The sequence below is a fragment of the Danio aesculapii genome, chromosome 13 (assembly GCF_903798145.1).
Source record: "Danio aesculapii chromosome 13, fDanAes4.1, whole genome shotgun sequence".
In the NCBI taxonomy this organism is placed as follows: Eukaryota; Metazoa; Chordata; class Actinopteri; order Cypriniformes; family Danionidae; genus Danio; species Danio aesculapii.
Genome location: NC_079447.1, coordinates 50,467,333 through 50,539,421, shown reverse-complemented (window position 1 = coordinate 50,539,421; position 72,089 = coordinate 50,467,333). Strand labels below are relative to the sequence as shown.

The window sequence follows — 72,089 nt, the reverse complement described above, 5'->3', positions numbered from 1 at the left end:
GACTTCAGGCTACAAGACAAAGCATTTAATTATTTTATTTAATTGTTTGCAGATTTTGGACTGTCCCAACCAGTACCTTTCTTAAAATGTCTGCATGCAGTGAACCACAATAGGGGTCAGTCTGTGCTGCTTCCAGCATGTGAAAGGATGCAGAACAAGATGATCAAAGATGAAATGCGTCGGCTTTTTTTTTTAGCCACTAGTGACCCTTCGGCTTATACAAACACAGACCCCTCAAACCCTTTCAAAGTCCACAGAGGGGAAAGCTCGCATGCTAACTCATGAGAAAGAGAAATCCTATCTAGGAAAGCCTTGTTGGTGGAACCACTGGGGGAAAAAAAAGTGAAATGTTTCAAACTATTGTTCTTCCTACAAATGTGGTCTAATGGGTTCTGCATTCAGAAACTTTACGCTTTTTAAAATGCACAAAAGAATGACCGCTTTCCCATTTATTTTTAATTGTAATTTCTTTAAAAGGCATGTTACTCTTAAGGATATGGGGAAAATAAGTATTAAACATGTCACCATTTTTCTCAGAAAACATATTTCTCAAGGTGCTGTTAAAGTGATATTTTCCCCAGATGTTGATAGCAACCAAATAAATCTATATGGGGAAAAACAAATTATTTAGTTTGAAATGATGCAGGAAAAGAGTATTGAACACATGAAGAAAGGGCGGTGTAGTTTGGCAGTGAAAACCCAGACAGCAGCTGAAATCTCTCAGTAGTTCTTCAGCAACCCTCTGCCCTTCCTCAGTGTAAATGAATATCAGCTGCTTCAGTCCAACATCTACATTAGCAGGAGGATAAAGAGGAAACCAGGGTGGACATTTCAGCAAGACCATGATCCAAAACACAGCCAAGCAAACTCTCGAACGCTTTAAAAGAAAGGAAAAAAAATAATAATTGAGTTGTAGAATGGCCATCCAATCACCTGACCTGAATCCAATAAAAAGTACAAAATAATGCTCAGATTTGACAGACGAGGCCCACAGAACAGTCAAGATTTTGACACTCTGTTAAAGTCTGTGGAAAAACTCACACCTGAGCAATGAATGTGACTTCTTTTAGAAATTTTATTTCCAGGAAAAGTCATGACATCCTGACTACTTATTTTCCCTGCTGTATAAGCTTGTGTGCGACATGGATATATTATGTGGATATACAGTGCTCAGCATATACAAGTACACCCCTCACAAATCCATCTTTTAAATTCATATTTTTAATAGGAACCTTTGCAATATTATATTTGTGTATATACACATTAGATTAGTCAGTACTGAAGCCAAATCTGGAACTTATCTAACTAAACGTACGATAACGGTTCGGTCCAAAAACTAGCACACCCAAATTTATGTTATAGAAAAATAGTAAATACAAAAAAATGATAATAAATAAATAAATAAATAAATAATAATAATAAAAAAAGAAAAAGCTAAATAAATTGAAAACTTGTAGGGTGTATTTTTTTTTTTTGCAGTTTTTTTGCTTGAATTTAATTGTATTATCTTTTAATTTCTAAATATGTTTGGTGACTAAAATATTATTTTAATAAATATATCTGTTTAATAAAACTGTTTTGTTTAAACGCACCAAAATACATTGCCTATATTCACTGAGAAATGGAGAAAATATTCATTTTCAAAATGGCGTGTACTTTATTATGCTGAGCACTGATGTGTAGTGCAATGAATGAAACAAATGTGAGGATCTAAATGCAGTCTTCCAGGTTTATTGAACTCAAAACAAAAACAAAACACTGACCGTCAGAACAAATCAGGCAAACTAGAAGTAAATGTAAACGACAGACAAAAAATGGCTTAACAAAAAGGAATATATAGTGCAGACAATTAGGTTAAAAAATATGATGCAGGGTTGGAGACAGAAACTACGGTAATTAACAAGAGACAACTCAAAAGATCGGCTATAATAATAATAATAATAATCATAATAATAAAAAAAACCCAGTGCAGCCAGTAAGTTTCTGCAAAAATATAATAAAATGTCTAACAGTGTACTTCAGTTTCTCATCAAATCTTCTGACCAATGAAATGTTCTCTAGTATGTGACATGCACCGCCCCCTTCTTCTGATTTGCTTTTCACTTGTTGCAGTTGAGCTCAACCACTCTCACTGGAAGAGCTGTGATAAAACACTATTGGCTGTTTTTTAAAGGGGAGGAGCTACTCTATGCCTCCCCCTCTCTTCATTTTTCAGCTGAGATTACATCAAGCATTGAATAAAAAAAGGCCCATTTCAAAGCACGTCACAGGACCTTTAACGATGAACACACAAGCGCCCTTTTCAGTAGTCTGACTATAGGGTTATTTGTTAAAACACAAACCGTGCTACTGTCAACAGAAACATCTGTGTAAATGTTAGCAAGCCTGCACAGGTATGCCTGGAGTTTTTGTTTTTTCTCTACAATATGAAAAAGTGCATGCGTGTACATGTATATAATGCCAGATTGAGAGGCGGTTTCTTTAACATGGAAGATGTGTGTGTACGGATCGTGTGTACGGAGCACCTGTAGCGATGGATGAGCGAGTGCAGATACTGTGTGATGATGGAAGACTGGCTGCTGCCCAGACTAACGCCTGGAGTAATACAGCACAACCAAAAAAGAAATTATTCTCAGAGAAAGTGCAGTGTAGTACATGCACTCACCGGCCACTTTATTAGGTACACCTTACTAGTACCAAGTTGGACCCCCTTTTGCCTTCAAAACTGCCTTAAAGCTTTGTGGCAGAGATTCAACAAGGTACTGGAAATATTCCTCAGAGATTTTGCTCCATATTGACATGATAGCATCACGCAGTTGCTGCAGATTTGTCGGCTGCACATCCATGATGCAAATCTCCCGTTCCACCACATCCTAAAGGTGCTCTATTGGATTGAGATCTGGTGACTGTGGAGGCCATTTGAGTACAGTGAACTCATTGTCATGTTCAAGAAACCAGTCTGAGATGATTCATGCTTTATGACATGGCATCCATGACTTCCTGCTGGAAATAGCTATCAGAAGATGGATATTACAATTCCAGTGCAGCAGATGCCCTTTCTGCTGCAACCCAGTACTGGAAAACCACCATACACATTCATTTACTCACACACACTACTATTTTTTTATGAGCATTGTCAAAATTTTGCTAGTGATAGTGAAAAATAGTTAGTTACATCCTTAAAACTAACATCTAAAAGACTTCATTTTAATTTTACGGGACATTTAATGCAAAGAATTTATAAACTATTTAAATATCATCTTTAAACAAATAAAATCTACAATATCTAGACTAAGAGGTTGTGTAATCTACAACAAGTGCAGCATTGTGATGTGATCCGGTTAGGTTGTAACTTACTATTGTGTTTCTGCAAATGTTGCTGGTAAAAAAAACAACAACAACAACAACAACAACAACAACAACAACAACATGATAGTTAAACTGATTTAACTGATTAAAATAGAGTAAAGAAACTAATTTATTTGAAATCAGGTAACAAATTCCTGATTTAAATAAATTAAAATATTAATTTAATATTTTGTGCATTTTTTGGACAGCTTTTAGGCAGTGAAAAGTCAGCTATATCTGGCAACACTGATCATGAAAATCTGTAAATCTAGAAACGGCTTCAACTGCTGGGCAAACTCATATTTCACACAGATCCTCTCAGGCTGAGCTGTGGCTGCATGGAAAGGAAGTGACCTCGTTGTATTTTTGCGCTCTCGCACACTCTTAAGGGAGCGAGATAATGAAGGCAGATAGAATAAAGGTCTGAGAGGGTCAATTAGACTGGCGGAGTCATGACCTCTGACATTCCTCATGTTCTGCGGAGGAGATAAAGAGGTCGAGAGGTGCTGTTCAGAGAGATCGGCCCCATGTTATCACTCAATTCAGCTTGTTGATTTATCACGACTGTCGGGGCAGATTGACTGAACATAGTGCTGCCGATGTCAGAACCTCTGCCTGACACGTTTGTGCACACAGATAGATTAGAGCACCGCTGATAAGCTCACACTTGTATACACACGCACACATACACACACACACACACACACACACACACACGAGTTGGTATTGGTGGATAACACTTCATTGGCATAATGCATATTATTCATTCATTCATTTTCCTTCAGCTTAGTTCCTTATTTATTAGGGGTTGACACAGCACAATGAACCACCAACTATTCCGGCATATGTTTATGCAGCTGATGCCCTTTCAGGCACAATCCAGTAGTGGGAAACATACTCACTCATTCACACACGCACTCATATACTACGGTCAATTAAATTCATCCAGTTCACTTTTATTGCATGTGTTTGGACTTTACCCGGAGGAAACCCACACAAATACAAGGAGAACATGCAAACAGACACACAGAAATGCTAACTGGCCCAGCCTGGACTCGAACCAGCAAGCTTCTGTTGAATCAGGTCAACGAACTCAATGCTTTGTAACGCTGAGTGTAACCACAGATACAGGGACACTGGAGTGTTTTAAAGCCGTGAGGATTGGTTGATTCATCAGCGGCTCACTCGTATGTCAGCTTATAAACAACTTTCGGGGCTTTAAAATACTCCAGTGTCCCTGTATCAGTGGTTACACTCAGTAAACAGCAGTGAGTTTGGTCAACTGATGACCTTCACGACAAAATCACAATCATTTCTGTTGAGCATGTGAGCACAATGGCCAAATACACGCAGTTTAAGAACGCGCTTAAATGTTAGCGGGAAATGGAGGCTTTTAAAATTTCACTACTAACTAGTATCATGACAACACTGTTTTATAGTCTTCAGAATGGTGTGTTAAACTAGTAGACATCTATTGTGTCCCCCATTTAGATGACTTGCATGCAAATGTGTGTGCGTTTAGTATTTCAGGTCAGGGTGTTACTGTGTTGAAAATAAATGGAAAACAGTCTCTGGTCTCCTACGGCTCTCAGCAGCTTTCTCTGAGGGATTTCACGTCTTGAATAGATTAAAACATCCACATGATGTATTTGTATTTGGAGAAGCTTATCTTGGATATGGAAAGGCTTAAACTGTGTCGTGAACAGAAATGAGAAATGTTGAGCTGGCGGATTTCATACGAGTGAGAGGACAGGAGTTTGGACTGGATATGTAGACATTTGTCCAGTGTCCTTGAATAAACACGATTGCACATTGTGTGTTTGTGTATTACGTAGTTTTTTTTTTAACTCAAGCTGCATGCATTTCATAAAATCTGACATTTAAAATGGTTTAGCTCCAAAGTCATGGTAACATGCTGTGCTGCATGGAGCCATGTGGGTAGGAAAAAACTATAACAAATGTTGTAATTAATGTAAATGTGAAACAAAAAGTGTGAATTTGTTGTATAATATTAAGAGCTGTCACAGAGATTAGTTCCTTTGAGTTTATGCAGACTCTGGTTAAAGTTTTCACAAGTGCACAGAATTTACACAGACAACAGGTTAGTTTTTTTTTGGCTCCAGACATTATCAAGTTATTTTAGTAAAGAAAATTAAAATGTTCATTAACTGAAATAAAGTAACTTCACAATCAATGAAAAACTACTTTTTGGGACTGTCATACTAGTTACTATTTGCTGGCTTGACAATTTATTTGACTAACTTAAACATCGTTTGAGACAAAAAAAAAAAAAAAAAAAAAAAAAAAAATATATATATATATATATATATATATATATATATATATATATATATATATATATATATATATATATATATATATATATATATATATATAAAATAATATTATTATTATTATTATTATAATATAGATAGGTAGGTAGGTAGGTAGGTAGGTAGGTAGGTAGATAGATAGATAGATAGATAGATAGATAGATAGATAGATAGATAGATAGATAGATAGATAGATAGATAGATAGATAGATAGATAGACAGACAGACAGACAGACAGACAGACAGACAGACAGACAGACAGACAGACAGACAGACAGACAGACAGACAGACAGACAGACAGACAGACAGACAGACAGACAGATAGATAGATAGATAGATAGATAGATAGAACAGTTGATAGATAGATAGATAGATAGATAGATAGATAGATAGATAGATAGATAGATAGATAGATAGATAGATAGATAGATAGATAGATAGATAGATCGATTGATAGAACAGTTGATAGAACAGTTGATAGATAGATAGATAGATAGATAGATAGATAGACAGATAGATCGATAGATAGATAGATAGATAGATAGATAGATAGATAGATAGATAGATAGATAGATAGATAGATATAAATTTTGCGAAAATTTAAAGTATAAATTCAAAGCAGTGGAGTTATTGTATGTGTTTATATCAAGCGGAAACCTCCCGCTCTTCCTCGGGAAGCCAATACGGAAGTAACTGAAACTGCAATTCATCAAAATTCCGCTAGTTCTGGCTCCATAATAGAGCAAAGTGCAATTGAGCCCACTGTTAAAATGGCTGACTTTACAGCAGAAAATAAGGTGTTTACAGCCTGGTACAAAGAACCATTTTGGTTCATATAGCTATTATTACCCTCCATGACAACTGTGAGGGGGGTGAATTTTTTTATAACTCATCCATTTCCTTTATTTTAGGTTATATTAAGTTTGCATAATTAAGAGCGTGGCCACTTGAGTGACAGCTAGGTCTTGCTGGTCGCCGTCACTTCACCTCAGCTGAATCCGGCAGATTAGCCACTGATCTCGGCATATTCATCGTATTTTTGTGTTGTTTTATGTGGCTTTACACAGTCAGCTGCCTTTTGGACTTATTTCTTACAATTATCAGATGATATGGGATGCTGTGTGCACTTAATTGTGCTCACAAACCATTCATGTGGCCTCCGTTTCCCATGTGAGTAAAGTTATATACTTATTTATCATCTCTATAAATGTATTTGTTTTATTTAAGATCATTTATCATTAATATTTTTCTTTAGACCCGAAAAGCACTTCAGAATGTGACAGATAGATTAGCTGTAGGCTCTAGATCAGTCATCTGAAGCGTTATCATACAGTGTTGTGCTGGAGTTCATCAATAGTCTTGCATTTACTGACACACACTATATCTGAAGTGTTTGGAAGTAATTAGCGTTTTCCTCCTGTAGAAAAACGTCATAAGAACACTGCTTAGTGGCTCACTGTATTACTACAGTGTTTTTAAAAGACTAAACACTTTATTGATATAGTGTACAGCCAAGCACATGTGGTCAGAACACAAACGAGTCGCAGGTAATGAAGTATTAAGCGTTTCTTCCAAAGTAAAGTCTGTCTGCCAGGTCTAAGCAAAGTGCCAGCAGGTGTCTGTAGCTCCGCTCACTCTCCGCCTCTTTGCCCTTGTTTGGTATCCCGCCGTGGGTGCGATGACGCGCAAACAAAATGGCGGCGGTTGGCCACGCCTACTTGTAGCTTCTTTTGCGCTCTTCAGAAACCTATGAGTCACGTCACAGATACTACATCCATATATTTTACAGTCTATGGTTTATATACATTTGTGTTATTCAGATATTGTACATATTAACATATTTAATACCTAAAGGTTTTATTTATGTCAGTTTATGATATGGAGTTTTAAAATCATGTTTTTCTACTTTTATATTGTGTCATTTGTAATTTTTTACATCATTTTTTTAAACAAATAAAAAGTCCTACTGATAGCGTTCATTTTACACTTAAAAGCAGGCATATGTACGCACGGGCACAAATCTCTCAGTTCTCATAAATGTATCCCTGGGCACATTTTCCCAATGAACCAGTGTTGGAATCTGGATATACTATTCTGTTCACATACAGTTTTTACTTACTGTATTTCAGATGCACTGGCTGTGTTATTCAACTTGTGCATTGTTAGGAGCTCACATGCAGAACTGCCGTCTCTCCAGCTCCTTCTCCCATCTGCTTTGAAGGGATTGTGCGCACTCACTAATTTGCCTGTTAAGTAAATCTGGCTCTTTGTCTCAGTCGTGTGTGTGTGTGTATGTGTGTGTGTGTGTGTGTGTGCGCGCACGTTCAGAAGTGTGTAGAAGAACAGGTCAGCGTGATGAAGCAGGAATGCGAGAGGAATGCAGACACTGCTGCTCATCACAGCATGAAAGAAACGACAGAAGGAAAAATACTACAATAGTACGGAATTTTAAGAGACGGACGCAGAGAGCTTCTGTTGATGGGACATAAGTTTCAAAAGGGAAAATGCACACTCACTAGCGATGTTTCAATTTACCTATTTTCATGCACATTTTGAAATATTGTGGGGAAAAAAAAAGGCTAAATAGATATGGCAAGATGTGAATACAATTTGAAAATGCGCATTTAATACACTGTAAAAAAATCCTGGTTGCCTTAATATAAGTTCAACGGACTCTTAAGGTTAATTTGATTTAGCCTAAAAATTATGTTAAACTAATATAAAACAGCGTGTTTAACTTTAAATTAAAAGTTAGAAAATAATTAACTTAGTTAAATTAGTTACAATGAAATGAAAATATATGCCAGGACCAATTGATCATGTAATTTTTTTACAGTGTAGTAATATATATATATATATATATATATATATATATATATATATATATATATATATATATATATATATATATATATATATATATATATATATATATAGGGGGTAACACAGAGCACCCGGAGGAAACCCACCCACCAGAGAACAACTCCACACAGAAATGCCAATTGACCCAGCCTGGACTCGAACCAGTGACCTTCTTGCTGTGAGGTGATTGTGCTACCTTTTATTATTATTATTATTATTATTATTATTATTATTATTATTACCTCCAAAACTGTCTTGAGCATTTCTTCACCCACAGTGTCTTGCACCTTTAAAATCCAGCGTTCAAGCCATCTATTATATGAAAAAAAAATAAATAAAAAAACCACTTTCTCCTACCACAAAAAAAATAAATAAATAAAATACAATTTTTCTCTTTTTAAAATCCTTTTTTCTTATTGATATTTGCTTCCAGTTGATCAGGATGTGACAATATTGTTCTCTTTGACCCACTGGATTAAAATGGTGCTTTATTTGCAAATATCTTATGTGATATTCCAGTATTGCACGAAAATCTAATTCACATCTTTGGACCGAATCATGGCTAAATGTAACAAGCCCTGCCTGTGTGTGCAGTTTTAATAAGGTCTCAAAGAGAAGCAGCTGATGTAAGCAGCAATACAAGTGAAAGTGAAGTGCAGGATGATATATTAAATCTGTCACTCACACACACACGCACAGTGTGAGGTTGTCTAGGGGTCATCTGGCTGCTCACCAGAGCCTTGTGACTCTCCCTCCTTCACAACAGAGAGAGAGAAGAAAGTCATTCCATTCGTTGTTTTGTGTGTGTGTGTGTGTGTGTGTGTGTGTGTGTTTAATAGGGCCCTATTTAGCGCTGAACAATATTTCGATTGAGCATCGATATCACAATGTGTGTATCTGCAATAGTAGGAACTCGAACCAGCGAACTTCTTCAGTTCATTCAGTAACATTCTTTAATGTGCCAAAACAAGAAACCTCTAGTTGTATACACTATTTTTAACATAATATTTCTTTTTAAATGCAAGTTTAATATTGTTACAAGTATATTTATTGTGGAGGAAATTACATACACACATCACATTTGTTGGCTTTAGGTCCAAATTGATTGAGTATAGCGTCTATTCAACTTAATGCATTTCTGTTATAAAACCTTTGGTTTCATGCCCATTTATAAATATTAGGTCAACTCCCCCTTCTGTGAATAGTTTTTGTATGAATCGAAGATCACGGAAAGGGATAAATTGCTCTGTTATTTTCACGAGGAACGGTGTAATTGTTTTTAGTTTTCTTTCCCTGATTTTATTAAAATGGATTGTTGGTGACTGGATTGATGTCAGCCCAATTGGGTAGCTTGACTTGGACAGAGGACAGTTTGACCCGTTTAAAATTAAAAAAAACATAAAAACACAATATTTCAGTGAATTTAAGACTTTTAAGGCCTAAAATTTTGTTTTTGGAATTTAAGACATTAAGACTTTAAGACCCTGCGGACACCTGGTCAATGGATTCTGACTGGCTGTCAGTATTTTATCGTTCATCAGCTGGGAAAAATCCTTCTGAAGTTGATGATAGTGTTCCTCTGTATCTCTATCGTTGTAGTTGTGCTGTGAACTATGCTATTCTTTAACACTGCAAACGATTTTAACAGCTATATCTTTATTGTAATCCTTTTAGCTATTGTGCTTGGCGTGAACAAGCATTCAGACTTTTGATTGAAACACTGAAATTTTATATTTTCATCATCTACATTGGCGTTGTAAAAATTAAACAAGTGGTTTTGAAATGGCAAAAGGTGAATAAATGACAATTTTATCTTTATATACACTAGAAAAGTAAAAAAGTTCGTAGACAATCTTTATGGTTCTTGAGAAAGCCTAGCCTGAAAGTCTGAAATAGTTTTGAAGTTAAATCATTGTAGTTTCCGAAAGGTTTGCAACAGTAGGCATAGATTGATAAGTACGTACATATTAGCATGCTGCTAGCATGTTTCCAGTATGAATTAGCATGCTAGCATGAATTAGCATGCTTGCTAGTATGGATCAGTATATTGTTAGTTTGTTTCTAGTGTGATTAGCATGTTGGTATGTTTGTTAGCATGTTTCTAATATGAATTGGTATGTTGTTAGTATGTCTAATGTAAAGTCAATGGCAGTTTTTTTTACAATAGAAGTCTATGGGACAGTTGCTAGGGTGCCATAAGTGGTTGCTAGGGTGTGCCTAGTAAGTTGAAAGATCATCAGTGATTGGCAGAGTGGGAGTCTGAGTTAAATGAGCCCAACCTCAAGTCTGTACGACAGTCTGGCGCAAAGTTTTTAGGTCATATAGTTCGGTCTAATGTGAGGTCAATAGGACTTTTCCAGTCAGTTTTCGGAAAACCCCAAGTCGGATCAGTTGGAAAAGATATAGCAGCTTAATTCAGTATAGTTTTGGAGTTAGTTTGGTGGCTGTAGCATGAACGATCTAGGAGGAGATGCATAGAAATTAGTCTCAGAAGTAGAAGACTACGTTTATAGTATAACAGTATGTTGATTTTCTCAAGCCATCATAGAAGATAAAATCCAACTTTAATTTTCTTTTCTTCTCAAAAAGAGAGGACTCAGGTACGCTCACGTGTTTTCTGTGGAATACAAAAACTCAGAGTCTCAAACTATGCTTCAAATTCATGAAACAGAAACTTTTTATTGAATTTATCTACTCTGCTGTGCTTTCAACATGGCCACTTTAGTTGAAACTGACTCTCGATGTTATTTTGTATCTCGGTCAAGGAATTTAGGGAGAAATAGCGAGAAACACAGTGGAAACAATGTTTATGAAAAAAAAAAAGCCAAGCGAGAACATTCTCATATGCATTTTTATCCAAAGCAGTTTACAGGGCATTCACAGTATTTATCAGTGCATGTGTGTGTGTGTGTGTGTTCTCCCTGGAAACTGAAGCCACGGCAGTGTTACTGACCTCCGAGCAATAAAACCTTCCTCTGGGAGAGTGGAAAAGATGAACGCACGCTGACTGATTTGCAAAAGCAAGCAATGGCCAGCATTTTGAACTGCTTATGTCATATTCGATGCTATGCTTAATCATTTTAATAGTTTGGTTTGGTTTCCAATGCTCTTAATGCCGTATCAGATGTCTGCGCTGCGAATGTCTCGCTGGCTTGTAAATCACAGTTGAACAGTAGCAGATTTCATTAAGTTAAAAGAAACTGATATGCCTAAAATTTAATTGCCTGTAGAGAAGAAAAAAAATAAAAATAAATAAATTTAAGGAGAGGCCATTATAACGATGCAAAAACAAAAAGGAAGAAGCAAACTGACAGAAAAAAAAAAAAGACCAATGCTGTTAAAGAGGAATCCACCAAAAAAAAAAACAAAAAAAAAAAAACACAGGAATACTCATCCCAAGGCTTCTAGAGAGTGTAATCCAAGACCTGTGAAGAGATGATTCCAACAATCGAGGATTTCTAGAGGTCTCCATAATCCTGGACCAGGCCGTATCCTGAGCAGATGCTGAGGCAGTCATGGAGGAGTGAAGAGCATGAGACCTGAAAGACCCCAGTGACAGACAGGTCTCCGCATTGATCCAGTGGGCCAGCCCGAACACCCGCCGGTGACCTACACACACCTGCACCTTCTCCACGATGGAGCATTCTCCAGCCTCCGGTGCCTAGACTGCAGCTCTGCACCAAACTTTTGGCCAGAGGAGAAATGGTCATGCCCAACTAAGCCTGGTTTCTCTCAAAGTTTCTTTTCATTTACTTTCGTCAATTGGTGAAGTTTGTCCCTCAACACTGTCGCCACTAGCTTGCTTGGTTTGGGACTTGTGGAGCTGCTCTTCAGTCCTTGGACTCTCAGCAGTGAAATTTAAACCACACTGAACTTCAACTCTGAAAACTGGACGGACACAGTTTCAATTTACTAGAACTTCTATGTTAGGCTGCTTTGACACAATCTACATTGTAAAAGTGCTACAGAAATAAAGAAATTGAATTGAAAAAACATGCTTGGGATTTGAAAGAGAAGCTTGTTTTTGAGAAAGCCAGCATGCATTTCTGTTTGTTTCTCAGGTTTGCGTTTCGTTCATTCAGTAATCTCCGGCTTTCCTTCAGACACTAATCTCAGACTCTGATATGGGTGAGTGCATCTACATAAGAAGCAATCAGGGCACTGTGAGGGTACAGCGGGCACAACGTCATGCTCTGGAAATGCCACCCAGGTCGAGGTTATCTGAGGTTGCCGAAAGCTGACTTCCAACTCAGGAGTGCCTAGAGGGACTAGGGTTGTCAAAAGTATCATGTTCGGTACTGAAATTTAATAAAAACATTTGAGCTTGTTCTTAAACATGGCAGATTGGCCATCGTGTTCACATTCTCAACAGAAAATGACTGTGATTAGCTGTGAAGGTCATCATTTCACCATTTTAAAATGACATTCACCAAGTGAAAAAACAGATACTGGAGCGTTTTAATAGTGGTGTCCATCTATAAGCTAACATACAAGTGATCCGCTGATAGATCGACTGATCTATGCAGCTTTAAAACACCCCAGTGTCTGTGAATTTGTGCTTGCACTCGGTTAAAGAATAGTAAACTAATGACCTTCACGGCCAAAATCACAGTCATTTTTGTTGAGCAAGTGAACACAATGGCCAATCAGTCGTTTCAAAACACGTTCAAATGTTAGCAGGAAATGATTTTTACGTTTTCAGTACCGATTGCTAATGAAGTCAATACTTTTGACAATCCCAAGAGGGTCAATATCCTGAATTTCCTTAAAGTTGGAATGAAATGACAATATACTCTTCTTATTTTTATATGTATACAGTAGTGCTTGTTATAAACTATGTATCTGTGCACATTGTTTTGGAAAAATGTACTTGCCCACATAATCTTTTATCAAACATCACAATCTTTCTACCCCCCCTCAAACCAACTTTTCACTTCAGGTCACTTGGAATGCCTTTAGGGCAGGGCTATCAGTAAGTTAGGGTGAAGCTATCAGTCCTTTAGGGTGAAGCTATTAGTCATTTAGGGTGAAGCTATTAGTCATTTAGGGCGGGGCTATATGACCTTAGACAAGGGCTATAAAGGAGGGCTGCATACAAAACCTACTGAGAAGTTATTCATTTTCAAAAAGTACTTAACGAAGACAAAACGTAGGTACTCGGCAAAATCTTGTCAAGTATGAATTCGATGGTACATCAGCTGCCATGTTTACGTTATTATGTGACTGATGTCAAGTTCCTCAATTGCAGTTTAATTAATCTTAATTTAAATTTTTTTTTTTGAGGTGGCACAGTACCTCAGTTAGTTAGCACTGTTGCCTCACAGCAAGAAGGTTGCCGTTTCGAATCCCAGCTGGGTCAGTTGGCATTTCTGTGTAGAGTTTGCATGTTCTCCCCACGTTGTTGTGGGTTTTCCCCAGGTGCTCCGGTTTCCCTCACAGTCCAAACACATGCGCTATAGGGGAATTGAGTAAGCTAATATGTGTATGAGTGCGTGTGTGTGAATGTGAGAGTGTATGGGTGTTTCCCAGTATTGGTTTGCAGCTGGAAGGATCCACTGTGTAAAACATATGCTGGAATAGTTGGTGGTTCATTCCGCTGTGGTGACCTCTGAAATAGAAACTAAGCCGAAGGAAAATAAATGAATGAATTGATTAAAAAAAAAAAAAAAAAGTTAACACAAATTTGTTATCATCTTTATTGTATGTATAACATTTCTCATCCTCGAGTAACCTGCTTAAATCTCCGGTTTGTTTTCCTGTCTTGCTTAATTATTTAACACAAATATATTTAACCTTGTCATTCTGCATATAATCCCATATTTTATAAAAAACCCATTACATTTATGTTTTTGTCAAAGGTATAGAGTTCAATACTGAAAATGAATATAAAAAAAACCCCTCAATTTCCCGCTAACATTCTTAAACACTGCTGATTGGCCATTGTGTTCATGTGCTCAACAGAAATGACCGTGATTGGCCATGAAGGTCATCAGTTTACCACTCTATATTATGTTAAATAATGCATATTGCTTAAATGTGATGGGGAACGTTTGATTCTAGGACTAATTGCTGTTTAACTTCTAGTTAAATCAGTAACAAAGTTGACAATAACAGTTCTCCGGTTGCTCCGGTTTCCCCCACAGTCCAAAGACATGCAGTATAGTCAAATTGGCCAAACTAAAGGGCAGAATAGGCCATAGTGTGTATGAGTGTATGCGCATGTGTTTGCCGGCACTGGAGGTTCACGAGTTAGCGTACTCTAAGTGTTGGGTTGTGGCTGGAAGGACATCCTCCGCATAAAACATTTCTGCTGTGGCGAGCCCTAATTAATCAGGGAGTAAGCCGAAGGGGGAAAATAAATAAATAAATAAATAATAATAATAATAATAAAAAGATGAGATGTTACACCATTTTGTGTTTTAGCTCAAGATGCTAACCTCAAACCAAATACCACATGGCATAAAACACAGTTGTATGTATTGTCATCATAATTTAGTTTATAAAAAATCTGAATCGGAAATTCACTGAAAAAAAATAAATAAAATAAGTTGACAATTTATCTACTATTGGTGTATCCTAAACACTTTGCATAAATTAATAGAATAAGAAATAACATATTTTTGCCTGAGGCAGCATGGTGGCTCAGTGGTTAGCACTGTCACTTCACAGCAAGAAGGTCACCGATTCGAGTCTCTGTGTATGAGTGTGTGTGTGTGTGTTTTTTCCCAGTACTGAATTGCGACTGGAAGAGCATATGATGCGTAAAACATATGCTGGAATAGTTGGCGGTTCATTCTACAGTGGCGACCCATGATAAGGAACCAAGCTGAAGGAAAATGAATGAATGAATATTTTTGCCTATACGGTTTGCACATTTCCTCATACCTGCTCAAACTTAAATTGTTGAATACTAAAAAGCTACTTATCAGAATTAACACACTGTGTGCTCAGAGGATTGAACAGCTGTTCACCAAAATGCCATCTATTCATCTGATGAAACAGCTTTCAGTAATCAATCTTCAGAAAGCCATTTTAAAATCACGTCATCTTTAAATGTACATTCTGCCGTCACTAAAACTATCACAGCTTCATTTTTATCCATGTTAAATTTAATTTAGCATCAACCCTGACTGAGATTTTTCCTAATGTGCCAGGAGGCGTTCAACTCCACACAGTGAATTTCTTCCGCTGCTTCTTTGGATTACTAGAAATTCCTTCCACTCTAATGACTCACTGGAGTTGGCATGAATTAACGAATGATGGTGGGACATGTGGACTTAAAGGCACAGTTCACAAATAAAACCACTTTCATTATACTTTTCATTCTCATCTCATTCCAAATGCGGGACTGCTCGATTACATGCTGAAATAGCAACCCTAATGCAGAAAGGTGGATGTTTTCGCTCAGCTTCAGAAAAAAATGCATTTCAGAGGTGACTTTTTAACATGGGGTCTGTCTCTCATTAGCAAAGCCACAATCCCTCTCACCCTTTCCCCATGTGTCTCACAGCCTGGAGCCGTGCCTCAGGAAAAGCCATAATCCCTCAGGCCAATAGAAGACAGATGCGGCCCTCGCTCTCTCGGGGTCTGCGGGTCACATTTACTGCTTATCTCGCAGACCGACACATGCACACAGCACCTTTCACACTTACAGGACAAATTACCCTTCGAAAATCATGTGTTAAAGTACACATGAAATCAAAACTAGCCATTTTGTTAGCTCACATTGCTAGTGTTGTGGTGAACAAATCATCTGTGCATATTATTAAGAAAATAACTAAATAAAATAAATAAAGTTTACACTTGTAATCAATAAATTTAAATCTGAAAATGCACGTCCTGTTTGTTTTGAGTTAATTTCTCAAATTAGGTCAGTCTGAGCTATTGGGCGTGGCTAACATATTTAACCACGCCCCTCCAGCTGTCAGTTGTGACAACAATAATAGTTGTAATAACTCCCCAAAACTCTCCATCTTTCTGAATGAAATGCCTACTTAACTACATCCAATAAGCTCGCGGTAGAAAAAAACAAGCCACGCCTACCGTTTTCTCATTTAATATTCGGTTTCTCTAGAAACTGCGTCACAATACGAAAAAAGCAGCTTATATCAGGAAATCTCCAATTTATGCCACCTTTGCTCAAAACATTTGATTTTGAGGATAATCACAGTAAGCAAAGTGTGAGAAATCTGCTTTTTCAGCCAATCGTAAAGCACAGTTGTTAACAGCAAGTAAGTACACCCAAAACAGAGAATTTGATCATTAACTCACCCTCAGGCCATCCAAGGTGTAGGTGAACTTACTTCGGTTGTTCAGCAGAAACTGTGGTCTTTGGTGATTTCTATAATGCACGTCATAGACTGCCATTGCTCTGAAAGTAAAACATTAAATTTAAAAGATACAAGCAATACAAAATGAAACCCATCTTTTCCTGACAATATGCAGGAGGTAAAATTAGGCAAGAACATTCTTTGCAACATTATTAAATGCAATGCACAGTTGTATTAAACTCGGTCTCTTGCTTTCAGTTCAGTTTTACTACTATAATTATTTTCACCGATATAAAATTTAAATTTTAGATTTTAAAAATATTATTTACATAAAAGGTCAATAAAATTGCTAATTAAAATTGAAAAAGAAGTTATAGTTGTAAGAGGAGTTTACACCCAACCATACAGCCAGACACTATTAGAACAATTTACACCAAATAAGTGTATTATTGCAGATTTCTAATGTGCAATGAGGTGTAAATACCTTATAATATTTTCCACTGAATATAAAAAGGCATCTAAATGAACAACACAATCTTGCTAATAAACTAGTTTTGTACCCATCCTTCAGTAGAACAAGCTATTGGTTTTGGTTGCACTTGCACTTCGTTAGCACAATGCTAAGGAACTTGGTGCAAGCTTAGTTTTAATCTTGGCTAGACTTTTTTTCCCCCTAAACAAATAGTCTGACTGTTTTATGGTGAACATGCAATATTAGTAGTATTCCAGCAAACAAAGACTTGGTAAGGTTGGCGTTTCACTAAACCAATTTGAAGGAGAGCCGTCGTGTTTTGTTTTTGACGGCTGCCTCACAGCGCACCGTTGAAAAGTTGCCAAGTCCATTTATAGCAAGCGAAAATTATTACAAACCTGGGGCTTAAATGATTCAGTTTACGGGGTAAATAAAATTTCCAGGTGCGGATCGATCGTAATAGTTAGCTTTAAGCCTCATTTATTTACAAGATAACATTTCAAATGACTGTGTCTCAGCTTGTTCACATTTGTTTTTATAACAAGATCTGGCAACACGGTGTCTAATCGCACCTTTTTCTTGTTATAAATCCTGAAACGAGCTAAATATAGCATCAGTGGTGGAAGGAAAGTAAATCAAGTTCCCGATTAAAAGAAATGACCTGTTCTTTTATTAAATAGTTGATGATACACAATTATTTGATTAATAGTGTGTGTATCCTTAAATACTCAAACCAAAAAGTTCTTACTGTAAAACGTACTTACTTGTTCTTCGAATGTTTTTAACAGCAAAAACTGTGACAAAAAAACACCAAGGCTCTTTTCTTCATCGAGGAAAAAGAGCGGGACGGCCATATTACGGTTCCTCAGGGGAGGACAGAGCAGGTGATTTGTGTTAACAAACTGTTCAGCTGACGGATGTTTATTTGATTTCGCTCTCAGGATCTTCACAGGAAACTGGAACTGGAAATCCTATGCAGGTGTTTGTCCGAGACAACAAAACAGAAAGCACACGTTTCTCTCATATATGCACAAATGTATCCAAGTTATTTATTTTATTTGGCTTTCAGAAGGGTCTTTTTCCTGTAACCAAACTTGAAGTCTAGTCCAATCTGCTGCTTATTTTCTTTTGAGGTAAAGTTGGTTTTATATTCGTACATTCTGACTTTCTCCATCAATATAATTTCAGGAAAGTGTTCTAAATGGGGAAATCATACAGTGACTATCATAGTACAACATGTTCACAGTCCATTAAATAGTGCTAATGTTGTTTTGAAGACCTAATTACACACAATTTCAGACCAAATATTTAAAGTATAGCGTGGTATAAAATATATGGACTGTGTTACAAGTTCGAAAATGAATGAAAGTGCGAATATAAAACCAACTTTACCTCAATTTGTTCTCTAGGGTCCAGAGGAAAGTTATTTTTCAGTTCATTACTGTCTAACCTCTCGCATGTTCTTTTTAAAATATTTATCATACACTTATAATTTTCATATCTAAATACATTTCTGATTGTTATCAGTGTTGAAAACAGTAGTGCTGCTTCATATGAGGGTGGCATGGTGGCTCATTCATGGTGGTTAGCATTGTCGCCTCACAGCAAGAAGGTCTCTGGTTTGAATCCTGGCTGGGTCGGTTGGCGTTTCTGTGTGGAGTTTGCATGTTCTCCCCGTGCTCTTAAAATTCTTAAATCAAGAAGCATTTTCTAGACTAGTAAAAATATCGTTTGGTTTTGAGTAAGAAGTCAAAATTAGTTCAAACAGGCTAGATAATTAGCCAGTGGGGAAATCTGGTTTTCAGTCGGAAGTAATTTTATTTTATTTACCCTACTGGCAGATAATATAGCTTGATTTAAGGAAAAAAAAGTAAATTAAAGGGCACCTTTAGAGTTTGCATGTTCTCCCTGTGTTGGCGTGGGTCTCTTCTGGGTGCTCCGGTTTCCCCCACAGTCCAAAGACTGTGCTATGGTGAATTGAATGAACTAAAATTGGCTCTAGTGTGTGTGTGTGTGTGTGTGTGTGTGTGAATGCAAAAGTATATTGGTGTTTCCCAGTACTTGTTTGCAGCTGGAAGGGCATCTGCTGCGTAAGACATATGCTGGAATATTTAGCGGTTCATTCTGCTGATAAATAAGGCCCTAAGCCAAAGGAAAATGAACATTGAAGGAATTTTAACATGTTTTAATTGGTTTCATGTACTTATTGACTATATGCATTCATATTTTTTTATTTAAAAAATCATACTGATTTATATTTATATTTAAACTCATATGCAATATATAAAATAAAACTTGCATGATACAGCTTCTTTAATGGATACCACACAAAAATGACCAAGACACCTTTTTAAAGTCACATGACTTTATATTTCAATATAAAAATAGCACTCTCATATACAACACAATTCATTAAAAAATACACATAGATGTACATTTCAGTGCTTTCGCTGAAAGCAGAAACCTCTTCAACTCCTTCACCAGTCAAGTAATAGACATACATTTCCTTGGGAAACGTTATCACAGCACAAGGAGGTTGGCTGATAAACCACCACCAGACCAACCAAAACTGACCCCTCAACACATTCTCCCACTGAAAAATAATCAAACTAAACATGAAATAGAGGTTTAATCACAAGGACAAAGAATCATGATATGAATTTCCTGATTCGATCTTCAATCTTGACTTGAATGATGATTTCAGAACTTAAAGCAGGAGTTTTCATCCCTTAAACTATTAAATGACTTGTTTAGGCTGGTCTAGTTGAACATTTAGACATTGATTGCTAGAAAGATTTGTTTTACGTGAGCAAATATTTGAAAAGATTTCGAGAATCAAAGTGAATGCTTTTAAAAGCTCAACAAATAAACCCTGTTACACATGGTGAAAAAGTGCTGATAAAAGAGAGTTCGGTGTGGGCAAAGAGAATGAAAGAGACATTGACAGGAGATCTCATTGAACACACACGTGTTGTCATGACAAGCACACTGCAAAAAATGTTTTCTTAGTCTTGTTTCTTAAAATTCTTAAATCAAGAAGCATTTTCTAGACTAGTAAAATTATTGTTTTGTTTTGAGTAATAAGAAGTCAAAATGAGTTCAAACAAGCTAGATCAGAGGTCACCAATCTCGGTCCTGGAGGGCCGGTGTCCCTGCAGAGTTTAGCTCCAACTTGCCTTAAAACACCAACCTGGATGTTTCAAGTATACCTTGTAAGACCTTAATTAGCTTGTTCAGGTGTCTTTGATTAGAGTTGGAGCTAAAATCTGTAGGGCACCGGCCCTCCAGGAACAAGTTTGGCGACCCATGAGCTAGATAATTAGCCAGTGGGGAAATCTAGTTTTCAGTTGGAAGTAATTTGATTTTATTTACCCTACTGGCAGATAATACAGCTTGATTTAAAGAAAAAAAAGTCACTTAAAGGGCACCTATGATGAAAAATCAACTTTTAAAAGCTGCTTGGACAGAACTGTGTGTAGGTATAGTGTGTCTACAGTCATATTGAAGTGATAGAAACACAATACATCTTTTTTTAATAATTCCTGATGTTATAATAGGTTCCAAATCCCAGTTATTTTGAGGCCCACTACAATATGATGTAAGAGTGCGGTTTTCCCCGCCCACCGAATTGATTGACAGCCACGTATTAACATGCTTCCATAGTAACACGTATAAACATGTCCACAGAACAGGATTTGCAAGGAAACTGGGATTTAAAGATCTGTTCAGCTCTCTGTGATCAGCTGCACCTCAAGAATGAGTTTTACAAGTGTAAAATATTTTTATAACATTTGTAATAAAGAAAAGACAGTAGGGGAGAGCTGGGCACAGAGTAACGCTTTTTGGTTTTGGTCAAATAATAAACAAAGTATTGGGGTTAGACAAATCATTTGTTTTTTACTATCAAAACACAAGCCTCCTACAAATGAGCACTGAAAATATGATCGCCGGACCTATGGTTTCTGTGCAAGTGTTGCCAAAAGTGCCAGGTGTAAAAATTTTTTTATTTATTCCACCTGCGGGGCAAGTTGTAACAGAGGGTTAGTTGTAACACATGCTTAAAAAGGCAGACTACACATAGTTAATTTAAATTTAGTTTACTTTAAATTACGCTATATTTTCTCTTCTCAATTAATTTTTTATTCTACATAGCACAGTATGTTTATTTATTTATTGGGTAAACACATTTGGATTTATTTGGATTATTATCCATTATTATGCAATGCATTTACTTGTAGTATTAGTCATAAAATATTTTTTGTCTATCAAAAAAAAATCATTTTATTTAAAAAGTTCTCAACATCACACTCAAAATTAAAAAATTAATGTTAGTTTAATTGGTGTTTAACATTGTGTGGCTTATTCTTAACACCCTGTTACAACTAGCCCCGCTGTGTCGTGTTTTTTTTTTAAACTCAGCTGGCAGTCACTGTGTGTTTTTTAACATCTTTCAAAATGGTTTAATCTTTTATCCTAGAAGACGGTTATCCAGGCTAATCTCACGAGAAAACGTAAGTATTTTACGTTGTGTCAGTTTAGTGGCTAATTTGTAGAATTTGTACGAGTTCAGTCGTACGAAATTGTACGATTTTAAAAAGGAGGCGTGGCACCTAACCCCACCCCTAAACCCAACCGTCATTGGGGGATGAGCAAATCGTACGAAAATGTACGAATTAGATCGTACAAATTCATACGAATTAGCCACTAAATCAAAAAGTTACGAATTGCCGTGAGATTGTGTTGGGTGATCACAGCAATATAAGATTTCATGTTCATACTTTCACTGATTTTTTAAAAATAAAAAAACATTGACTATAATAATAAATACTTTTATGCTGTAAAAATGGTTTCTCCTATGTTTCTCATCCAAATTTCGCGAACTTTTTAATTATTGGCAGGAAGACATCTGCCGACACTGTGGTGAAAACCTCTGAAGCATGCCACGGTTAACCCTGAGCAAATACCTTAAAACTCTGTTACATTTAACCCTTCGTTACTTTGTGTCCCGCGCTCCCCTACTCACTAACAGTGTTGAGGGTAAGTTTACTTGTGCTCTTTCATTTTGAATATAAAGACAAAACAATATCTTTTACTTGTCCAGGGAATTCTTCTTGATTTTTAGATATTTGAACCAAAAACACAACAAACACTGCCTTTATTTGCAGTGCGCAAACAGCCTCTCTGCGTCTCTGCCAGACACACAAACACATTCCCTGTTCTTGCTTCCTGAATGCTGATAGTCCTCCCCAAATCCTGCGCTTCAGAATAGTTGGCGTCCAGGAAGAAGAAGAGCATCAGAAGATCTGGATAACGTGTGACCACTGTTTTGTCTCTCTCTCAGCTCTCAGTTTGCCCCAGCCGCACGTATGAGAGTTTACCTGGAGCCGCGCTCAAGCTGGAAGCACCGGTTTTAAAGAGCACCAACTGATGACCTGCAGACAAAAAAAGCAGCGGTGAGAGAAAATACACACAGTTCCTGCTGCAAAACAAACAGGATGTGGGAAACAGGAAGTGGGAGGAAGAGAAATAATGTGGTCCTGCTCCATCAAAGTCACAATTACCATGTTCAGCAAATTAGTTGTGTGTAAAAATCTGCAGAGAATTTGTATATTGGAGCTTTTTCACAAGACTGCTATGAAAGTGTCATCATAAACTTAATCCTTGAATGTTTTTAATATGTTGATTTTTAAAAACAATTATGTATATCAGGGCTCGAAATGAACTTTTTTACTTGGTAGCACCGGTGCTCCCAACTTCAAATATTAAGGATGGACATCTATAATATTTGTAAAAAAATGAAGCTGACTACTGATTTTGCCCATTGCTGGATATTCAATGCTTGAAGTTTCTGCCAACCCAACTCTACACCATAACTTTTCAATCCAGATGGAGGGGGCAACCATTACTGCATCCAAAATGGTAAAAAGCCTTGGAGTAACGATTGATGACCAACTAAACTTCTCTGACCACATTTCTAGAACTGCTCGATCTTGTAGATTCACACTCTATAACATCAGACAGGTCGGACCCTTCCTATCTGAACATACAGCTCAACTCATTGTTCAAGCTCTTGTTCTCTCCAAACTGGACTATTGCAACTCTCTACTAGCCGGGCTTCCAGCTAACTCTATCAAACCTCTTCAGCTGCTTTAGAACGCAGCAGCACGAGTGGTCTTTGATGAACCCAAAAGAGCACATGTCACTCCGCTACTCACCCGTTTGCACTGGCTGCCAGTTTCTGCTCGCATCAAATTTAAAGCTCTGATGTTTGCTTACAAAGCGACCTCTGGCTTTGCTCCTTCTTATCTGCTCTCACTTCTGCAGATATATGTGCCCTCCAGAAACTTGCGTTCTGTGAATGAACGTCGCCTCGTGGTTCCATCCCTAAGAGGGAAGAAATCACTTTCCCGAACTCTCACATTCAATCTGCCCAGTTGGTGGAATGAACTCCCTAACTGCATCAGAACAGCAGAGTCACTTGCTGTCTTTAAGAAACGACTAAAAACTCAACTATTTAGTCTCCACTTTCCTTCCTAATCTGCAACTGCCTCTCTGGCTATACCACTAACTGTACTCTCTCTCTCTCAAAAAAAAAAAAAAAAACTTACATTACTAATGCTTTGCTTCTTAGACTTTACACACCTGAAACTTGTCTATAGCTCTTGTTCACTGCTGCTCTTAAAGTTGTGTAAATTGCTTCCTTGTCCTCAATTGTAAGTCGCTTTGGATAAAAGCGTCTGCTAAATGACTAAATGTAAATGTAAAATGTAAATTCTGAGAACATAACTGGTTGCTGAAGAACTACTGAGAGATTTCAGCTGCTGTCTGGGCTTTCACAGCCATTCTACGCCTCCCTATCTTTATGTGTTCAATACTTTTTCCATGCGTCATTTCATTACGCGTAACTTAATTTGTGAAGTAATTGGATATGTTTTCTTTGCATATATGGATTTGCTTGGTTGTTACCAACATCTGGTAAAAATTTCAAGTCAACGGCACCTTTAAAAATAGGTTTTCTGAGAAAAACGGTGACGTGTTCAATACTTATTTTCCCCGTTGTACCTGGAGTGATGTATTTTACATTTCACAAAAACATAGGCATAGGCACATATCTTTTTTTTGTGTCTGGTGCAGGTTTTCACTTAAAGCGCTGGTCTACATGTGGTCACGAGTGTTGATGAGAGAAGAGAGAGGAATGAGAGCGGGCTGTGAGAAGCAGACGGTCATGGCAATTATAGCACTCATCGGGACATTTATTACTAGCCAGAGGACATACATTCACACAGATAAATACACACTTTATAAGATCACTACAGCACACTACAGTGGCTCTGCTCCAAATCTTGCTGTCTACATAGGCAGCTGTCTCTACGGCATACTTACTGAAACAATCTGCATGCAGGCAACATACAGACTTGATTTGTAAGGAAGTTTGATGTTAGCTGATGTTGATAAGCTTGTGCTCATTCATTCATTCATTTTCCTTCGGCTTAGTCCCTTATTTCTCAGGGGTCGCCACAGCAGAATGAACCGCCATTCATTCATTCATTTTCCTTCGGCTTAGTCCCTTATTTCTCAGGGGTCGCCACAGCAGAATGAACCGCCATTCATTCATTCATACATTTTCCTTCGGCTTAGTCCCTTATTTCTCAGGGGTCGCCACGGCAGAATGAACCGCCATTCATTCATTCATTTTCCTTCGGCTTAGTCCCTTATTTCTCAGGGGTCGCCACAGCAGAATGAACCGCCATTCATTCATTCATTTTCCTTCGGCTTAGTCCCTTATTTCTCAGGGGTCGCCACAGCAGAATGAACCGCCATTCATTCATTCATTTTCCTTCGGCTTAGTCCCTTATTTCTCAGGGGTCGCCACAGCAGAATGAACCGCCATTCATTCATTCATTTTCCTTCGGCTTAGTCCCTTATTTCTCAGGGGTCGCCACAGCAGAATGAACCGCCATTCATTCATTCATTTTCCTTCGGCTTAGTCCCTTATTTCTCAGGGGTCGCCACAGCAGAATGAACCGCCATTCATTCATTCATACATTTTCCTTCGGCTTAGTCCCTTATTTCTCAGGGGTCGCCACAGCAGAATGAACCGCCATTCATTCATTCATTTTCCTTCGGCTTAGTCCCTTATTTCTCAGGGGTCGCCACAGCAGAATGAACCGCCATTCATTCATTCATTTTCCTTCGGCTTAGTCCCTTATTTCTCAGGGGTCGCCACAGCAGAATGAACCGCCATTCATTCATTCATTTTCCTTCGGCTTAGTCCCTTATTTCTCAGGGGTCGCCACAGCAGAATGAACCGCCATTCATTCATTCATTTTCCTTCGGCTTAGTCCCTTATTTCTCAGGGGTCGCCACAGCAGAATGAACCGCCATTCATTCATTCATTTTCCTTCGGCTTAGTCCCTTATTTCTCAGGGGTCGCCACAGCAGAATGAACCGCCATTCATTCATTCATACATTTTCCTTTGGCTTAGTCCCTTATTTCTCAGGGGTCGCCACAGCAGAATGAACCGCCATTCATTCATTCATTTTCCTTCGGCTTAGTCCCTTATTTCTCAGGGGTCGCCACAGCAGAATGAACCGCCATTCATTCATTCATTTTCCTTCGGCTTAGTCCCTTATTTCTCAGGGGTCGCCACAGCAGAATGAACCGCCATTCATTCATTCATTTTCCTTCGGCTTAGTCCCTTATTTCTCAGGGGTCGCCACAGCAGAATGAACCGCCATTCATTCATTCATTTTCCTTCGGCTTAGTCCCTTATTACTCAGGGGTCACCACAGCAGAATGAACCGCCATTCATTCATTCATTTTCCTTCGACTTAGTCCCTTATTTCTCAGGGGTCGCCACAGCAGAATGAACCGCCATTCATTCATTCATTTTCCTTCGGCTTAGTCCCTTATTTCTCAGGGGTCGCCACAGCAGAATGAACCGCCATTCATTCATTCATTTTCCTTCGGCTTAGTCCCTTATTTCTCAGGGGTCGCCACAGCAGAATGAACCGCCATTCATTCATTCATTCATTCATTCATTCATTCATTCATTTTCGTTTTTGAATATTAAAAACTGTCAAGGTTTTAAGTTGCTGATTGATGATAGTTAAATGCATCATAACACTCTTATGAAAAGGTCAATAAGGTCAATACTGGGGCCTTTAGTTTCAATTGTTTTTATTTGTCAAGTAGTTTAACTGCTTTAAAGTCCAAGACCACCTGCTTGCACATTAAACATCAAACAGGTTATTAAGATATTACCTGTCCATGTGGTGTGATTGGTCATGACGAAGGCCCGGCACTGTACGTGACTCTCACACACGTCAACGGCTTCATCCACGCTGTAGACCGACAGCAGGCATCCGTCATGCTGATATGACGGCCAGCAGCGGTAGTTCTCTGCTGATATTGAGGTGTCCAACACACGTTTATACTCTGTCAAAACACAAAACGAGAAATTACAGCCTGCAAAAGATGCTATTACAATTGAAAACACAAAAACTGAGAAAGGAGAAACACAAAACAGAAAATTAACAGATCACCAACATCCGCCTATACACTTTAAAAATGATTTTGTGTGTGTGTGTGTGTGTTTAAACACTGCAAGCAAAACATTGTCAATTTTAAGATTTTGGCTTTTTGATTTTTAATTTATGTAAGGAAAACATCCAAAATACACTTTCGTTGTTGTTGTTGACAGTTCAATTATAATTTTAAAGATCATTCCCACCCCAAAAAATTCCCTGCATTGAGTTATGGATAAATCCCCACTTCCGTAGAATTAGCATAGACCAAACTTCATAGTTTTATTTATATGTGTAATATGAGTTTTTTTTATTGTTATTTACAGAAGGATTCGCTCATATGTATTTACCTGAATGTTTTTAGGAATAATGGAGTTATAAGAGATACCCTAAATGCCTCCTGTAAAAATGTTAAAAAAGAAAAACACTATGCAAATGAGCACATATTTGACTAAATAATTTCGCATTCGCATATTTAGATCATGTAAAGAATGTTACGCTTAATTAATATTTAATTTAAATTTATTTGCATTTTATTGCGCTGCATTGTTACTGTTTTGAACGTCATTTGCAAGTAAATCTTTAATTAATTTTATTTGTTTAATAATCTTTTTATTTTATTGCATTTAATTATTTCTTTTGTATTTAATTAAGAATTTATTTTATTGCAGTGCATAACTAATGTTTTGAATGTCATTTGCAAGTAATTATTTATTCAATTTTATTTAAATGTACTTATTTAATCATTTTTATTGCATTTAAATAATGATTTTTTTTTCATTTTATTCCACTGAATTGCAAAATTTTTGAATGTCATTTGCAACTCTTTAATGAATTTTTATTTCATTTTATTGCATTTAATTAATGATTTTAGTTGGACTGCACTGCTAATGTTTTGAACGTCATTTGCAAGTAAATCTTTAATGAATTTTATTGTATTCGTTTTATAATCTTTTTATTTTATTGCATTTATGTAATCTATAGTTCTATAATCTGTAGTTATCTCTGCAGTGCATTACTAATGTTTTGAATGTCATTTGCAAGGAAATATTTATAGAATTTTATTTTGATGCACTTACTTATTGCATTTAATTAATGATTCATTTATTGCATTGCATTCAATTAATGGTTTTATTTTATTTAGCATTTAAATACACTGCATTGCTAATGTTTTAAACGTCATTTGCAAGTAAATCTTAATTGAATTTTATTTTATTTTATTGCATTTAATTGATGATTTTATTTTATTTTATTTATTTTCTAATGTTTTTGAATTGAATTGAATTGGATTTAATTAATGACTTATTTATTTTATTGCATTTAATTAATACTTTTATTTTATTGTGCATTTTATTACACTGCATTGCTAATGTTTTGAATGTCATTTGCAGATAAATCTTAAAGGAATTTTATTGCATTTGTTTAATAATCTTTTTATTTTATTTTATTATATTACATTTAATTAATGATTTTATTTCATTTAGCATCTTATTACACCACATTGCTAATGTTTTGAATCTCATTTTTAAGTAAATCTTTATTGAATTTAATTGGAGTAAATTAATGATTTATTTATTGTTTGCATTTAATTATTAAATTATTTTTTTTATTGCAGTGCATTGCTAAAGTTTTGATTGTCATTTGCTAGTAACTCTTTGGTGAATTTAGTTTTGTTGCATTTAATTAACATTTTATTTTATTGAATTAAATTAATTATTTATTTTATTTTATTGCATTTAATTAACGATTTATTTTATTTTATTGTATGGCAATTAATTAAAACTTTTATTTTAGTTAGCATTTTATTACACTGCATTGCTAATGTTTTGAATGTCTTTTGCAAGTAAATATTTAATGAATTTTATTTTATTTTATTACATTTAATTAACAATTTATTTTAATTTATCGTATGGCATTTAATTAATTATTTTATTTATTTAGCCATTTGTCGCACTGCATTGCATGTTTTAAATTTCATTTGCAAGTAAATCTTTATTGAATCTTTTTGCATTTGTTTAATAATCTTTTTATTTTATTGTGTTTAATTAATTATTTTTATTTAATTAAGGATTTATTTTATTGCATTGGATTTTAATGCATTTAATTGGTTATTTATTTTATTTATTGCATTAAATTAATGTTTATTTTGATTGCATTGCATTTAATTAATTCATATTTAATTTAATTTAATTTAATTTAATTTAATTTAATTTAATTTAATTTAATTTAATTTTATTTTATTTTATTTTATTTTATTTTATTTTATTTTATTTTATTTTATTTTATTTTTGAATGTCATTTGCTTATAAATCATCCTTCATGTTTGGGGCTTTCTGGTCGAGCTGACACACACACAGCTCAATAAATCAAATGCATAACAACTGTCCAAGAAAAGCATAGTGTGTGTGCGTGTGTGTGAGTGTGTAGGAGTTTAACACACTGTGAAACAAGCTCCTTCATTGTGTTAACACAGGGGCTGGTCTTGTTCTCTGACCGAGGGAGTTTTCAGGCTGTTGTTATTCAGAGTTTGACATGATTTCTCCTTTATCTTCTGCTTCCTCTGAATGTCACTCAAACACACACACACACACACACACACACAGCACAATAAATGCCTCTGTCATGGCTGTCACAATGAGAGGAAAGCCAAGAGAAAGAGAAAAGCAGATAAATAGATGGAGAAATGATGAGTGACGGCCAAAAGAAAATGAAATTATCAGCATTTCTCGCATGAGTCTGGATAAATCAAACCCTCAGCATATTCAATCATCATGATTTTATAGTGCCATTTATTGTGTATTTTAATTAGTTGTTTTTGAAATATATATGCCTTATTTATCTAATATTATTTAATTGATTTTATTATTTGCATTTTGACTGTTCTGAATATCACTTGTAATTCTTTCATGTTCAGTGGTTTCTGGCCAAGCTGGGTTTGTTTATGTTTTGTCTTTCATTCTTACTTGTTTATTTTTCGTTTGTTTACTCGCTTGGTTCCTGTGGGTTTCCTCTGGGTGCTCCGGTTTCCCCCACAGTCGTAGTTAAAGAGTGTATGTGTGAATGAGTGTGTGTGGGTGTTTCCCAGTGCTGGGTTGCGGCTGAAAGGGCATCCGCTGCGTAAAAACGTGCTGGATAAGTTGGCGGTTCGTTCCACTGTGGCGACCCCGGATTAATAAAGGGACTAAGCTGAAAAGAAAATGAATGAATGAATGAATGTTTACTCTTTTGTTCGTTCGTCGTTACTTTTGATCGTTCGTTTGTTTTATACTTTTGTTTATTTATTCCTTCTTACTTTTATTCGCCTGTTCTTACTTTTACTATTCGTTCTTACTTTTGTTCATTTGTTCTTTTGTTCATTCGTTCTTACATTTGTTCATTCGTTTTTACTTCTGTACGTTTGTTCGCTCTTACTTTTTTCGTTCATTCTTACTGTTGTTCATTTGTTCGCTCTTTTGTTTGTTCGGTCTTACTTTTGTTCATTCATTATTACTTTTGTTCGTTCATACTTTTGTTCATTTGTTCGCTCCTATTTTTGTTCATTCATTCTTACTTTTATTCATTTGTTCGGTCTTTTGTTCGTTCATTCTTACTTTTGTTCGGTCTTATTTTTGTTCGTTCATACTTTTGTTCATTTGTTCGGTCTTTTGTTATTTCATTCTTTTATTCATTTGTTCGGTCTTTTGTTATTTCATTCTTTCATTCATTTGTTCGGTCTTTTGTTCGTTCATTCTTTCATTCATTTGTTCGGTCTTTTGTTCGTTCATTCTTTCATTCATTTGTTCGGTCTTTTGTTCGTTCATTCTTTTATTCATTTGTTCGGTCTTTTGTTCGTTCATTCTTTTATTCATTTGTTCGGTCTTTTGTTCGTTCATTCTTTTATTCATTTGTTCGGTCTTTTGTTCGTTCATTCTTTTATTCATTTGTTCGGTCTTTTGTTCGTTCATTCTTTTATTCATTTGTTCGGTCTTTTGTTCGTTCATTCTTTTATTCATTTGTTCGGTCTTTTGTTCGTTCATTCTTTTATTCATTTGTTCGGCCTTTTGTTCGTTCGTTCTTACTTTTGTTTGTTTGTTCTTACCTTTGTTTATTTGCTATTTCTTATTTTTCCGTTCATTCTTTGTTTGTTTATTTGTTTGTTCATTCACTCTTATTTTGTTCGATCTTACTTTAGATGGTTCACTCTTTCTTTAGTTCATTTTTTCATGCTTTTGTTTGTTTGTTTACTCTTACTATTGTTTTTTTGTTTGTTCACTTACTTTTGTTCATTCCTAATTTTGTTAGCTTATTCTTCTTTTGTTCATTCTTTCTTTTTGTTTGTTCTTTCTTTTCCTTTATTCACTGTTTTTTGTTCGTTCATTCTTATGTCTTTTCATTCATTCTATCTTTATTTTGTTTGTTCAATAATTTTGTTTGTTCCTTCTTACTTTTGTTCATTCATTTTTTCATACTTTTCATTCTCTTTTGTTTAATCTTTCTTATTTTAAGTAATTTAGTTTGTTTTTTTCTCATTTTTGTTTGTTCATTTTTTTCTTTCTTACATTATTTTCCATCTGTCTTTATTTATTAGCAACTCTCATTAGATTCCACAGATTTTTGTTGGATTTAAATTGGCAAAAATACAACAAAATTACAATAAAGACTGAAACAAATACTAAAATGATGTTTGAATTCTTTTACATATTCAAATACTATATTGTTTAATAATGTTTATGTAAATATAAAAGATATAAATATGTCATGTAATGAATAACCATAACTTGATTCATATTATTAATATGATTTTAACATTGACCTGGAACCATTTCAATGGTTTGAACAAAGAATGGATAAACAGATGATTTTACACACTGTATTATTAACATATTGGTATTTTAAATAATAAATTAATGAATGAATTGTGATGAACATAACAGTTCCCATCGGCAGCTCTTAATAACTTGTAATGAAAATAAACGTACTGCTTTACGATCATAACCAATAAGAACATATTAGATGATATATAACAGAAACTGCAGACGAATGAGATTTCACTATGCTTGGAGTCAGAACAGAAACATCCTAATTGATTGGTCATCATTATAATGACACGTCTGCTTATGAAGCACTATGATATTTTTGTAAAGACATGAGGTCAGTGAACCAGGAGACGTCCAATGAAACTAATGAGCAGAGATGAGTGAAGAGCACAGCAACACACTTCCCAAAAGCCCAGCGGTCTGTTTCCCGTCTCAAGTCAACATTACAAGACGGGATTCACATTAACACTACATACTGTTTGTAATAGTGAGCATGTGACATTACAGTACTGAAAAGTGGCAGCTGTTCTCTCTCAGATGAGGGAAAAGAATATAGTGCATGTAGCCGTCTATATGAATTCAACAGCTGCGAGGAGCTCGACTTGATGAAAACAGTCATTCATTTTCCTTTGGCTTAGTCCCATATTTACTGTATCAGGGGTCGCCACAGCGGAATGAATCGTCAACTATTCCAGCATATGTTTTACGCCGCGGATACCCTTCCAGCTGCAACCCAGTACTGGGAAACACCCATATACACTTATTTACACACATACATACATACGTTTGTTCGCTCTTACTTTTGTTCATTCGTTTTTACTTCTGTACGTTTGTTCGCTCTTTTGTTTATTCGTTCTTACTTTTGTTCACTCGTTTTTACTTCTGTACGTTTGTTCGTTCTTACTTTTGTTTATTCATTCTTACTTTTGTTCATTCGTTTTTACTTCTGTACGTTTGTTCGCTCTTACTTTTGTTCATTCGTTCTTACTTTTGTTCATTCGTTCTTACTTCTGTACGTTCATTTGTTCTTACTTTTGTTCATTCGTTCTTACTTTTGTTCATTCGTTCTTACTTTTGTTCATTCGTTCTTACTTTTGTTCATTCATTCTTACTTCTGTACGTTTGTTCGCTCTTACTTTTGTTCATTCGTTCTTACTTCTGTACGTTTGTTCGCTCTTACTTTTGTTCATTCGTTCTTACTTCTGTACGTTTGTTCGCTCTTACTTTTGTTCATTCGTTCTTACTTTTGTTCATTCGTTCTTACTTTTGTTCATTCGTTTTTACTTCTGTACGTTTGTTCGCTCTTACTTTTGTTCATTCGTTCTTACTTTTGTTCATTCGTTCTTACTTCTGTACGTTTGTTCGCTCTTACTTTTGTTCATTCGTTCTTACTTTTGTTCATTCGTTCTTACTTTTGTTCATTCGTTTTTACTTCTGTACGTTTGTTCGCTCTTACTTTTGTTCATTCGTTCTTACTTTTGTTCATTCATTCTTACTTCTGTACGTTTGTTCGCTCTTACTTTTGTTCATTCATTCTTACTTCTGTACGTTTGTTCGCTCTTACTTTTGTTCATTCATTCTTACTTCTGTACGTTTGTTCGCTCTTACTTTTGTTCATTCGTTCTTACTTTTGTTCATTCGTTCTTAATTTTGTTCATTCGTTTTTACTTCTGTACGTTCGTTTGCTCTTACTTTTGTTCATTCGTTCTTACTTTTGTTCATTCGTTCTTACTTCTGTACGTTTGTTCGCTCTTACTTTTGTTCATTCGTTCTTACTTTTGTTCATTCTTTTTTACTTCTGTACGTTCATTCGTTCTTACTTTTGTTCATTCATTCTTACTTCTGTACGTTTGTTCGCTCTTACTTTTGTTCATTCGTTCTTACTTTTGTTCATTCATTCTTACTTCTGTACGTTTGTTCGCTCTTACTTTTGTTCATTCATTCTTACTTCTGTACGTTTGTTCGCTCTTACTTTTGTTCATTCGTTCTTACTTCTGTACGTTTGTTCGCTCTTACTTTTGTTCATTCGTTCTTACTTCTGTACGTTTGTTCGCTCTTACTTTTGTTCATTCGTTCTTACTTTTGTTCATTCGTTCTTACTTTTGTTAATTCGTTCCTACTTTTGTTCATTCGTTCTTACTTCTGTACGTTTGTTCGCTCTTACTTTTGTTCATTCGTTCTTACTTTTGTTCATTCATTCTTACTTCTGTACGTTTGTTCGCTCTTACTTTTGTTCATTCATTCTTACTTCTGTACGTTTGTTCGCTCTTACTTTTGTTCATTCGTTCTTACTTCTGTACGTTTGTTTGCTCTTACTTTTGTTCATTCGTTCTTACTTCTGTACGTTTGTTCGCTCTTACTTTTGTTCATTCATTCTTACTTCTGTACGTTTGTTCGCTCTTACTTTTGTTCATTCGTTCTTACTTCTGTACGTTTGTTCGTTCTTACTTTTGTTCATTCGTTCTTACTTTTGTTCATTCGTTCTTACTTCTGTACGTTTGTTCGCTCTTACTTTTGTTCATTCGTTCTTACTTTTGTTCATTCGTTCTTACTTTTGTTCATTCGTTCTTACTTCTGTACGTTCATTCGTTCTTACTTTTGTTAATTCGTTCCTACTTTTGTTCATTCATTCTTACTTCTGTACCTTCGTTCGCTCTTACTTTTGTTTATTCGTTCTTACTTTTGTTCATTCGTTTTTACTTCTGTACGAGCTGCGAGGAGCTCGACTTGATGAAAACATTAATTCATTTTCCTTTGGCTTAGTCCCTTATTTACTGTATCAGGGGTCGCCACAGCAGAATGAATCGTCAACTATTCCAGCATATGTTTTACACTGCTGATGCCCTTCCAGCTGCAACCCAGTACTGGGAAACACTCATAAACACTCATTCACACACATACACTACATGAAGTTTATTTATAAACTAATTTCGAGAGGATCACGAGTGCTTATGATTCCTAACAGCTGGATCAGCATTATCTAATTCTCAATGCACCAATCAGACGACTCCTAAGCCACTACAAATACCCTGGGTTACGTACCACTGCTATCTTCGTTTTGAAGAATCCCTCCTTCAACCCCTACTCCTCCTTCTTCCTAGATGGGTGACACGGTGGCCCAGTGGTTAGCACTGTTGCCTCACAGCAAGAACCCGGGTTCCCGAGTTTTCTCCCACCGTCCAAAAAACATGCAACTTAAGTTCATTGACTAATCCAAATCGGCACCATTGACATGCTTCTAGTAAGTAGTTATCTCTTAAGAGCAATCACTATCTGTTCATTAGTCACTACAGCAAGGGAGTTCTCGAGATCTACCTGAGCTCAAACTCCACTCTCGCCTTGCAATGAGAGGGAGCCCCGGGTAAATGAGTAAATGCCGACAGAATGTTCATTTTTTGGGGTGAACTATGGCTTTAAGGCAGCAAAAACACTACATTACATTCACACTAAAATGGCTGAAAGTAGAAAGAGCTAAATGTCTGAGAAGAGGAAAAAAATGGCCCACACTTGCTTAAATCTCTCATCAGTCATCAAGTGTGCTTTAGACGACCAGTGAAGCATGGAGAAGAGCAGGAGGAAGAGCACACAACCAACAAGACAATATGGAGAAATAAAAACAGGGGTGGAGAGAGGAGGGAAACAGTGGAGATGTTTCTTCTGTTTTGTCAGCAGTTATATAAACTCTAATCTTTCTAAATCTCCTCTCGTTTGTCCTTACATGCACACACACAGAAATCTCTTTCTCTGCTGACTGAACAACTGTTTAATGCCAGGGGGATTTGAGGAGATCTGGGCTCTGATGTATAAACGTGTGACAAAACATGGGTGGAAATGTGCGTACGCCTGCGCAAAACAATTAGCCTTATTTGTGTGTTACTTTGAGCTGAAACTTCACACACACACACACACTTGTTTTACACATCTTATAAAAATGGGCATCCTATTAAGGTGTCTAGTTACCTGTTTTATGCGTGCGTGTGTTATTCTTGAGGTAATGTCCGTTCCTGTAGATATCCAGCACTTTTTCCAGCTGAACCAAAGTTTCGTCAGTGCCCCACATCAGCTCTCCTGAAATACGATCATGAAACATGAACAGCGATTCATCAGAATATGTGTTGAAAAGTGTGTTTCGTGACACCGGCAGAGACTGATAGCATCAAGACTGAGCCCACACACGCTTCCCGCATCTTCACGGATGCTTGTGTCCCAAAAAAAAAACACATTTCAGATGCTATCTGACATGCCATTTCACTGATGGACATGAAGATAGAGCGGCTGGGATTACGGGGAGAGATTGAGAGGAATTCTGGGATGTGAAGACGATGGAAAAGTAAACTTCCTCTCCACAATAAAAGTCAAAAGCTCCTCTGATGGCAAACTTACAATGCAAAAAGAGTGCATTTCTGTCTTCTAGTCCAAATATCGAGAAGCATTTTCATGAACAAATAATAAATTCATTTATCTTTGTTGACATTATACTGCAAAAAAATAGCTTTTCTTAAGAGTTTTGTCTTGTTTATAGTCCAAATATCTAAAAATACCAGCATGATCTCACGAGAAAACTTAAGTATTTTACGTTTTGTCAGTTTAGTGGTTAATTTGTACGAATTAAGTCGAACGAAATTGTGTGAAGTTTATTTATAAACAAATTTCAAGAGGATCACGTGCTTATGAATGTTCACAGCTGTTCCAGCATTAGCTCATGACTAATTATCCTATCAGACGATTTCTAACTCACTATAAATAACCAGAATTGTCTTGTCTCAATATCTTCGTCTTGAAGAAAACCTCCACCCAACCCTACTTTCCCTCCTTTCAAACGGGCGACACGGTGGCCAGTGATTAGCACCTATGCTTCACAGCAAGAATGCCCTTGGTTTAATTCCCTTCCAAACCAAGCGACATTTCTGTGGGGAGTTTTGCTCGTTCTCCCCGTGCTCGTGTGGGTTTTCCCCGGGTTTCCTCCCACAGTTCATCAACAAGCACCCTAAACAATTAATCCATAATATTTATAGCCAAGGTCTGAGTACACCTCTTCTCAGCCATCCATATCTGACACTTAGCTACAAATAAGCAAAGGGGGAGTCATCGAGATCTACCTGAGCTCAAACTCCCCTCTCGCCCTGCAACGGGAGGGAGCCCAGCGTTTGAGGATCATATAAGCTCAGGGCTCTCTCTCCCGGGACAGCATGCCAAACAAGCTTTACTATCAATCATCAGCTAAGTGTGAACTCTTGAAACGATTTTAAAAAGGAGGCGTGGCACCTAACCCCACCTCTAAACCCAACCGTCATTAGGGGATGAGCAAATCATACTACATTGTACGAATTAGATCGTACGAATTGATACGAATTAGCCACTAAATCAAAACGTTACGAATTGCTGTGAGATTGCTGTGTTGAAAAATTCTTATATCAGGAAGACAAACAAAAAATATTGAGCTGTTTTAAGAAATAATGAGCCAAAATTAAGTGAGTTTTACCTTAAAACAAGCTAAATAATCTGCCAATGGGGGAAGCAAAATAATCTTGTTTTTTGTTTTGACAATAGAGTATTTTGCAGCGTAGAGAGCATTAAAAAAATGAAAACATGCTAGATGTATTTGAATTTAGATATCATGACCACAGCAGCTCAATTAAAATGATGACCCAAATTAAAATTGTTAAATTAGTAACAAAAACGATAATCGTTAATGTTAAACTAGGAACAAAGGAAATATTTTGGTGACACTTTATAATAAGTACACACTATGAGTCATTTATTAAACATCAGAGAATAGTTGATCATTTATTAATCATTAACTCTAAATGCTGTGTCAGAATGGCTCTATTTAGATGCTAGAAATGCACAAAATAATGGCAACCCTTTACAATAATGCTCTATTAGTTAATGTATTTGCTAACCTGAACAATTAATGCATTTATTTAGGGTTGTTAACATTACACTGCAAAAAAAAAAAACGATTTTCTTACTTAGAGTTTTTGTCTTTTTTCTAGTCCAAACATCTAAAAATTCTTAAAGCAAGAAGCATTTTCTAGACAAGCAAAACATATTGTCTTGTTTTTAGAATTATTATGTCAAAATTAAATGTTTTTTGTTTTGTTTTTTACTTAAAACAAGCTAATGTAATGTAAAATTAGCTAATCTGCCAATAGGGTAAGCAAAATAATCAAAAGGAAAAACATTATTATTATTTTGCTTATCCCATTGGCAGATTATTTAGCTTGTTTTAAGGAAAAACTCACTTCTTTTTTTAATATTATTTCTTAAAACAAGACATTTTTAGATTATTGACCAGAAACGAAACAAAAACTCTGAGTAAGAAAAGCTTTTTTGCACAAATATTATGTTCAGAAAATAAAAACTTAACCAAAACAACCCAAATATTAACTAAAACTAAACTAAAATGTATAGAAAATGTAAAAATAGTATTGAAATACTAATTTAAAATCAATTTAAAAAGGCAAACCCTAACACATTTGGTTTTAAGTAGTCTGAGGTCAGAATTTTTGCAGTGAATTCACACTCACCTGTAGAATTGACGATTATATCCAGAAGAGGTCTGAGGGCTGAGGGAGCACTGTGAGGTAACAAGTAGGTGAAGAAGAATCTAGAAACATACCCAAAGATCCATGTCAATATTTCACTTTGCATTATACAACCTAGCACACACACAAAGCACAAGCTGGCTGAGGTCAACAGGGTTCCCACTCAAATCAAATGGAATTAAACATGTATATGTTTTTAACCTGATTATTCTAATGCTGCTGTTGGAGAGATTTTAATACACAGCAATAAAAGGCTTTTCTTAAGATTTTCTGTCTTGTTTCTTGTCTAAATATCTAAAAAGTCTAAATCAATAAGCATTTTTTAGAAAGCAAACAATATTGCCTTGTTTTCAGAAATAATACGTAAAAATTAAGTGAGTTTTTATTTGAAACAAGCTAAATAATCTGTCAATGGGGCAAGCAAAATAATCTTGTTTCCTTAAAAAATGCAGACACAAGCATGTGATAAGAGACGGTTGATGATATTTTGTCTTACTGTGAAATATATTGCAATATAAAGGGACAGATATTATCACCATATACTTGTATAGCTTTATTAAGGTCATTTGTTGATCTATGTGTGTTTTTTAAAGCAAGAAAATTACTTTTACTCTGAAAAACTTGAGTTTCTAAATAAAAAATAAATAAAAAAATAAAAAAATAAAAAATAACAACTTAGAATCAATGTTGGCTGCTAAAAATGGCCTAAAAGACTAAAAAAAGAGCTAAAAACAGACAATACAAGGCCAAAAATGTATTAATAAATAAATAAAATAGTATACTGCACAAAAAAAATACATATATATAAAATAACTTGTTACAGTTACCAGCGATCTAACTGCAGATCGCTGGAGAACTACAAATCCGCCACATATACAAACTACAAATTCCGTCATGCACTTCATACACACCTGTTCCTGTTTCCCTTTGATTTACACGCACACACACACACAAAGCTGGAGGATTGTTATGGACTGATTACATAGACTTTAAATACAGCGCGCGCACACACACACACACACACACATCTTAGCTGAGACTTGTTTATCTGTCAACATTACGACATGGTTTCCTAGTCCTGCCTTTCTGTTGCCGACCTTCGCTTTGTCTGTTTGTTTTGTTGATGTTGTTCGCCGCCTGGATCGACCACTCGCCTGCTTATTGACCACTTTTATTTTAAACAACATTATAAGCAGTTTTAAACATGTGTTAACAAGTTGTACGTGAAAACCAAGAGATCTGACTGAGTTTGCAAAACTGCTCATTCTGACTTGTCTGCTCGCTGGGAAAATCGTGTTTTAGGTCCAAAACAGCAAGTGATAAAAACAGCTTGAAAACATGAAAAACATAATTCTTTTTGTTTTAAACAACTTTATATGCAGCTTTAAACATGTTATAATAAGTTTCAAGTGAAACCAAGATATCTGAGGGAGTTTGCAAGTTCCAAATCCAATGATTTTGCCCGGATTTGAACCTGTTGACCATTGTTTGCCTGACCATTCTTGTTAATAAACTTGCATTTGACTCCGCACCTCCATTGTCAGGGTCCCATCACATAACATAACTATAGTAAGATATGTATTCGGGAGTCTTAGCCCTTTCCAAAGATATCGAGTTTGTCATGATTATATTAGGATTTAATTGCATAAAAGTGATGGAAAGTTTTCCCAGTGATGGGTTGCAACTGGAAGGGCATCCGCTGCGTATAACATGAGCTGGATAAGTTGGCGGTTCATTCCGCTGTGGCGACCCCTGATTAATAAAGGGACTAAGCCGAAAAGAAAATGAATGAATGAATGATGGAAACTTAAGTGGTGGGACGGTAACACTTAGTGAGGTTTATTTATAAACTATTTTCGAGAGGATCACTTGCTTATGATTTATCACAGCCGGTCTCGTATTAAGCTAATCAGTATCATCCAATCATATGAGCCATAAGCTACTATAAATAACCACAGTTTTCAGTCCACTTTATCTTCGTTTGGAAGAAACCCCCCCCTTCCTCCCCATTCTCCTCCTTCACTATAGATCGGGCGGCACGGAGGACCAGTGGTTAGCACTGTTAGCTCCACGGCAAGAACACTGCCAGCCCTGGTCCTGCCAGGTCGGTAGGTGTTTCTGTGAGGAGTTCATATATTCTCCCTGTGTCCGCGTGGGTTTCCCCCGGGATCTCCGGTTTCCTCCCACCATCCAAATATATACATCATGCATAACAATCAAGCCCCCTATTTTCCTCACGTGTTCCCGTAGCTACTGCAGATGGGGAGTTCTGAGATCCACCGAGCTCAGGCTCCCCTCTCACTCTGCAAACGGGAGGAAGCCCGGGCTCGAGGATCCCTTGAGCTTGGGGCTCTCTCCCGGGACAGCATGCCAAACAAGCTATTGATGAATCATCAGCTAAGTGTGAACTCTTGAAAAGGGTTTTAAAAATCCCAAATCTATCCCAAGAAATGGGGTATACTGTATGCAGACGGACTTTACATTTTCTGTCAGCCAGCCCAAGCACCTACGGTGAACTCAAACTAAATCAGCACATTTAAGATCTGATTTCTTTAAAAATCAGTGATCTTCACTGCCTGATTGATATACGATATTAAAGTGGGTCTCAGACCAAGCAAGAAGCACTGGAAATTTATTGTACCACAGTGTTTTTAATGGAGTTTCTGTGCTCGCCTGCTGCTGCTGCTGACGGCACTTGCATTTGATCTGCCTTTCATCTCATTTTACCCTTGAACAATTAAATGCTTAAGTCTATTTAACTGACTATATTTGAATTACACTACAACATCGATGCTGTACTTTATGAAATTGAGTCACATTCACTTCAGCAGAAGTTTATCATTGGCTAAAAAAGCACTGGCTCCATGAGCAGCAGGCACCTGTAAGCATTGTAGAGGTTTCTCTTTTGGTTGATGCCCTGACAGCGGCCCTTGTGGCAGGGCAGGGTGAAGTTACGGGCGGGGAACTCCATCAGACAGTCTTGAGGAGCAGATGGAGAGCAAGGCGTCTCCTCCACGCTGGCGTCGTCCAGGTCGGTCACCTTCAACACTCCGTCCACCAGAACGAACTGTCGCGGTCTGAAGTCAAGCAGAGTGACGGAGCCCAGCGGAGAGTGAGCCAGGTAATGCAGCAGCCGCATCAGACTCAAGCAGATCTGAAATCAACAATGCAAACAATTGGAACTATGCATTCCTTAGTAATCCACTGCAAATAAATGCTTTACTTACTGAAAAATTCCTAAATCAAGAAGCGTTTTCTTGAAAAGCAAAAAATATAGTTTTTTTTTAAAAGTGTTTTTCCCCTTAAAACAAGCAAAATAATCATAATTTTTTATAATTAGATTTTGAATCATTATTTTGGAAAATATCCTCATATTTTTAAGAATATTTTTTATTTATTGTTTATGCATTTTTGCTTGGCAACCATTTTACCATCAGTTTTATTTTGTGAAACTCCACTCCACTGTACCTATAAATTACTATTAAATTACTTTAGCACTTTATACATAAATGAATTAAATAATTGGGTGGCGCGGTGGGTAGCGCTGTCGCCTCACAGCAAGAAGGTCACTGGTTTGAGCCTCAGCTGGGTCAGTTGGCATTTCTGTGTGGAGTTTGCATGTTCTCCCCATGTTGGCATGGGTTTCCTCTGGGTGCTCCGGTTCTCCCACAGTCCAAACATATAGGGGAATTGAATAAACTAAATTCTCTGTAGTGTATGAGTGTGAATAAGAGTGTATGGGTGTTTCCCAGTGATGGGTTGCAGATGGAAGGGCATCTGCTGTGTAAAACATATGCTGGATAAGTTGGCGGTTCATTCCGCTGTGGTGAACCCTGATTAATAAAGGAACTAAGCCAAAAAGAAAATGAATGAATGAATTTAATTATTTCAACTTAGTTTTTAGTAACAAATTAAGCTGAAATGGTTAATTTAAGTTAAACATAACACTTTTTATTTCAGAAAAATATATAATAAAGATATATAGTAATAATAAGAGTAAATTTAGTAGCTACAGTGACAAAAGCTCTGCTTGGAGACTAGGCTTGTGCCGGTATTCGGTAATGCGATAAATCACGGTAATGAATATGCACGATATTGTTATCGCGGGCACTTCAAAATACCGTGAAAAATAATAGATCCGAATTTATATTCTTAGAACGCGCCTTAGCTTATTTTCCATCAACCGCTTGAAGAAACACTGCGTATATGCTGCGCAGAACTGATGCGCACTCTGATGTAAACAATCCCCGCATGTAGAAGCACTGTGTGCACACAGCGCGCGCAGCCGCTGCCACCGCACTATAATCCTCACACGAAGAAGAAGCATGGCGGAAGGAGGAACGCTGCCGACAATTTATCCCCCTTCAGCTTATTTTCCATCAACAGCTTGAAGAAACACTGCGTATATGCTGCGCAGAACTGATGCGCACTCTGATGTAAACAATCCCCGCATGTAGAAGCACTGTGTGCGCGCAGCCGCTGCCACCGCACTATAATCCTCACACGAAGAAGAAGCATGGCGGAAGGAGGAACGCTGCCGACAATTTATCCCCCTTCAAAAAAAAGTCAGAGGTTTGGAAATATTTTGGGTTCCAAAAAAATGCAGAGGGATTGCTGATCGAAGACGGTTTTCCTTTGCACATTCACTTTGATATAATTGCTCAAGTTTACTTTTATATTGTGTATTGTTTTATTTATATTTATTTGTATTTAAATGTTTGAAGTACCTTTAGTTAATTAAAAAGTTATTAAAGTGACTAAGTTGAGGAAACTGAAGTTTTTTGTGTTTTTTTACCTGTTTCTCTAGTAAAATTACAATATCCTGATAATACCGTATACCGTGATAAAAGCTCAATCAATTAATCGCAGCATGAAAATGTGATACCGGCACATGCCTATTGGAGACCCAAATGCACAAATTAGACACTTCAAAAGACTTTTTACTAGGTCCTAATTCGAGACCACCAGATTCACCCAGAACCCAGTCTGAAAGAGTAAAACTTTCATCAGGCACTGTGCTCACTGAAACCCCCAAGGAGCACTCGAGTGTGTGAGGCCTGTTGTGAATGTGAAGATCAGCCCTCTTATTGTGTGTGAGGGTCTGAGACTGAAGCTGTGGCAGCTGCTACACCTCGCATTCAAGAAAGACCTGCATCCAACACACACTCGGGACGGAGTTCAGCGGATTAGACGGAGAGGAGGAACCACACGCAAATGAAGGAGAGGAGGACATAAAAGAGAAGCAAACACAGAAGACACAGGGGGGGTGGACGGGACACTGCCTATGCCTTTCACAACACACAAAAGCTGCTTTTAATACACTCCGGATTAGCAACTACTGGGAAAGGTCAGCCGTGTGACTGCGTATGGAGTTTGTGTCCTGCTTAACATGGCAGGCAATCAGTAGCTTTGGTTAAACCGCTGAGAAAGCCAAGCTGTTCAAAATACATCGACAGATTTGGTTTCAACACAAGCGTGTAAAGACGATACTTTCAAATATATCTTTCTGTCAAATATACTGTGATATCAAGAGCACATATACAGTTAAAGTCAGAATTATTAGCCTCTTGCAGATGCAGTGTGCAAATTTTCTTGCCTGTCATGAATTGATTTGAGCTGGTTTTGTATGGTAGAGGCACACAAGCCTTCGTCAACGTGCAAAGGAAATGGCTTTGGACCTAAATGAGCTGTTTGGAAGTCAATGAAGTCTACAGTCTCCCCAGAGTCTAGTAGCGCCTCATACGCAATTCAAATGTGGCGAAAGCCTTGCTGAGGTGTTTCTGCTTTGTTCCACAGTGCAGCGTCTTAAAGAGACAGGACACATTAGCGTTTATTAATGAAACTGTTCATCCAAGTATGAAAATTCTGTCATCATTCCTAGCAGACACACAACATAAGATGTTGATATTAGGTTAGATTTAGGTCGTGACATCAGAAATTCAATGTCTAGCCAGCGCCTAAGGATGTTATTTTGACGTCCAATAACGACGTCAAGTGACATTGATATTTGGTTGATTTTAGGTTGTGTTGGAAAGTGGAGCCAACGTCGAGCCTAATCGAACATCTTAAACTAACGTCATTTTGACACCAAATACTGACATTAATTCGTCAGGTATGGCAAACAAAATCCAACGTCTGATAGATGTCATATTGGTAACGTCCACACAACATCAAGCTGTAGCATCATTAGACGTTGATATTTGGTTGATTTCATGTTGTGTTAGAATTGGAAAGTAACCAAAATCCAACATTAAGCCAACATCTTAAACTAACGTCATATTGATGTCAAATACTGACATTTATTTGTCAGGTATGACAACCAAAATCCGATGTCTGATAGACGTCATATTGGTAACCTTCATACAAGTCAAGCTGTAACATCATTACACGTTGATATTAGGTTGATTTCAGGTTGTGTTGAAAAGTGACCAAAATCCAACATTGAGCCAACATCTTAAACTAACATCATATTTACGTCAAATACTGACATTTATTGGTCAGGTATGGCAACCAAAACCCAACATCTGATAGACGTCTTATTGGTAACCTCCACACAAGTTAAGCTGTAACATCATTAGACGTCGATACTGGGTTGATTTTAGGTTGGTTGGAAAGTGACCAAAATCCAACATCGAGCCAACATCTTAAACTAACATCATAATGACACCAAATACTGACATTAATTCGTCAGGTATGGCAACCAAAATCCAACATCTGATAGACGTCATATTGGTAACATCCACACAGCATCAAGCTGTAACATCATGAAATGTTGATATTTGATTGATTTTAAGTTGTGTTGGAAAGTGACCAAAACCCAACATTAAGTAGACATCTTAAACTAACGTCATATTGACGTCAAATACTGACATTTATTCATAAAGTATGGCAACCAAAATCCAACGTCTGATAGATGTCATATTATTAACGTCCACGCAACATCAAGCTGTAACATCATAAAACGTTGATATTTGGTTGATTATAGGTTGTGTTATAAAGTGACCAAAATCCAACATCGAGCCAACATCTTAAACTAACATCATAATGACACCAAATACTGACATTAATTCGTCAGGTATGGCAACCAAAATCCAATGTCTGATAGACGTCTTATTGGTAACGTCCACACAACGTCAAGCTGTAACATCATTAGACGTTGATATTTGGTTGATTTTAGGTTGTGTTGGAAAGTAACCAATCCGCGTCGAGCCTAATCGAACATCTCAAACTAACGTCATATTGACGTCAAATACTGACATTTATTCATAAAGTATGGCAACCAAAATCCAACGTCTGATAGATGTCATATTGGTAACGTCCACGCAAAATCAAGCTGTAACATCATAAAACGTTGATATTTGGTTGATTATAGGTTGTGTTAGAAAGTGACCAAAATCCAACATCGAGCCAACATCTTAAACTAACATCATAATGACACCAAATACTGACATTAATTCGTCAGGTATGGCAACCAAAATCCAACGTCTGATAGACGTAATATTGGTAACGTCCACACAGCATCAAGCTGTAACATCATGAAACATTGATATTTGGTTGATTTTAGGTCTGACGTAGGACACTGATGTCGGCCTGACGTTGGGTTCTAACTTCAACCAGATCTTCATTTCCAAACAAAATGCAAGGTCTCCACAATGTTCAATCTGACGTCATGTTGACATCCTGTGTCTGCTGGACACTTGTTCAAAACCTGTTTTCGTTTTTCCATCAGTTGAACACAAAAGAAGATATTTTGAAGAAAGCTGGAACCATTGACTTGCATAATGCTTGTTTTTCTGTCTATGGATGTCAATGGTTTTAGCTTTTTTTTAAATATCTTCTTTTCTGTCCAATGAAATAAACAAACCTAATGACTTGAGGCTCAGTTAGTAATGTTCATCTTAGGCTGAACTACCCCTTTAACATGTGGAATAAGCTGAATAACAAACCCTATCTCATGCTAATATGTAACTATTTTGATTTAGTGGCTAAATGGTATGAATTTGTACGATCTTATTCGTTCATTTTGAAAGATTTGCTTATCCCCCATTAAAGGTTGGGTTTAGGGGTTTGAGTTTGGTGCCACGGCCACCGTACAAGCCACAGCCCCTTAGCAAACTGAACAAATCTGAACACAACCATACCGTGGCTCCAATACCGGGAATCAAACCAAACCGTAGCATTGGTGTAACATGACAGCGTCAATAAATAGGCATATTATTTCAGGATCACAAAATATTTTGAGCATGAATACTCATTAATGATCATTTTCCTTCTGACCACTCAATTTTACCAACACAGGCTCATTGGAAATACCAATGTTATCTCATGACAGTTCGTAACTTTTTGCTTTAGTGGCTAATTCGTATATAATTGTACAGTCTCATTCGTATATTTTAGTATGATTTCTTATCCTCCAATGACAGTAGGGTTTAGGGGTGGGGTTTGGTGCCACGCCTTCTTTTAAAAATCTGACATTTTTATACGACTATAAATCCGTACAAATTAGCCACTCAAAATAATGTTATCCTTAGACACGAACATCCTAAATCTAACCTTTTATGAAATTGTATGTCTGCTGCATTAAAGCCCATGTTCATAGATTATTACGTCATGTTTTCTTTATTTAATGTTCATTCATATCAACAGCAGCTGTTATCAGAGGAAAAAGCTCCTGCACTGCACAGGAAGTGATGCGGCCACAGGAAGTCATTGCTGGTCATTATGGGAGTCGTTCCTCCGTGATAGAGATCCAGCAAAAGCTGAACTAAAAAACCACACAGAATGAAGAGCTGCAGCACACACACACACAAACACAGGACACTGAAGTAACCGCGTGTGAGCAATGCTTCAGGATGCAGACAGGAGTTGCGGTTTTAGAAACTCACGAAGGGTCGAAGTCATTAAAACGGTTTGCATTATGAAATGGTTGCAATTTCGTCTAATGAATATAATTTTGTCTGTGTTTGTTTATTCGGAGTAAATGATCTGTATCTGCTGGCCGCTTCCAATCTATTTATCTTACGTAAATAATATTGAATAATATGCTAAATCCGAGGCATTTAAAGGCCCACTACTGAAAATGTTTTGATGTGCCATTCTTTTACAAAAATATCTATTTTTTCTTAAATAATAGTAGGGAAAAATGACAATCAAACAAATATTTCCTAAAGAGGATAATAATATAAACCTTAAAATTGTCTAATAAAAAAATTAAAACCACTTTTATTCTAGCCGAAATTAAACAAATTTTTTCTTTGTTTAGAAAAAAAAATATTACAGAAAATACAGGAGGGCGAATAATTCTGACTTCAGCTGTATGTGGCGTTTTACAGTAATGTTTCACTCCTCTGACAGCAGAGATATGGTGTGTGTGTGTGAAATGCGCATTGACTCACTCTGAATCTCTCCTCCCAGGGTGTCTGCAGAAGCTGGATCATCTCCAGAGGACTGCCGAGCTCCGTGATTGCCGTCACCGTCTCCTTTATATCATTACTGTCCTGATAGCAGGAGCCGTAAAGCTGCATGAGAGACAAGAGCGTTCGTAAGCACAAAAACACTCACAGCAGTGTGTTCAGAAAATACAGAGAAACCAATCAGCGTACACAGTGTGTGTGATAAGTGGAGTTCAAAACTGGAGACAAAATAAGTTATGGGCGCAGATAGACAGCAGGTAATGAGAATGGTGTGCGCTGGTGTGTATATGTTTGTGTTTTGTCCACAGTGTCCTCCACTAATATTGGCACCCTTGAAAAATATGAGTAAAGAAGGCTTCGAAAAAAAAATTCAACAAAATTTTGCAATGTATTGATATTTTGCTTTACAAATTAACAAAAAATCTAGAACAAACAATTGCAAACACATCAAAGTTTTATAGAAAAACAAAAGTGTATTCTTTTTTCAGATTTATACATTATATGAAAGCCGAATAAATGAGCCCAATCACTAGGAAACATCTATACACATTCATTCACACACATACACGGTCAATTTAGCTTACCCAATTCACCTATACCACATGTCTTTGGACTTGTGCAGGAAACCCATGCCAACACGGGGAGAACATGCAAACTCCACACAGAAATGCCAACTGATCCAGCCGAGGCTCAAACTCAACTTTCTTGCTGTGAAGCAACAGCACTACTTACTGTGCCACTGCGTTGCCCTAAAATTAGTTTAATTTTATGTATTTTAATTTTTTATATATGAGCAACCTACCAACGAAAACCAACTTACCCAGTGAAAACTAACTAATCAACCAACCAACCAAAACCAACAAACCAACCAACCAATCAACCAAAACTAACCAACTAACCAAAACCAACAAAACAACCAACATCAACCAATCAACCAACACCAACAATTAACTAACACTAACCAATTAACCAACACTAACCAACCAACCAACACCAACCAACTAACCAACCAAAAACAACCAACCAACTGAACCAAGCTAAATCCAATCTACCATCCAACCAAACCAAAACTAACCAACTAACCAAATAACCAACCAACCAAAACCAACCAACCAACCAACCAACCAACCACAAACCAACCAAAACCAAACAACCAAAACCAAACAACTAACCAACCAAAACCAACCAACCAACCAACCAAACTAAACCAAAACCAACCAACCAAACTAAACCAAAACCAACCAATCGAACTAAACCAAAACCAACCAACCAACCAACCAAACCAAAAACAATCAAACAACCAGCCAAACCAAGCAACCAACCAACCAAACCAAAACCAACCAACCAAACCAATCAATAAAAACCAACCAACCAACCAACCCAAAACCAACCAACCAATCGAACTAAACCAAAACCAACCAACCAACCAAACCAAAAACAATCAAACAACCAACCAAACCAAGCAACCAACCAACCAAACCAAAACCAACCAACCAAACCAATCAATAAAAACCAACCAACCAACCAACCAACCAACCCAAAACCAACCAACCAACCGAACTGAACCAAAACCAACCAACCAAACAAACAAACAAAACCAACCAACAAAACAAAAACCAACAAACCAAACTAAATCAAACCAGCCCAAACCAAATCAAAACCAACCAACAAATCAATAAAAACCAACCACAACCAACCAACCAACCCAAAACCAACCAACCAACCGAACTGAACCAAAACCAACCAACCAACCAACCAAACAAAACCAACCAACAAAACAAAAACCAACAATCCAAACTAAATCAAACCAGCCCAAACCAAATCAAAACCAACCAACTAAACAACCAGCCAACTAACCAACCAACCAAGCCAAAACCAAGCAACCAACCAGCCAACCAACCAACTAAGCCAAAACCAACCAACCAAGCAACCAAACCTAACCAAAACCAAGCAACCAACCAAAACCAACAACACAAAACCAACCACCAACCCAAAACCAACCAACCACGGGCAAAAATCAACAGTGAAACTGAGTCACATATGTTGTCAGATTGAGGTAAACAATGCTTGGGGATATGACTTTTTTGTCAATTGTGTGAATATTTCATCAAACGTCATACAAGATAAGACAACTTGTCAAACATGGACAAAATGTTTGGCGGGAGATGTGTGTGAAATACAGGAGACTTCTGGAAAAATGGAAGTGTTGGCAGATATTCTCAGCACATTCAAACATATCGCTTTGTGAGCATTTCTGAAGCTTCCCTCTATGGTCTGATAGAGCACTTGGACCTGAAACCGGCATTGCGTGACGTCAAACATAGCAAATGGATATTAGTGGAGGGCACTGTAGTAAAAATGTCATGGCCGCTGCTATCAGACCACTTCCCTCTGCCAGCTGTGACGAGCTCTTAGCATTGCAGAAATTGGCTCTTTGCTTATAGAAACATTTTCCTAGGCTAATTCAAGCCAAAGCAGCTAGTTAAAATGAAACGGCGTGAAATTTCATCTAAAAAGAAAACAACCTATGGCTGTGTGAGCAGCGGAGCCATCACCAGCATCAAAGCTGAATAATGTCTGGAGGTCGAATGGAGAAAGCAGATCGTTATAATACCCCACAGCCAAGTGTGTGTGTGTGTGTGTGTGTGTGTGTGTGTGTGTGTGTGTGTGTGTGTGTGTGTGTGTGTGTGTAAAATAACAAGTTAGCTTCCATGTTGATCTGTGGTATGATCCTTACCTTCAAAGTCAATGTGTGTCTCAATTTAGTCTCATCGTTCACACTTGCTAACAATGCACAACACCTCTGACGGGCATGCTGACAATGCTAAAAGTGTCCGGTGACAACAGGCTCAATGTTATGTTGACTAGTCCATATACACTGAGCATTACTCCTGAAGCAGGAGTTTCTGAACGACTCACAGCTAAACAAATAAACAAATAAATAAATAAATAAATAAATAAATAAATAAATAAATAAATAAATAAATAAATAAATAAATAAATAAATAAATAAATAAATAAATAAATGATCAAATTTGTATTATTCCATAACTAACCAATAAAATATTTGAAAAGATAATTAATACATTCTGGGACTTTTGGGCTGCTTTTCTTTATAATATTTGACAATGTCATAAATGATCTTTAATTTGCAGTGAACAAATGCAATAAACTGTAATTTAACAATAATATAATAAATACTATATAATAAAAACCATAACTAAAAACAATAATAAAATGTTTTTTGTAAGGGATTAGTACTTTTTTAGTTCAAATCTTTATTAAACAAATGGAAATAATTCAACATACATACACTGTCACAAAAAATCAACCAACTAAAATTTCTATTAATACTCTTTCCTACCCAAAACAAAAATAAAATACATTTCTCTGCACATATCTTATTACAAGAAACCTTTAACAGATAAACACAACGGGATGTCACAGATAGATAAAGAAAAATATATATTGCCATAAGGTTTCTCACATTGACATATCTTTTACATAAGTTATTGCACACATCCATGAGGTAATCGTTTTTTGAGAAGCATCCATGCATCCTTGCTACAGACTATTCCATATTTGCAATGTCCAAAACAAATCCAGTGTTTCTGTGTACAGGTTAGTCTAATTCTTCAAACTGAAATAATTAAGAATGAAAGGAAAAAACAACCAACCAAAACCATACAAAACCAACCAACCAACCTAAAAAAACAACCACCCAACCAACCAATCAGACAAACAAAATCAACCAACCAACCAAGACCAACCAACCAACCAACCAACCAGCCAACCAAAACCAACTAGCCAACTAAAACCAACCAAAACGAATCAACCAACCAACCAACCTTAACCAACCAACCAACAAACCAACCAAAACTAACCAACCAACCAAACAACCCGTGAACCAAAACTAACCAACCAGCCAAAACAAACCAACCAACCAACCTTAACCAACCAACCACAACCAACCAACCGACCGACCAAGCAGCCAAAACCAACCAAAACCAACCAACCAACCAGCCAAAACCAACCAACCACAACCAACCGACCGACCGACCAAGCAGCCAAAACCAACCAAAACCAACCAACTAACCAGCCAAAACCAACCAACCAACCAACCAGCCAACCAAAACTAACCAACCAGCCAAAACCAACCAGCCAACCAAAACCAACCAACCAACCAAAATCAACCAACCAACCAGCCAACCAAAACTAACCAACCAGCCAAAACCAACCAGCCAACCAAAACCAACCAACCAACCAAAATCAACCAACCAACCAAAACCAACCAGCCAAAACCAACCAGCCAGCCAACCAACCTAAACGAACCAGAAAACCAACCAACTAACCAGCCAAAACCAACCAACCAACCAAAACCAGCCAACCAACCAACCAAAACCAGCCAACCAACTAACCAAAACCAACCAACTAACCAAAACCAACCAACCGACCAACCTACAACCAGCCAAAACCAACCAGCCAGCCAAAACCAACCAACCAACCAACCAACCAACCCAAACCAACCAACTAACCAATTCTGCTTGTGATTCACTCATGCGGTCATGAATCTTAGCCAGATTGTGGGCATTTTCATGAATTTGAAAAACTCTAAATGTCTGTTTGTGGCAATAAATAGTCACTTTAGCTTACAGGACAGCCATGCTGGAAAAGAACTGCTGGCAGCCAGTATGACAGACTCTTTAAACATTGAGTCTTGGCAGCTGGTTTAACTGGAGATCAGCAGGAGCTGCCGTATTTTCAGAATAATCCGTTTTAAACCATAGCGCAACATATTAAAGAGGTTAGTTCACCCAAAAATGAAATTCAGCCATTATTTATTCACCCTTTACTAGTTTCAAACCTTTCTGTCTTCTGTTAAACAAAGAAGAAGATATTTAGAAAAATGCTTGTTGTTCCTACTATGAAAGTAAGTGATTACAGGTTTTCAGCTTTCCTCAAAATGTCTTCTTTATTGTTCAACAGAAGACAGAAACTGACTATCACTGTCAGATTCAGGGCAGCAGCTCAGGATCTTTCTGCCTGTCCCTGTGGGAGGGTTCTGCCTCATGATTTGAAGCAGGAACAGTGCCAATCTGATCTAAGATCTGTGTACAGACAGATTTCCCAGAAAGCAAGACCCTATCTGAGATTAAACGCTCTCTAATGAGTATTATCAGGCCGATCATCTGAAGTGTGAGTGTGTGTTTTAGTCAATCTCTGCTGCAGTCAGTTTCTTGGGTAATCATTCTGTCTGCCGCATGGAGCCGTTTGACTGACACCAGCACAAAGGTCAACCTGGCTGTCCAGCTTATTTACCAAAAGAAGAGCACCCAGTATCTCTCCAGAGCTGCTTTCTGGCAGATGCTAAAGTCGGCAGCAGTAGAAATACATGTTACTTCATCTAGATTTTGTCTAGTTGTACATAGAAAGGGAAGAGTTTCCTTTCTTCTTGTCTGATCTCCAAAGCTGTGCATATGAGCATTGTAAAAGAGATGGAATAGGTCGTTATTTATTTATTTTATTTGTTTGCCGGTCAGTTTGGCCCATTCAAAAGACTCTATTTTCAGGAAAGAGTGAGCAAGCGGGATCATTAAGGGAGGCCTCATGGTCTCAAACATTACTTTTTGGACACGTCTGCTTGTGATTCATTAAAGTTGGGGTGAAATCAACATTTTTCTTTTTATTTGTGTATATATATATATATATATATATATATATATATATATATATATATATATATATATATATATATATATATTATATTAGTATTAGTATATTAGTATGTGCTATGAATGATGTACCTGTGCAAAAATTTCACTTACATCAAATATTACAACATTACATCCCCCAAAAAATGACTTTTCTTCGCTTCTGGTCACATGGAATGTCCATCGGGTGGAGCTATCAGTCCTTTAGGGTGGAGCTATTAGTCCTTTTGGGTGGAGCTATTAGTCCTTTAAGGGCAGAGCTATTAGTCTTTTAGGGCGGAGCTATTAGTCCTTTAGGGCAAGGCTATCAGTCCTTTAGGCCAGAGCTATCAGTCCATTAGGGCAGAACTATCAATCCTGTAGGGTGGGAATATCAGTCCTTTAGGGTGGAGCTATTTGTTCTTTAGGGTGGGGCTACCAGTCTTTTAGGGCGGGGCTATCAGTCCTTTAGGGCAGAGCTATCAGTTCTTTAGGGCGGCGCTATCAATCCTTTAGGGCAGAGCTATTAGTCCTTTAAGGCAAGAATATCAGTCCATTAGGGTGGAGCTATCAGTCCTTAAGGGCGGGGCTATTAGTCCCTTGGGGCGGGGCTATCAGTCACTTAGGGCGGGGCTATCAGTCCTTTAGGGTAGAGCTACCTGTCCTTTAGGGAGGAGATATTAGTCTTTTAGGGTGGAGCTATCAGTCCTTAAGGGCGGGGCTATCAGTCCCTTGGGGCGGGGCTATCAGTCACTTAGGGTGGGGCTATCAGTCCTTTAGGGTGGAGCTATCAGTCCTTTTGGGCAGACCTATCGGTCTTTTAGGGTGGGGCTTTTAGTCCTTTAAGGTGGAGCTATTAATCCTTTAGGACAGGGCTATTAGTCTATTAGGACAGAGATATAAGTCCTTTTGGGTGGAGCTATCAGTCTTTTAGGGTGAGAATATCAGTCCTTTAGGGTGGAGCTATAAGTCCTGCAGGGTGGAGCTATCAGTCTTTTAGGGTGGAAATATCATTCCTTTAAGGCAGAGCTATCCAAAGCTATAGTCCTATAGGGCTTGAATGAGTACTAATAATGGTAATACCGAGGCCTAAAAAAGTTTTTAATTTCATGATGCCAACTTGAACTTCATCAGCTTGAAAAATTCCCCTCACTGGTGCCACATGTGCTGATAAACAGACGCTCACAAAAGCATTTCTGTTAGGTGCCATTAATATACTAACACACGTTCACTTGCAACCCGTACTGCGATCATTTAATGAGGACACGCTGGCAACAAATCAAAATGCCCACAGAGACAGCCATGTTTGCCCAGAGATGAAATAGTAGTGGGCAGTGAAAACCAGCATCTATGTTTAGTGAAGACTAGAACAAGACCCGCTCAGAAACGGGGGCTTGACAGCGACCTACTGTATTTTTAAATCTGTTTTTACGGGTATTTTATTTCGTGTTTTAGGGCAAGAGTATCTTCAGCAGAAAAGGACCCTTCACATCAAAAACTACTGGCCGGCTCAGGATTCAGCAACCATCTGAAAAACAAATCGCTAATAAACCAACATACAAGCATGCGGTAGACCTGAACAGTGCAGTGGCTTACTGTATATCCACAGAAAGACAGATGAAGATGCATTTTTAAGTTGTAAAGAAATCTGTTTTTAAATTAAATGAAGACAGCAGAAGTAAATGATTTATTTGTATTATTTAGCCTGACATGTTTACTGTTCCAAAATATATGTAATGTTTCCTAAAATAAAGTATATTGTGTTCAATGGGGGAAAAAGTACCCAGACATTTAAAAAGAACATATTTAGAGCAGTAATCACAAAACCCGGATGTTTTTTATCCAAGGTTATCGTACTGTCAGAAACTTATACCAGCCCATGCCTAGTTCAAACGTGTGCGTGGAGGGAAAACGCAAAAGTGAATAAACGGTTCAGGGAAAGAGCTTCAGCACCTTGTTTTAATCAGAGTTTCTGAAGGAACGGCGCTGGAAAAAGTTCTGAGTCATTTTCCCTTTGCCTCTAAAATTGATCAGTGAACATTAAGCAGATTTGAGACTTATTAGGGAAATGTGAAATTGTTCAGTCTTTCTGCCAGAGCATTCAAAGGCTTTAGAGGTTTTCCCTCTGGTTCTGTGCCGGGCGTTCCACGTGATTCTGTTGTTGATGAGGATCTTTCAAAGCTGCGATGACTACAGTTGAAGTCAGAATGATTCGCCTTCCTAAGACTTTTTTTCATTTAGTTTCAGAATCTGCGCTCTCAAAGTCGCATGGATCTTTTTAGTGAAGCGATAGGACAATGGGAAGAGACAAGTTCATTTCTTCATCAGCCTGTTCCTGCCTAGCAAAATAAACAGAGAGCAGATCGATGGAGAAGGAAGAGAACAGAGGTCTTACGGTCACATTCATCACCATCCGCAGCTCATTTCCTCCCAGAATCCTCCTCTTCTGATCCCTTTCTCAGGATAGTCAATAAAGTCCCTCATATACAGTTGAAGTCAGAATTATTAGCCCCACCTGTTTATTTTTCCCCCCAATTTCTGTTTAACGGAGACATTTTTTTCAGCACATTTCTAATCATAATAGTTTTAATAACTCATTTCTAATAACTGATTTATTATATCTTTGTCATGATGACAGTAAATAATATTAGACTAGATATTCTTCAAGACACTTCTATACAGCTTAAAGTGACATTTAAAGGCTTAACTAGGTTAATTAGGTTAACTAGGCAGGTTAGGGTAATTTAGGCAAGTTATTGTATAATGATGGTTTGTTCTGCAGACAAGAAAGCTTAAAGGGGCTAATAATTGTGTCCCTAAAATGGCTTTAAAAAATGTAAAAACTGATTTCATTCTAGCCGAAATAAAACAATTAAGACTTTCTTCAGAAGAAAAAATATTATCAGACATACTGTGAAAATTTCCTTACTCTGTTAAACATCATTTGGGAAACATTTAAAAAATATTAAAAAATGTAAAGGGGGGCTAATAATTCTGACTTCAACTGTATATAGAGCATTTAAATGTGGTGATGCCACTGGCCCATGAACATTTCCTGATTGTTGTCAAACTATTTCATAACTGCAACAAGAGGCAATTAATCATAACCTAATGTTAAAACAGCTGTCATAACATTATTTATCGATATGTGGATCTTTTTGTATTCTTGGAAGCTATGGAAATTAAAAATATAAAACAGGAAATAGGTTAGGACCATTGTTTTTGTTTACATCCTTTAAAATGGTCTATATATACAGTTGAAGTCAGAATTATTAGCCGTCTTTGATTTTTATTTGTTTTTAAAATATTTCCCAAATGATGTTTAACAGAGCAATAAAATTTTCACAGTATGTCTGATAATATTTTTTCTTCTGGAGAAAGTCTTATTTGTTTTATTTCGGCTAGAATAAAAGCAGTTTTTAATTTTTTTAAAACCATTTTAAGGTCAATATTATTAGCCCCTTTTTCGATAGTTTACAGAACAAACCATCATCATACAAAAACTTGCCTAATTACCTTAACCTGCTTAGTTAACCTAATTAACCTAGTTAAGCCTTTAAATGTCACTTTAAGCTGTATAGAAGTGTCTTGAAGAATATCTAGTCTAATATTATTTACTGTCATCATGGCAAAGATAAAATAAATCAGTTATTAGAGATGAATTATTAAAACTAATATGTTTAGAAATGTGTTGAAGAAATCTTCTCTTCGTTAAACAGAAATTGGGGAAGAAATAAACAGGGGGACTAATAATTCAGGGGGGCTAATACTTCTGACTTCATTCTGACACTATCTTGATATAAAAATTTTCTCAACCTGATTACAAAAATGAGCAAACAAATACAGCGGGCAAATTATTTTATTTTAAAACCTTAACTGCAAAAAACAAGGAAATAATTTCTCTTCACAAAATACTGGCAAATGGCAAAACTGAAGTGCTTTTTTCACAGTCATAAGCTCTGAAATCAGAAAAAAAACTCTTCTAAAGTGCTTGTGTGCTGCAGGTGACGCGCCACGTGATACGGAAAGAATCAAAACCCTCAGCAGTAGGACACATCTGGAGTTTGGAAACAATCCAAATGTGTATAATTATTTATTTCCTTATCAACTGATAACATTACAATTAAGCATTTATCAGGCAATATGGCTGCTGTTATAGCATGCATCACTGTATATTTTTATAATGACCTTGATGGACTGTAAATGAGGAAAAAAGTAAACATCTCCATGTCAGAGAAGGCGGAGCCTCACATATACACCCACCTATTGTGTCATCCCCAATGATGTTTTGAACGTGTTCAGCAGCTGGTGAACTTTTTTGGAAAGATCATTTTGGCTAGCTATCAAATGAGCCTGATTGTTGTCAAAATGAAGGCACGCACTTTATTTTATTATTTACTTTGAAGTATATCAGGACTCGAAATTGTTCCTCAGTCCTCCTGATTCCTCAACCACACAATGGGATAAACTTTTCAACTCAACCCTGTCATTTATGCTGAAAACAAATCTTAAAACAATTTTTTGAGACATTTATTGACTTGGTCCTCTCAAAGATTACATAAGGCTGAGGGTAAGTCCTTTTCGGGTGAACTATCCCCTGTAAAGGGGACCTATTTTGCACAATAGGTAAAATAAGCCTCTGATGTCCCTAGTGTGTGAGTGAAGTTTCAGCTCAAAACACCACATAAATATTGTTTTATAACTCTGTGAAACTGACCCTTTTTGACTTTGATCCAAATTGTGCCATTTTGGTGACTGTCGCTTTAAATGCAAATGAGATTGTGCTCTTTTTCAGAAGAGGGCGGAGCTACAAAGATCTGTGCGTGAAACTGAAAATATGACAAGAACTCCACAATTATAATCTTCTTAGCTGTTGACATTATCTTGTGCAAACTCTAATGGCTGTCACTCAGGGCTGTCTATGCTAATGGGGGAGAGATGGTCACTAGTGGGTGGGGCTTTCCCCTCAGATGACACATACAAAGGCAGAATGTCAATCAAAGTGCTTCTGCAGACTGTTTTTTATCAAGTGTAATTATAAAAAATAGAATTACTACATTATTACCATTAGAGGCTGGCTATTGTTACACTCTGTTGCCACATAATTGGGGTTAAACCCCTTTAAAAGTGATTTTTAAACAATAGGTCCCCTTTAAATGCATATATACGATTCCTGTTGACTGGTGACCGCTCGCCTTCTCCTTCCTGACAAGCTAAGAGGTTAAAGTATTAACCCGTGTTTAATTGCGTCTCGCACTAAAACTCTCCGTCTCACTGCCGTCTTAAAAATGACCCCAGGGGCCTCTGTGTTTAGGACACCCAGCTTTCACATCCACATGCTACATGCTCGCATTAGCAAGTTACTGATTACCCTGCAGTGTGTGTGAGTGTGTGTATTTTGGGACTTGACTAAGAATCTGAAAAGTTAACAGAATGACATGCTCATGTAAACGTAATCCCAGAACAAGACCACCCTAATCGGGCCCCCAAGCTGTGTTGCAGATTGCCCGACACACCATTTCAAATGCCTTGCCATATACAAACACTGCGGAGAACTTGTTCACGCATTTTTGCCATCGTTTGTTCACTCTCTCACGTTGCTCCGACTTCATATTATTACTCTTTCAACCGTGAAACACCACTAGGAATCTCAGAGCTGAGCTTTTCACAAAAAAGGAAAGTAATTGATCATTTTGACTCTGAGAAAGGACTAAAAAAAGCACCAAGACATTAGTCTAGATGACTTGTGTTATATATTCAACCCAGGCTCATTCTGAAAACGTCCTTGGATGTTTCTGGAGACCGCGAAATACGTCCCGGCGGCACGTTTTTTCTGCAGCTTTCAAATTTCCCTCGCACCTGCTGTTCTCGCGTAAACCCACCAGAGGCCGCTGTCGACTCACTTTTGGACTGACTTTTTGGCTGACTGAGTGACCGATCGGGTGACCCACCCTCCCCCTTCCCTAAACCCAACCAATTTTATCGACTGAACCGCCCACCCGCTTCCCTAAACCCAATCAACACGTTTCAAACGCGATCCAAAAACATAAAAGCTCGTCTGACTTTTTTTTTTTTGACCACATCCTCACCCTGCTTTTCACTCATTTGTTTTATATTTTGGATTCTGTTTTTGTCTTACCTGCTTTCTGGAATTGCTCTTCACCAGACTCGAACCCCCGTCTTTGTGGTCAACTCCTCTCTGCATCTCGAATCCGCCGACGGACATGGCACGCTAACGGGACAAACTGGTTGCAGCCGGAATGCCGTCCATACAGAGGTAAGCGGTCAGCTGGTAAGCGTGAAAAGGAACGGCGTCACACCGCCCCCTAGCGTTCGTTTAAAGAAATGAAATGCAGCCAAACGTACCTCCGCCTACATAATTCGCTGTCTCCAGAAACGTCCGCAGGGCTACGTTTTCACAATGAGCCTGTGTTGTTTATATTTCAAGTCAACTACAGTCATATGATCGCTTTGAAAAAGGAACACCAAAATTATTATTCATTGTACTAATAATCTTTCCCAAATAAGTGCGGCTTCAGATAACGTACAGCCAACAAATCATTAGGAACTTTAATGAAGTATGTGTGTATACATACACTACCGGACAAAAGTCTTGTCATCTAGCCAAGTTTTAGGAACAGCAAATAATAACTTGACTTTTAGTTGATCAATTGGAATCAGAAGTAGATTATATGAAAGGCAAAGGCCTCTAGATTATACTTATTTTACCTAAATAAAATATGATCATGCCTTGATTTTGAATGATTTAATTAGGACAGTAAGGTCTGACTTTGCTTAGATTAAAGTCTGGTCACTGAACAGAAATAATGTCCAGTATAGAATATAAAGTCATGCTGCAGTGGAAACAGAATGAATATTGTGTCTGATTCCATCATGAGCTTGGAGGACTGCATCCATACATCTCTGCAATGACTCAAATCACTGATTAATAAAGTCATCTGGAATGGCAAAGAAAGCTTTCTTGCAGGACTCAAGAAAGTTCATCAAGACTCTTTTGGATTCATCTTCAATGCCTCCTCCTTCATCTTACAAATGCCTGTGTGTCAGCATAGTGGCAGATTCACAACTGGACTAATGTTACCTCTGTGAAAACTGAGAATTTAAAAAGAAACCTCTTAGAATGTGTCAGTCTATGGAGACTACAATATTCATTTGCGCATCCTAAAACCCAGCATTTATAATGCCTCTTAGTCGGCTGCTTCTCACTCAGGGCTGTCTATGCTAATAAAAAAGAGATCAAAGTGTTCCCGCAGACTTTTTTGTTCGAGTATAATTATAAAAAATTTATTTAATTCATTTTTACCACTAGAAGCTGGCTATACTCACACACTGCTGCAACACAACCCCTTATACAAGTGATTTTTGCACAACAGGTCCCCTTTAATAAATCCCTTACGTTCACAAGCCATTAATCAGGCACGATCCTCAAATCTACAAATTCGTACATCAGCGCTGACACGTCCCGACTGCTTTCCTGACATGAACATGAATGAGCCCACTCTCGCTGTCCTCACACACATCCAGCACCACCAGCACCAATCAGCAGTGTTTATATAACAGGTGTTGCCCTCCGCTTGTAAGAGGAAGAAGGGGATCTGCTTGACAGACATGTTAGTTAAAGACTCCAGAATCTGGAGCCGTCAGATCTTTTCTGCGTGCACTCTTGGTGAACCCGGCCTGGTGCTAATCAGCCCGCCGTATCGTATCTTCTCACCTCTGACCCTCGCAACTTATAAAATAAGAGCCATTTATTTTCGTCCGATGTGGCGGCTGCCAAAGCAAATGAAAAGCAGCACATGTGATTGGTTAGGTTTGAGGGCAAGGAGCTGAGGAAGATGCCGACTACGCTGGTTGTTTATTAATACTCGCATTTGAGAAATACATCTGTATGTGTGTGTGTGTGTGTGTGTGTTTCATCATAGCTGGTTTACACATTTTATTATTTATATTTAATAAATGCTGTACTAGTATTGTTCATTATTATTTAATGTTAGTAAATACTAGTAAATAAATGTGATATTGCAATATTTTGTTTTTCTGCAGATAGTATGGCGATATGAATACAGTTTCATAAGTTTGACTAGCTCTATTTGACGATTTTCTGGCTAAACTAAACAAAAATTGAATAATCTCAATGCAAAAAATATTTTCTTACATTGCTTTTTGTCTCGTTTCTAGTCCACATATCTAAAAAAAATTCCTAGAGAAAGTAACTATATTGATTTGTTTTCACTTTCAGAAGAAATAAGTCAAAATTAAGAGTTTTTCCTTGAAGCAATCATAATTATCTCCCATTAGGGTAAGTAAAATAGTCTTGTTTTTGGTTTGAAATGTTGATATTTGGACTAGAAGCAAGTCAAAAATTAAGTACGATTTTTTTTTTACATAAATTGTTTCAATTCTGTATAAATAATTAAATGTTATTATAATTTTTTGAGCCCAAATCTTTTAAACTCTCTGAAAATGCTCAGTCACAGGCCTTAAAACAAATGCAAATGATAAAACTGTATTGCATTATGGTTAAACTTAGTGACTCTACAAATCACATGTTCTGTGGCTCCTGCTCCAGACTTAACATTGCAGATCTTGCGATGTGACTCTTGGGGCTGCACAATATATCGTTTCATGTGTGCAGCCGCAATTGTCACATCGCAAGATCTGCAATGTTGAGTCTGGAGCAGTAAATACATTAACTAATATAAACCTTTATGTAAATCGTGACCTTTTGTTTTTAGACGTTCTAAAATCCTGAAATTATTTAACTTTAAAAGAGTGGATGGCGTCAGCAAGATAGCCCAGCAGATAGTGTGTTGACACATGGTGCGGCAGCACTCTGGGTGTCCTGAGTTCGAATCCCAGCTTGTGGACCTTTCCTGATTCTATCCCACTTCACATTCTGTCAACCTACTGTTCTGTCAAATAAAGGCAAAAATGCCTAAAAAATTAATATTTGAAAGACTGGATGGCATCTGTCTGCCATAGCTTTAGAGCATTCTGTAATTAGTGAAAAAATAAGGATGATAATGAGGAGGAGGAGCTGAGGAAGGTGCCGACTACACTGGTTGTTTCTTAATACACTGTAAAACCCAATAAGATAAAGTAACTCAAACTGTTTGAGGAAACCCATTGCAACAAATTATTTTTCAAAAACTAATCCTAATGAGTACTGTGAACTTAATCCATTTGAGTAAACGAAGCAATTTGAGCATAGTAAAAGCCAATAAATGAAGAGAACTCAAACCAACTGAGTACTGTAAAACCCAAAACGTTTAGGCAACTCAAACCGTTTCAGGAAACCCATTGCAACAAATCATTTAGGCTCAAAAACTAATCCTAATGAGTACTGTAAACTTAATCCATTTGAGTAAACGAAGCAATTTGGGCTCAGTAAAAGCCAATAAATGAAGAGAACTCAAACCAACCGAGTACTGTAAAACCTAATAAGTTAAGGCAACTCAAACCATTTGAGGAAACCGATTGCTACAAACCATTTTAGTTAAAAAACTAATCTACATGAGTACTGTGAACTTACTCCGTTTAAGTTGAAGTAATGAGGCATTTAAATAACTCATTGCCTTTAACACTGAGTTCAAAACTCTTTTCAAATGAGTAGAATTAACTTTCAGTCAATTTTGAGTTAACTACACTAATTTCAATTGATAAAGTTGACTGTTGGGTTACTTGCATGTGGGGTATACATCTGCGTGTGTGTGTTCCATCATCACTGGTTTACAGAGAGAGCTACGGCTGCTCAATATATCGTTTCAGGATCGATATCGCAATGTGCGCAGCCACAATAGTCACATCGCAAGATCTGCAATGTTGAGTCTGGAGCAGGAGCCACAGAACATGTGATTTGTAGAGTCACTACTTTAAGTTTAGCCATAATACAGTGAAAGTTTTATCATTTGCATTTGTTTTAAGGCCTGTGACTGAGCATTTCAAGAGAGTTTAAAAGATTTGGGATCAAAAAATTATAATAACATTTAATTATTTATACAGAATTGATACGATTTATGTTAAAAATGTTTTTCTTGCTTAATTTTTGACTTGCTTCTAGTTCAAATATCAACATTTCAAACCAAAAACAAGATTATTTTACTTAGATGGCAGATCATTTAGATTGTTTTAAGGAAAAAACTCTTAATTTTGACTTATTTCTTCTGAAGGTGAAAACAAAACAATATTTTACTTGCTCTAAGAATTTTTTTTTAGATATTTGTGTAGAAACGAGACGAAGCATTGTAAGAAAATATTATTTGCATTGCAATTATTCAATTTTGGTACCTGAATATTGCTAGATTCCCCAGAAAATGGTCAAATAGAGCTATTCAAACTGTATTCATGTCACACGATTTATTGCAGAAAAACTAAATATTGCAATATCAGATTTTTCCAACATCATGCATCCCTAGAGAGATATTATTTATATTTCATAAATGCTGCATTGCTCATTATTAGTCCATGATACATTGTACATTATTAGTTCATCATAAATACATTAACGAGCATTAACTAATGAAACCTTATTGTATATTGTGAACTTTTTAGGCATTCCAAAATCCTGAAATTAAACTGGATTAAACTGAAATTAAACTGAAATTAAACTTAGACTGGATAGCATTGTATGTGTTTTTAGGTGTAATTAGTGAAAAGTAAGGATGATGATGAGCTGAGGAAGATGCTGACTGCACTGGTTGCTTATTAATACATGTGCATGTGAGGAATACATCAGTGTGTGTGTGTGTGTGTGTTCCATCATCGCTGCTTTACAGAGAGAGCTATTATTTGAGTAATTCTGCTGATTTATTGCAGTATTAAGAACTCTGAGTTCTTCTGAAGCTCTCTGCAATGAGACGTGGCACTTGACTGCGGAATGAAGCTGACGCCCATATTCAACTCAACTTTTACACATGGTGATATATGTGAGGGAGAAACAAACGTATTACAACTTTTACAAAGTATTAAAAATGATCAGCAATTTAAATTATGTTATGAATGACTCATTATGAATGACAAGCTTCATTTTAAATTCAAAACAAATGGGTAAATAACAGTATTGAGTACATGAGAGAATACTGACTGTTAATGTTTGTATGTAGTAAGATATTTTTTCCATGTATAAAGATTGCACAGTGAAAAAAATAATAATTAATTGGATTTACTACCTTTTTTAAGGTATAGTGGTTGCAAATAATTTATATAGGCTGAATTTAAACTAACAAATGAAATTTAGTGACCAAATGATCACTAAATTTAATGCGTTTGTTTACCTTAACATTTAGTAAATCCAGTTCATTATTTTTAAGTGTCATTTTGACAAATCTTTACATTTGATTCATGTTCATTTAGTGCACTTGATATAAATCAGCAAATTAAAATCAAGCAAAATATTTAGGATTAAATACAGTTTATTACAAGACTGAATGTTACACTTGGTTGGACCTAATACTTAAATAATGCAGTTTACTCCCAACACATTTCACATTGTTAGCTTTTTAAAAAAGTGCAAAAAGCTGTCACAAAAATATAATCAATCATATTTAACACTACAGGTATTAATATTTAAATATTGTAGTGACACTTTAAAATAAGGTTGTATTAGTTAATGTATTTACGATCATGAACAAACAATGAACAATATATTTATTACTATATTTATTAGGGCTGAAGGATATTGGAAATATTTGACATTGCAAAATTTGTTTCCTCTGCAATATATATTACACTGTAAAAAAATAAACATTATTTTACAGGTAATTGTCTGTATTTTTTTTTCAGAATTTTCCAGCTTTTCATTATACAGTGAAATATCTGCTGTTTTACAGACAACTTCTGTAATAAAAAAATTATAACATTAAATTAACAGTTATAGCTTGTATTTTGGTTTTACGTTATTTTTCTGTTTTTTTAATAGGAAATTTTCTGTATTTTCAGAGAGTAACACGTAATTTTAAGTTAATATTTAGAGATTATTCCTGTAAAAATAGGGAAGCAAAAATTCAGTCAAATTTTTTTTAAGTACTTTTAAAATAGTGATCATATGAAGATTAAGGTGAGGCTAATAATGTCAAATAATAGCCTATTGTTTGTAGGCTGCATATAATGTATAAACTGTATAATTTTGTCCTTAAAATGGTGACAAAAAAATTAAAGCCGAAATAATAGCCGAAATAACAAATGAGACTTTATCCTGAAGAAAATATATTATCAGACATACTGTGAAAATTTCCTTGCTCTGTTAAACATCATTTGGGAAATATTTAAAAAAGAAAAAACAAATCAAAGGGGGCTAATAATTCTGACTTCAACTATAAATAAATAAATAAGTAAATAAATAAATAAATAATAAAAAAAAATATATATATATATATATATATAGTTGGTCAGAATTATTTGCCCCCTTTGAAATTTTTTCTAATAAAGTCATTAATCGTTAGTTCTTGTCAACTCAGAGTACATTAATGTAAACAAGTATTAATCTGGATTTTTATAATGCATTAGAGGTTAAACTATGATTAATAAATGCTGTACTAGTATTCTTGCGTATTAGTAAATACATTAACTAATGAAACCTTAATATAAAGTTTTTAAACATTTCAAAATCCTAACATTAAACTATTTTACAGACTGGATGGTATCTTAAGGCAGCAGTCTGTCATAGCTCTAGAGCCTTGTGTCTTTGTGTAATAATGATGATGATATTCCCTTCTCTCCCCCATAAACATGTCTTTTGTTTGAGTTCATTAACTGTGGTCTTGCACCGTTGGTCCCCTGCTGTGAGCAAGCAGAATGAAATCAGGCCTCGGCCCTCAATCTACATACAGCTTCTGATAAAGCCTTCGGTACCAGGCCCTCAACGGTTAGCACTTCTGAAATAAAGTAAAGCACGTCTCTGTGGCCACGTTCAATTCTGCTGATGAGCAGGTCAACGGTAGAAGGCTTATAAGCTTATAAGATCAATAAATATCAATAAAAAATAGCTTGGATAGAATGAGTTTCCTCAACTAAATTTGGTAACACATAATAATTCACACCATTCACTACTGGCCTATTATTACCTGCCTATTAATAAGATATTAACCATTTATTATCTTTTTTTTACATTCCTAATCATACCCAATAAATCTAATGGCTACACTGTAAAAAAAAAATGCTGGTTTCCACACAATTTCCTTCATGTTGTCCCAACACAAATCGATTAAAAGTTAACTTAATTGATTTTATAAAGGTAAGTAGGTTGAACATAAAACAATTAAGCTGTCCAAAAAAAAAAAAACCCTCAAGAATTGTGTTAATTCAGCTCACAGTAAATAGGTAAGCAGCGAAAATGAGTGTACCTTAATATTAACAAGCAGCTAGATAAGGTTTACTGAGCCAAAGGTATAAGTTAATGGTTTGTTGTTAGGGCAAATTGTACAGTAAAATAACCCGTGACCCTAAATTCTAACATTTACCATTGAATTGATTTCCAGATCATTTTTTAATCAAAATATATAGTTTATATATTCTGACAAACATACATTTCAGACCAAAATTTGATTAGATTTAAAAAACACATATATTTTAAGAAGATCTGTGAGTATAATTACATTCACTCTATGTTTTTGCGCTAAACCTGGTTCATTTCTGGACTTACATACTGTAGTTAGACTGCCTGAAGACAAAAGGGCGACGATAAACGAGAGCTGTTAATTTCAGAGTCTCGTTCGCTTATGTTTACAAGAGCTGATTAAGACTTCAACAGCTTCACAACCGTTCATGTCAAATACATGACACACAAGACGACACAGAGCCAACTCAAAACTGAGGAGAAAACACGGGGACAATCTCCATTTTAAGCCATTGTTGACTGAATGATAGGATAATTACTTAAACACACACACCATTGAGTTGTGTTGATTTTGATACTCCAGGCGTAAACATTCACACTTGAGATCTCACACTGCAATTACACACCGTTTACATTAGAGGTGTCTATATGATAGATCTTAATGCAGCTGTTGGTAGTTTTTCTCACTTTGGATAATGCGTCAGAATTGCTTGCTAATATGCTGCTATCAGACATTTTAAGTTTCACCAATTAATAACTTGACAACATATGAAGACGAAGGACACGAAAAGTTCACCTTAATTCGACATTCCATAATATAAATGTTTAATGTTGCTCCAAAAATGGCATACGCAAATTACAAGTGTTCAAAGCCTACCTTGAATACTGTTGCTAAAACTAATGCTATTTTATATTTAATCACATATATAGCCTATACAGTGCTCAGTATATATAAGTACACCCCTCACAAATCTCTCGTTAAAATTCATATTTTCTATAGGAAGGATTTTGCATATATATTAGATTAGTCAGTAACGAAGCCAGATCTCGAGCTAATCTAACAAAATAGTTAACAATAACAGTCCAAAAATGTGTAGCTCAAATTTATATGCTAGGGGAAAATATTTATATGTATTAACTTTCTATTACTAATGATGATTTTCGGTCAGTAAAATGATATTTTAATAAATATATGTTTAATAAATATGTTTTGTTCAAATGCACCAAAATATATTACCCGTATTCACTGAAAAATGGATAAAAATGTTCATTATGTATATATATATATATATATATATATATATATATATATATATATATATATAAAATTATCATATTGATGTTCCATATATATATATATATATATATATATATATATATATATATATATATATATATATATATATATATATATATATATATATATATATATATATAAAATTATCATATTGATGTTCCATATATATATATATATATATATATATATATATATATATATATATATATATATATATATATATATATATATATATATATATATATATGGAACATCAATAGGATAATTTTAACACCAAGATGAATTGTGATTTCAAAACAATTTTACAATATAATCCACATTACCTTGAGAATGTTGGGGTGCTGCAGTCTCTCCATCAGCGTCATTTCCTTGATAATTTTGAAGGATGCGAGTTTGTAACAGTCTGCAGACGACGCGTATTTCTTCACACAATTCTCCATGTCGTGACCCCCAAAATCCACAGATTTTAACGCGACGGAGAAGCTGCTGTTCAAAGCCGCCTTGTAAACCGCCTTTGTGTATCCCGAACCCAAATACTGGACATTGGTAACGTTATCGATACTGGCGCAGCCGAGCACCGACTCGCGCGTAATCTCCCGGTGCGATTTTGTTGCTATGGATACTGCGGGAGTCGATCGCGATGGATCGTAATGATTAATTTTCTCAATTCCTTTGTATGATTCCCACTCGCTGCGTTGCTCCAGATCCATTAGTCGCCGGCGTTCCAGAGGTCCGGTGCCGAGCCAGTGCGCCCGTCGGTACCGCAAAACTTCGTCCAGTCGCTCGCGTATTTGCCGCTGGAGCTCCGAGAGTCGCCCAACAGTGGCCGGTTTTACCGGCGGCAAGTCGTCGATCTGAAGCCGGGCAGGAGCGTCTGTATAGGGCTGCTGTTTCTCGTGGTGGTGGTGGCGGTGCACCCGCTCGCCGTGGTGCTCGAATCCCGGAATGAACAATAAATTCATCAGCGTGCCCAGGAGAAAGGAGACGCAGAAGCCCACCGCCACCACCATCTTTCTCCGCTTCATTTTATTACTTATAATTATTAGCAGAAAATAGATGTGTTCCCCCTTCCAGCCTCCGCCTACCCGCCTGGCAGCTGCAGGCAGTCTGGCCGTGCCGGAGTGTAGTATTGTGCGGCGTGAAGGCTTCAGGATCCCGAGGAATTAAGTATATGATGCTGCGCTCTCTATGATGATGCCGTCTTCATCTTGCAGTTATGATTTAAGATCCACCCCATATAAGGCTGATCATGGTGACAGTTGCGCGTGTGCGCTCGGTTAGCGGGGGTCTCGAGCGCGCGCCGCAGCAGCACCGAGCCCGAGCTCGTCTCTCGACCGGTCTGACGTCACCTTGACTGGCAGTCGACTCGGCCCTCTGCTTCTGTGGAAAAGCTGCACTTCTGGCTTAAAGGAATAGTTCACTCCCAAATTAAACTGGTTTACTCACCCGCATGCTGCTCCGGACCCGCATGAAGCGCGTTCTTCTGCGGAATGCAAGGAATGCCTTTTCCACGAAGCGACTATACGAATATTGATATCAAGCTTCAGAAAGGAATGCAAACATCATGTGTTAGGCAGTTTGAATCCATATAAATAGATTTATGCAAGGAAATTTATCCTGAAATTTAGAACTCAAAGTGAGACATTAATGCCCCTATAAATTTATAAAGAAGTGACCAGCACATCCTTCAAAATGTCTCCTTTTGTTCTACTAAAGTTTCACAGGTTGATATGGTAAATGATTACAAAAATGTCACATTTTAGTGAAAAGTATTTCTTCTTGAGTGTATGAAATTTACAAATAGGTAAATAAGGGTTGGAAATATAAACTGTTGTTAGCTACAATGAATTAGCCACATTTTAGTGGGTGGCTTTTGTAAATCGTAGTACTAATATATCATTATTTTTATTCAAATACACATGCTAACAAAAAAACAACAACACCTTTGATGTTATTAGCCTATGTTTTAAACCCCCTTATCATTTATCCATATTTGCTGTTATTTGACAAGTAATTGTTTTTAAGGAAGTCTATGTGTCTAATAGACATCTAAACATAGCCATCTTAGCAAAAATAAGGCTAAATTTGAGCTGTAACTTACCACTTTTAACAAATTTATGTGAATTGAACATAACAAATAAGTTGTCCCAATGAAATCTTAACAATTATGTTGTTTCAGCTCATTTTAATTGAGTTTGAACAAGTAAAAAATATATATTTTTGAGTGTAGTAATAAAATAAACAGAAATAAAAGACTGCACATATAAATCTGCCTAATCTGTCTGTTGACGACTAGTCTAGTTTTGGACTACTCTTATATGTCTATTAAATTTTCACTGACAAGTGTAGCCTTGTTTTAGCCAAGCTGTCTACCTTTAGATGTCTATTAGACGTCTATTAAACACAAAATTGTTTGCTGGGATTCATAAATAAATAAATAAATAAATAAATAGGATACGTTACAACCCAAAGCTCTAATCTGACCCTCAAGAGAATATATATTCTTATTTTGTTGGATATTTGTTCTGTTGATTATTTGTTAGTGCCTTAATTAAAGCCTTCAGCTTCCCACTAACCACAATTTTGTGCAGTGCAAGCTATATTTAAAGCCGTGGCTACTAGTCAACATCTTGAACTTTCCCTGCCTTTATTTATTTATCTATCTGAAGTAGGCCTGTACATGGCTGAACATCTACACGATACAGTTAGTTGCCAGTCTGTGTGTTTACCGAATGTTTTAAGCAAGCATTTAATTGTGTTTTTGCACCGCATTAGACTCGGCACAGTTTGCAAGTCCCTCTGACTTTCGGAAAGAAAAATGTGTATAATTATGTCTCTAGGGTCGGAGAAGTAAAAAAAAAAGTTTAAATGAAAAACAGATACGGGCGTGCTATTGGGCAGAGGGGGAGAGAAATGATGGAAACATGGCATTTGTAAGCTTTGTTAAACTCGCGCGAGATAAGACGCAACTTACACTCCATCATATAATATATCTGTGTTTGTACTTTGAGGAAACAAACGGCAGTAATTTATCAACAATTTGATGAGTGGATTTAAAGTTCAAAACAAAACTATAAACTACAGTGGATGATGCGTAATTATAGCTATTATTACACAGTTATTACGAAAACAAGTCGTTAAAATTGTTGGCCATGAATAGCAGGCAGGGCCAAATGCCAGGGACACACACGGCTATCCATCAAGCACGCATTATCATGCTGTTAGCAACTAATTAACAAATACAATCAACCTGGAAACTGGAGCAATAAGAGCCGATCAGCAGGAGCCCCGCTTCAGGGCCGCTTGCCATGCGTCCATTTTTATTTATAGCACTAATTAAGCTAACGTAATTAGGTGATGTTAGTCTAAAAGTAGTGAAAAAGTTTACTGGTGTGTGTGCTTGAGATGGGCCTCGAGTGATAAAACTGGGATACGCCTCAATATAAGCACTGTACCTCAATGTTTTACACAAAATATAGGCACAATTATATAATTATAATCATAATTAGCCTACGCTGTAAAAAATTTGCCTTAAAATTTTAAGGTGAATATCAAATGAGTCCTTGTGGGTCCATTAAACTTATATTGTATTAAACTGACTTGAAACGGTTCGCATAACGTATAAAATTAAGTTGGAACATGATTAACTTTGTTTAATAAGTTACAAACATATTACCTAACATATTAGCGAACACATTTCAGTTACCTAAAACATATGCTGTCAGGACTAACTGATCTAATAATTTTTTACAGTGTATAAGTTAGTAATGTCGACAACTTTCAACTCAAGTCTGGTGGTTATTGTAGGCCTACAGGACACTTAGCTCCATCTTATGGACGTTAAAATAATTATAGCTAATTAGATTCCAACACTGTAAAACCCAAAAGTTAAGGTAACTCAAACCGTTTGAGGAAACCGATTGCAACAAACCATGTAAGTTTAAAAACTAATCCTAACGAGTACAGTAAACTTAATCCATTTGTCTAAATGAAGCAATGTGAGCACAGTAAAACCCAATAAATGAAGAGAACTCAAACCAACAGGGTACTGTAAAACCCAGTTAAGGTAACTCAAACCATTTGAGTAAAAAAAAAAAAAAAAAACCTAATCTATATGGGTTCTGTGAATTTACTCCATTTAAGTTATGAGGTATTTAATTAACTCATTACCTTCAAC

At 36.6% G+C, this 72,089-nt stretch overlaps 1 protein-coding gene across 1 annotated transcript; it reads right to left on the bottom strand.

Moving 5' to 3' along the window:
• Nucleotides 1-19,679: 19,679 nt before the first annotated feature.
• Nucleotides 19,680-69,262, bottom strand: pkdcca (protein kinase domain containing, cytoplasmic a). The gene is made up of 7 exons (XM_056471054.1): nt 68,236-69,262; nt 47,554-47,676; nt 41,038-41,312; nt 38,141-38,220; nt 35,571-35,678; nt 26,552-26,725; nt 19,680-22,718 (listed from the first exon to the last, which is right to left on the bottom strand). The coding sequence occupies exons 1-7, from the start codon at nt 68,935-68,937 to the stop codon at nt 22,624-22,626; spliced, it is 1,557 nt and encodes a 518-aa protein (XP_056327029.1). The 5' UTR covers nt 68,938-69,262; the 3' UTR covers nt 19,680-22,623.
• Between the last annotated feature and the right edge of the window lie 2,827 nt (nt 69,263-72,089).

Excerpts from the sequence above, each read along its gene's own strand:
- pkdcca (XM_056471054.1), bottom strand. The coding sequence starts at position 68,937 with ATGAAGCGGAGAAAGATGGTGGTGGCGGTGGGCTTCTGCGTCTCCTTT. Across the intron at positions 41,313-47,553 it reads CCTGGGAGGAGAGATTCAGA|ATCTGCTTGAGTCTGATGCG; the intron begins GTGAGTCAATGC and ends TGTTGATTTCAG. Across the intron at positions 38,221-41,037 it reads AACCTCTACAATGCTTACAG|ATTCTTCTTCACCTACTTGT; the intron begins GTGCCTGCTGCT and ends GTATGTTTCTAG.